General features: G+C 36.7%; 4 long non-coding RNA genes across 10 annotated transcripts; 2 read left to right on the top strand and 2 right to left on the bottom strand.

The window, feature by feature from the left end:
- Window positions 1-20,629: 20,629 nt before the first annotated feature.
- On the bottom strand, window positions 20,630-26,168 carry LOC141395306 (uncharacterized). 6 transcript variants are annotated; one of them, XR_012410604.1, is made up of 9 exons: window positions 26,113-26,168; window positions 25,953-26,054; window positions 25,492-25,892; window positions 25,321-25,433; window positions 22,427-25,251; window positions 21,971-22,037; window positions 21,251-21,713; window positions 20,915-21,194; window positions 20,630-20,847 (listed from the first exon to the last, which is right to left on the bottom strand). It is a non-coding gene; the product is annotated as an uncharacterized lncRNA (long non-coding RNA). The 6 variants fall into 6 exon arrangements; XR_012410603.1 differs by having other exon boundaries at window positions 21,251-21,708; XR_012410601.1 differs by having other exon boundaries at window positions 21,998-22,037.
- A 16,488-nt stretch (window positions 26,169-42,656) lies between these two features.
- LOC141395296 (uncharacterized) lies at window positions 42,657-43,776 on the top strand. The gene is made up of 5 exons (XR_012410586.1): window positions 42,657-42,704; window positions 42,763-42,864; window positions 42,925-43,325; window positions 43,384-43,496; window positions 43,566-43,776. It is a non-coding gene; the product is annotated as an uncharacterized lncRNA (long non-coding RNA).
- A 4-nt stretch (window positions 43,777-43,780) lies between these two features.
- LOC141395297 (uncharacterized) lies at window positions 43,781-46,001 on the bottom strand. Its single transcript, XR_012410587.1, has 4 exons — window positions 45,590-46,001; window positions 45,263-45,413; window positions 44,657-45,196; window positions 43,781-44,406 (listed from the first exon to the last, which is right to left on the bottom strand). It is a non-coding gene; the product is annotated as an uncharacterized lncRNA (long non-coding RNA).
- A 248-nt stretch (window positions 46,002-46,249) lies between these two features.
- On the top strand, window positions 46,250-48,245 carry LOC141395299 (uncharacterized). 2 transcript variants are annotated; one of them, XR_012410588.1, is made up of 5 exons: window positions 46,250-46,390; window positions 46,784-46,823; window positions 47,118-47,580; window positions 47,643-47,922; window positions 48,022-48,245. It is a non-coding gene; the product is annotated as an uncharacterized lncRNA (long non-coding RNA). The 2 variants fall into 2 exon arrangements; XR_012410589.1 differs by lacking the exon at window positions 46,784-46,823.
- The last annotated feature ends 23,844 nt before the right edge of the window (window positions 48,246-72,089 follow it).

Here is a 72,089-nt window from a genome sequence, read left to right as displayed (position 1 = left end):
GGAATCTTCCCTATACAAACCTCGTCCAAACTGAATACATGGAATTAAAGATAGAGTCCCAAGGAACATTTTCTCATACTAGGAATGTTCAATTTCAGTTGAACAAGTGGAGGTCAGGAGAGAGTATGGCCTTTAGAATCTTCCCTATACAAACCTCGTCCAAACTGAATACATGGAATTAAAGACAGAGTCACAGAGAATATTTCCTCATACCAGGAATGTTCAATCTCAGTTTTTTGTAGAACAAAGTGGTCAATTTTCCGTTTTCCAACTGGAGGTCATGACAGAGTATCTCCTCTGGAATCTTCCCTATACAAACCTTGTCCAAACTGAATACATGGAATTAACGATAGGGTCACAGAGAATATTTCCTCATACCAGGAATGTTCAATTTCAGCTTTTTGTAGAACAAAGTTGTCAATTTTCCGTTTTCCAGCTGGAGGTCAGGACATAGTATCGCCTCTGGAATCTTCCCTATACAAACCTCGTACAAACTGAATACATGGAATTAAAGACAGGGTCACAGAGAATATTTCCTCATACCAGGAATGTTCAATTTCAGTTTTTTGTAGAACAAAGTTGTCAATTTTCCGTTTTCCAGCTGGAGGTCAGGACAGAGTATCGCCTCTGGAATCTTCCCTATACAAACCTCGTCCAAACTGAATACATGGAATTAAAGATAGAGTCCCAGAGAACATTTCCACATACTAGGAATGTTCAATCTCAGTTTTTTGTAGAACAAAGTTGTCAATTTTCCGTTTTCCAACTGGAGGTCATGACAGAGTATCTCCTCTGGAATCTTCCCTATACAAACCTTGTCCAAACTGAATACATGGAATTCAAGACAGGGTCCCAGAGAATATTTCCTCATACCAGAAATGTTCAATTTCAGTTTTTTGTAGAACAAAGTTGTCAATTATCAGTTTTCCAGCTGGAGGTCAGGACAGAGTATCGCCTCTGGAATCTTCCCTATACAAACCTTGTCCAAACTGAATACATGGAATTAAAGACAGGGTCACAGAGAATATTTCCTCATACCAGGAATGTTCAATTTTGTGTTTTTTGTAGAAGAAAGTTGTCGATTTTCCGTTTTCCAAGTGGAGGTCAGGATAGAGTATCGCCTCTGGAATCTTCCCTATACAAACCTTGTCCAAACTGAATACATGGAATTAAAGATAGAGTCTCAGAGAACATTTCCTCATACCAGGCATGTTCAATTTCAGTTTTTTGTAGAACAAAGTTGTCAATTTTCCGTTTTCCAACTGGAGGTCAGGACAGAGTATCGCCTCTGGAATCTTCCCTATACAAACCTCGTCTGAACTGAATACATGGAATTAAAGATAGAGTCCCAGAGAACATTTCCTCATACTAGGAATGTTCAATTTCAGTTTTTTGTAGAACAAAGTTGTCAATTTTCCGTTTTCCAACTGGAGGTCAGGACAGAGTATCGCCTCTGGAATCTTCCCTATACAAACCTCGTCTAAACTGAATACATGGAATTAAAGATAGAGTTCCAGAGAACATTTCCTCATACAAGGAATGTTCAATTTCAGTTTTTTGTAGAACAAAGTTGTCGATTTTCCGTTTTCTAACTGGAGGTCAGGACAGAGTATCGCCTCTGGAATCTTCCCTATACAAACCTCGTACAAACTGAATACATGGAATTAAAGATAGAGTCCCAGAGAATATTTCCTCATACTAGGAATGTTCAATTTCAGTTTTTTGTAGAACAAAGTTGTCGATTTTCCGTTTTCCAACTGGAGGTCTGGACAGAGTATCGCCACTGGAATCTTCCCCATACAAACCTCGTCCAAACTGAATACATGAAATTAAAGACAGGGTCACAGAGAATATTTCCTCATACCAGGAATGTTCAATTTCAGTTTTTTGTAGAACAAAGTTGTCAATTTTCCGTTTTCCAGCTGGAGGTCAGGACAGAGTATCGCCTCTGGAATCTTCCCTATACAAACCTTGTCCAAACTGAATACATGGAATTAAAGACAGGGTCACAGAGAATATTTCCTCATACCAGGAATGTTCACTTTCAGTTTTTTGTAGAACACAGTTGTCAATTTTCCGTTTTCCAGCTGGAGGTCACGACAGAGTATCGCCTCTGGAATCTTCCCTATACAAACCTTGTCCAAACTGAATACATGGAATTAAAGACAGGGTCACAGAGAATATTTCCTCATACCAGGAATGTTCAATTTCAGTTTTTTGTAGAACAAAGTTGTCAATTTTCCGTTTTCCAGCTGGAGGTCAGGACAGAGTATCGCCTCTGGAATCTTCCCTATACAAACCTCGTCCAAACTGAATACATGGAATTAAAGATAGAGTCCCAGAGAACATTTCCTCATACTAGGAATGTTCAATCTCAGTTTTTTGTAGAACAAAGTTGTCAATTTTCCGTTTTCCAGCTGGAGGTCAGGACAGAGTATCGCCTCTGGAATCTTCCCTATACAAACCTTGTCCAAACTGAATACATGGAATTAAAGACAGGGTCACAGAGAATATTTCCTCATACCAGGAATGTTCACTTTCAGTTTTTTGTAGAACAGAGGTCACGACAGAGTATCGCCTCTGGAATCTTCCCTATACAAACCTTGTCCAAACTGAATACATGGAATTAAAGACAGGGTCACAGAGAATATTTCCTCATACCAGAAATGTTAAATTTCAGTTTTTTGTAGAACACAGTTGTCAATTATCAGTTTTCCAGCTGGAGGTCAGGACAGAGTATCGCTTCTGGAATCTTCCCTATACAAACTTTTCCAAACTGAATACATGGAATTAAAGACAGGGTCACAGAGAATATTTCCTCATACCAGGAATGTTCAATTTTCTGTTTTTTGTAGAAGAAAGTTGTCGATTTTCCGTTTTCCAACTGGAGGTCAGGACAGAGTATCGCCTCTGGAATCTTCCCTATACAAACCTTGTCCAAACTGAATACATGGAATTAAAGATAGAGTCCCATAGAACATTTCCTCATACTAGGCATGTTCAATTTCAGTTTTTTGTAGAACAAAGTTGTCAATTTTCCGTTTTCCAACTGGAGGTCAGGACAGAGTATCGCCTCTGGAATCTTCCCTATACAAACCTCGTCTAAACTGAATACATGGAATTAAAGATAGAGTCCCAGAGAACATTTCCTCATACTAGGAATGTTCAATTTCAGTTTTTTGTAGAACAAAGTTGTCAATTTTCCGTTTTCCAACTGGAGGTCAGGACAGAGTATCGCCTCTGGAATCTTCCCTATACAAACCTCGTCCAAACTGAATTCATGGAATTAAAGACAGGGTCGCAGAGAATATTTCCTCATACCAGGAATGTTCAATTTCAGTTTTTTGTAGAACAACGTTGTCGATTTTCCGTTTTCCAACTGGAGGTCAGGACAGAAAATTGGCTGTGGAATCTTCCCTATACAAACCTCGTCCAAACTTTTTTTTTTTTATGTTTATTTTTTTTATTGAATTATTTGTATTATATAACACTAAAAATAAACAAACAGTCTTATTATTATACTTAAGTTTACAGACCAATATTGGTTTCTCAAAAACATTTGTTATTATTACTTATTTTTTTTTTATGAAAATATATTTTACTATACTAATAGTGTACATTATTATAAAACTTCTCTAGGAAAAACAATGAAAAACCTAAAGATTTTTTAATAAGCAAAAGTAAAAGAAGTTGTCTAATTTTAAAATGAAAGGTGTATGGTATACATACAAGTTATTCAGTGAGCCACCAATATTTATTAAGGTTTATATTAGGAATCATATTCTTATCTCCAATATATATACTTGTATCAAATCTTGTGTTATCACCTGTCAACTGATTGCAGGATATCGCTTTAATGTTGCACCTTCTGTATATGTGGTATAATATAGGGATGTCACTTTCATTTTGGATAAATCCGTTTTTATCTAAATACAGAAATGCTTCTGGTGGTACAAACCCGTTTTCTAAAGTGTTTTTTATATACATTTCACTTGCATAGTACGGAGCCAAAATTAAATTGTTTTCTTCGCATTCAAATGATTTAAGTATATGATTTCTAATTATATGAATTATGTAATTGTCTATTCTACCGATTTTGGCTTTATCATATAATTTTTTGTTCGATATATATTTTAAATAATCACTATTTTGACTTCGGTACAAGGAAGTACACGCTCTAAGACATTTTCTTTCGAAAACTCTAAGTTTTTCCATATAGGAAGGTGATATGTTATACCATATTGGGCATCCGTATATTAAAATTGGTCTAATTAGACTTTTATACAAAATTACTTTAACGTTTTGTTTAACATATTGTGAAAAAAAATAGACGTTTATACATAAAAAATGAATTTCTTGCTTTCTTTATTTGTTCATTTATATGATCATGGAAATAAAGAAATTTGTCCAAATGAACCCCTAGATATTTTACCATCTGTTTATTAGGTATCTTCTCATTTCTCGAAGATTTTATACCAAAATCTTTCCAATTTTGTCGAATATTATTATTACATTTCCCAACAACCTCGTCCAAACTGAATACATGGAATTAAAGATAGAGTCCCAGAGAACATTTCCTCATACTAGGAATGTTCAATTTCAGTTTTTTGTAGAACAAAGTTGTCAATTTTCCGTTTTCCAACTGGAGGTCAGAACAGAAAATTGGCTGTGGAATCTTCCCTATACAAACCTCGTCCAAACTGAATACATGGAATTAAAGACAGGGTCACAGAGAATATTTCCTCATACCAGGAATGTTCAATTTCAGTTTTTTGTAGAACAAAGTTGTCGATTTTTCGTTTTTCAAGTGGAGGTCAGGACAGAGTATCGCCTCTGGAATCTTCCCTATAGAAACCTCGTCCAAACTGAATGCATGGAATTAAAGATAGAGTCCCAGAGAACATTTCCTCATACTAGGAATGTTCAATTACAGTTTTTTGTAGAACAAAGTTGTCCATTTTCCGTTTTCCAACTGGAGGTCAGGACAGAGTATCGCCTCTGGAATCTTCCCTATACAAACCTCGTCCAAACTGAATACATGGAATTAAAGATAGAGTCCCAGAGAACATTTCCTCATACTAGGAATGTTCAATCTCAGTTTTTTGTAGAACAACGTTGTCGATTTTCCGTTTTTCAACTGGAGGTCAGGACAGAAAATTGGCTGTGGAATCTTCCCTATACAAACCTCGTCCAAACTGAATACATGGAATTAAAGATAGAGTCCCAGAGAACATTTCCTCATACTAAGAATGTTCAATTTCAGTTTTTTGTAGAACAAAGTTGTCAATTTTCCGTTTTCCAACTGGAGGTCAGGACAGAAAATTGGCTGTGGAATCTTCCCTATACAAACCTCGTACAAACTGAATACATAGAATTAAAGACAGAGTCCCAGAGAACATTTCTTCATACTAGGAATGTTCAATTTCAGTTTTTTGTAGACCAAAGTTGTCAATTTTCCGTTTTCCAACTGGAGGTCAGGACAGAGTATCGCCTCTGGAATCTTCCATATACAAACCTCGTCCAAACTGAATACATGGAATTAAAGATAGAGTCCGTTTTCTAACTGGAGGTCAGGACAGAGTATCGCCTCTGGAATCTTCCCTATACAAACCTTGTCCAAACTGAATACATGGAATTAAAGACAGGGTCCCAGAGAATATATCCTCGTACCAGAAATGTTCAATTTCAGTTTTTTGTAGAACAAAGTTGTCAATTTTCCGTTTTCCAGCTGGAGGTCAGGACAGAGTATCGCCTCTGGAATCTTCCCTATACAAACCTTGTCCAAACTGAATACATGGAATTAAATACAGGGTCACAGAGAATATTTCCTCATACCAGGAATGTTCAATTTCAGTTTTTTGTAGAACAAAGTTGTCAATTTTCCGTTTTCCAGCTGGAGGTCAGGACAGAGTATCGCCTCTGGAATCTTCCCTATACAAACCTCGTCCAAACTGAATACATGGAATTAAAGATAGAGTCCCCGAGAACATTTCCTCATACTAGGAATGTTCAATCTCAGTTTTTTGTAGAACAAAGTTGTCAATTTTCCGTTTTCCAACTGGAGGTCATGACAGAGTATCTCCTCTGGAATCTTCCCTATACAAACCTTGTCCAAACTGAATACATGGAATTAAAGACAGGGTCCCAGAGAATATATCCTCGTACCAGAAATGTTCAATTTCAGTTTTTTGTAGAACAAAGTTGTCAATTTTCCGTTTTCCAGCTGGAGGTCAGGACAGAGTATCGCCTCTGGAATCTTCCCTATACAAACCTTGTCCAAACTGAATACATGGAATTAAAGATAGAGTCCCAGAGAACATTTTCTCATACTAGGAATGTTCAATCTCAGTTTTTTGTAGAACAAAGTTGTCAATTTTCCGTTTTCCAAGTGGAGGTCAGGAGAGAGTATCGCCTTTAGAATCTTCCCTATACAAACCTCGTCCAAACTGAATACATGGAATTAAAGATAGAGTCCCAGAGAACATTTCCTCATACCAGGAATGTTTAATTTAAGTTCTTTGTAGAACAAAGTTGTCGATTTTCCGTTTTCCAAGTGGAGGTCAGGAGAGAGTATCGCCTTTAGAATCTTCCCTATACAAACCTCGTCCAAACTGAGTACATGGAATTAAAGACAGAGTCACAGAGAATATTTCCTCATACCAGGAATGTTCAATTTCAGTTTTTTGTAGAACAAAGTTGTCAATTTTCCGTTTTCCAACTGGAGGTCAGGACAGAGTATCGCCTCTGGAATCTTCCCTATACAAACCTTGTCCAAACTGAATACATGGAATTAAAGATAGAGTCCCAGAGAACATTTCCTCATACTAGGAATGTTCAATCTCAGTTTTTTTGTAGAACAAAGTTGTCGATTTTCCGTTTTCCAAGTGAAGGTCAGGAGAGAGTATCGCCTCTGGAATCTTCCCTATACAAACCTCGTCCAAACTGAATACATGGAATTAAAGACAGAGTCACAGAGAATATTTCCTCATACCAAGAATGTTCAATTTCAGTTTTTTGAAGAACAAAGTTGTCAATTTTCCGTTTTCCAACTGGAGGTCAGGACAGAGTATCGCCTCTGGAATCTTCCCTATACAAACCTCGTCCAAACTGAATACATGGAATTAAAGATAGAGTCCCAGAGAACATTTCCTCATACTAGGAATGTTCAATCTCAGTTTTTTGTAGAACAAAGTTGTCAATTTTCCGTTTTCCAACTGGAGGTCATGACAGATTATCTCCTCTGGAATCTTCCCTATACAAACCTTGTCCAAACTGAATACATGGAATTAAAGATAGAGTCCCAGAGAGCGTTTCCTCATACTAGGAATGTTCAATTTTAGTTTTTTGTTGAACAAAGTTGTCAATTATCAGTTTTCCAGCTGGAGGTCAGGACAGAGTATCGCCTCTGGAATCTTCCCTATACAAACCTCGTACAAACTGAATACATGGAATTAAAGATAGAGTCCCAGAGAATATTTCCTCATACTAGGAATGTTCAATTTCAGTTTTTTGTAGAACAACGTTGTCGATTTTCCGTTTTCCAAGTGGAGGTCAGGAGAGAGTATCGCCTTTAGAATCTTCCCTATACAAACCTCGTCCAAACTGAATACATGGAATTAAAGACAGAGTCACAGAGAATATTTCCTCATACCAGAAATGTTCAATTTCAGTTTTTGTAGAACAAAGTTGTCAATTTTCCGTCTTCCAAGTGGAGGTCAGGAGAGATTATCGCCTCTGGAATCTTCCCTATACAAACCTCGTCTAAACTGAACACATGGAATTAAAGATAGAGTCCCAGAGAACATTTCCTCATACTAGGAATATTCAATTTCAGTTTTTTGTAGAACAAAGTTGTCAATTTTCCGTTTTCCAACTGGAGGTCAGGACAGAATATCGCCTCTGGAATCTTCCCTATACAAACCTCGTCAAAACTGAATACATGGAATTAAAGACAGAGTTCCAGAGAACATTTCCTCATACAAGGAATGTTCAATTTCAGTTTTTTGTAGAACAAAGTTGTCGATTTTCCGTTTTCTAACCGGAGGTCAGGACAGAGTATCGCCTCTGGAATCTTCTCTATACAAACCTCGTACAAACTGAATACATGGAATTAAAGACAGAGTCCTAGAGAATATTTCCTCATACTAGGAATGTTCAATTTCAGTTTTTTGTAGAACAAAGTTGTCGATTTTCCGTTTTCCAAGTGGAGGTCAGGAGAGAGTATCGCCTTTAGAATCTTCCCTATACAAACCTCGTCCAAACTGAATACATGGAATTAAAGACAGAGTCACAGAGAATATTTCCTCATACCAGGAATGTTCAATCTCAGTTTTTTGTAGAACAAAGTTGTCAATTTTCCGTTTTCCAACAGGAGGTCATGACAGAGTATCTCCTCTGGAATCTTCCCTATACAAACCTTGTCCAAACTGAATACATGGAATTAAAGACAGGGTCACAGAGAATATTTCCTCATACCAGGAATGTTCAATTTCAGTTTTTTGTAGAACAAAGTTGTCAATTTTCCGTTTTCCAGCTGGAGGTCAGGACAGAGTATCGCCTCTGGAATCTTCCCTATACAAACCTTGTCCAAACTGAATACATGGAATTAAAGACAGGGTCACAGAGAATATTTCCTCATACCAGGAATGTTCAATTTCAGTTTTTTGTAGAACAAAGTTGTCAATTTTCCGTTTTCCAGCTGGAGGTCAGGACAGAGTATCGCCTCTGGAATCTTCCCTATACAAACCTCGTCAAAACTGAATACATGGAATTAAAGATAGAGTCCCAGAGAACATTTCCTCATACTAGGAATGTTCAATTTCAGTTTTTTTGTAGAACAAAGTTGTCGATTTTCCGTTTTCCTAGTGGAGGTCAGGAGAGAGTATCGCCTCTGGAATCTTCCCTATACAAACCTCGTCCAAACTGAATACATGAATTAAAGACAGAGTCACAGAGAATATTTCCTCATACCAAGAATGTTCAATTTCAGTTTTTTGAAGAACAAAGTTGTCAATTTTCCGTTTTCCAACTGGAGGTCAGGACAGAGTATCGCCTCTGGAATCTTCCCTATACAAACCTCGTCCAAACTGAATACATGGAATTAAAGATAGAGTCCCAGAGAACATTTCCTCATACTAGGAATGTTCAATCTCAGTTTTTTGTAGAACAAAGTTGTCAATTTTCCGTTTTCCAACTGGAGGTCATGACAGATTATCTCCTCTGGAATCTTCCCTATACAAACCTTGTCCAAACTGAATACATGGAATTAAAGATAGAGTCCCAGAGAGCGTTTCCTCATACTAGGAATGTTCAATTTCAGTTTTTTGTAGAACAAAGTTGTCAATTATCAGTTTTCCAGCTGGAGGTCAGGACAGAGTATCGCCTCTGGAATCTTCCCTATACAAACCTCGTCCAAACTGAATACATGGAATTAAAGATAGAGTCCCAGAGAACATTTCCTCATACTAGGAATGTTCAATCTCAGTTTTTTGTAGAACAAAGTTGTCAATTTTCCGTTTTCCAACTGGAGGTCATGACAGAGTATCTCCTCTGGAATCTTCCCTATACAAACCTTGTCCAAACTGAATACATGGAATTAAAGACAGGGTCCCAGAGAATATATCCACGTACCAGAAATGTTCAATTTCAGTTTTTTGTAGAACAAAGTTGTCAATTTTCCGTTTTCCAGCTGGAGGTCAGGACAGAGTATCGCCTCTGGAATCTTCCCTATACAAACCTTGTCCAAACTGAATACATGGAATTAAAGATAGAGTCCCAGAGAACATTTCCTCATACTAGGAATGTTCAATCTCAGTTTTTTGTAGAACAAAGTTGTCTATTTTCCGTTTTCCAAGTGGAGGTCAGGAGAGAGTATCGCCTTTAGAATCTTCCCTATACAAACCTCGTCCAAACTGAATACATGGAATTAAAGATAGAGTCCCAGAGAACATTTCCTCATACTAGGAATGTTTAATTTCAGTTTTTTGTAGAACAAAGTTGTCGATTTTCCGTTTTCCAAGTGGAGGTCAGGAGAGAGTATCGCCTTTAGAATCTTCCCTATACAAACCTCGTCCAAACTGAGTACATGGAATTAAAGACAGAGTCACAGAGAATATTTCCTCATACCAGGAATGTTCAATTTCAGTTTTTTGTAGAACAAAGTTGTCAATTTTCCGTTTTCCAACTGGAGGTCAGGACAGAGTATCGCCTCTGGAATCTTCCCTATACAAACCTTGTCCAAACTGAATACATGGAATTAAAGATAGAGTCCCAGAGAACATTTCCTCATACCAGGAATGTTCAATTTCAGTTTTTTTGTAGAACAAAGTTGTCGATTTTCCGTTTTCCTAGTGGAGGTCAGGAGAGAGTATCGCCTCTGGAATCTTCCCTATACAAACCTCGTCCAAACTGAATACATGAATTAAAGACAGAGTCACAGAGAATATTTCCTCATACCAAGAATGTTCAATTTCAGTTTTTTGAAGAACAAAGTTGTCAATTTTCCGTTTTCCAACTGGAGGTCAGGACAGAGTATCGCCTCTGGAATCTTCCCTATACAAACCTCGTCCAAACTGAATACATGGAATTAAAGATAGAGTCCCAGAGAACATTTCCTCATACTAGGAATGTTCAATCTCAGTTTTTTGTAGAACAAAGTTGTCAATTTTCCGTTTTCCAACTGGAGGTCATGACAGATTATCTCCTCTGGAATCTTCCCTATACAAACCTTGTCCAAACTGAATACATGGAATTAAAGATAGAGTCCCAGAGAACATTTCCTCATACCAGGAATGTTCAATTTCAGTTTTTTGTAGAACAAAGTTGTCAATTATCAGTTTTCCAGCTGGAGTTCAGGACAGAGTATCGCCTCTGGAATCTTCCCTATACAAACCTCGTCCAAACTGAATACATGAATTAAAGACAGAGTCACAGAGAATATTTCCTCATACCAAGAATGTTCAATTTCAGTTTTTTGAAGAACAAAGTTGTCAATTTTCCGTTTTCCAACTGGAGGTCAGGACAGAGTATCGCCTCTGGAATCTTCCCTATACAAACCTCGTCCAAACTGAATACATGGAATTAAAGATAGAGTCCCAGAGAACATTTCCTCATACTAGGAATGTTCAATCTCAGTTTTTTGTAGAACAAAGTTGTCAATTTTCCGTTTTCCAACTGGAGGTCAGGACAGATTATCTCCTCTGGAATCTTCCCTATACAAACCTTGTCCAAACTGAATACATGGAATTAAAGATAGAGTCCCAGAGAGCGTTTCCTCATACTAGGAATGTTCAATTTCAGTTTTTTGTAGAACAAAGTTGTCAATTATCAGTTTTCCAGCTGGAGGTCAGGACAGAGTATCGCCTCTGGAATCTTCCCTATACAAACCTCGTACAAACTGAATACATGGAATTAAAGATAGAGTTCCAGAGAATATTTCCTCATACTAGGAATGTTCAATTTCAGTTTTTTGTAGAACAAAGTTGTCGATTTTCCGTTTTCCAAGTGGAGGTCAGGAGAGAGTATCGCCTTTAGAATCTTCCCTATACAAACCTCGTCCAAACTGAATACATGGAATTAAAGACAGAGTCACAGAGAATATTTCCTCATACCAGGAATGTTCAATTTCAGTTTTTTGTAGAACAAAGTTGTCAATTTTCCGTTTTCCAACTGGAGGTCAGGACAGAGTATCGCCTCTGGAATCTTCCCTATACAAACCTTGTCCAAACTGAATACATGGAATTAAAGATAGAGTCCCAGAGAACATTTCCTCATACTAGGAATGTTCAATTTCAGTTTTTTTGTAGAACAAAGTTGTCGATTTTCCGTTTTCCTAGTGGAGGTCAGGAGAGAGTATCGCCTCTGGAATCTTCCCTATACAAACCTCGTCCAAACTGAATACATGAATTAAAGACAGAGTCACAGAGAATATTTCCTCATACCAAGAATGTTCAATTTCAGTTTTTTGAAGAACAAAGTTGTCAATTTTCCGTTTTCCAACTGGAGGTCAGGACAGAGTATCGCCTCTGGAATCTTCCCTATACAAACCTCGTCCAAACTGAATACATGGAATTAAAGATAGAGTCCCAGAGAACATTTCCTCATACTAGGAATGTTCAATCTCAGTTTTTTGTAGAACAAAGTTGTCAATTTTCCGTTTTCCAACTGGAGGTCATGACAGATTATCTCCTCTGGAATCTTCCCTATACAAACCTTGTCCAAACTGAATACATGGAATTAAAGATAGAGTCCCAGAGAGCGTTTCCTCATACTAGGAATGTTCAATTTCAGTTTTTTGTAGAACAAAGTTGTCAATTATCAGTTTTCCAGCTGGAGGTCAGGACAGAGTATCGCCTCTGGAATCTTCCCTATACAAACCTCGTACAAACTGAATACATGGAATTAAAGATAGAGTTCCAGAGAATATTTCCTCATACTAGGAATGTTCAATTTCAGTTTTTTGTAGAACAAAGTTGTCGATTTTCCGTTTTCCAAGTGGAGGTCAGGAGAGAGTATCGCCTTTAGAATCTTCCCTATACAAACCTCGTCCAAACTGAATACATGGAATTAAAGACAGAGTCACAGAGAATATTTCCTCATACCAGGAATGTTCAATTTCAGTTTTTTGTAGAACAAAGTTGTCAATTTTCAGTTTTCCAACTGGAGGTCAGGACAGAGTATCGCCTCTGGAATCTTCCCTATACAAACCTTGTCCAAACTGAATACATGGAATTAAAGATAGAGTCCCAGAGAACATTTCCTCATACTAGGAATGTTCAATTTCAGTTTTTTGTAGAACAAAGTTGTCAATTTTCCGTTTTCCAGCTGGAGGTCAGGACAGAGTATCGCCTCTGGAATCTTCCCTATACAAATCTTGTCCAAACTGAATACATGGAATTAAAGATAGAGTCCCAGAGAACATTTCCTCATACTAGGAATGTTCAATTTCAGTTTTTTGTAGAACAAAGTTGTCGATTTTCCGTTTTCCAAGTGGTGGTCAGGAGAGAGTATCGCCTCTGGAATCTTCCCCATACAAACCTTGTCCAAGCTGAATACATGGAATTAAAGACAGGGTCACAGAGAATATTTCTTCATACCAGGAATGTTCAATTTTAGTTTTTTGTAGAACAAAGTTGTCGATTTTCCGTTTTCCAACTGGAGGTCAGGACAGAAAATTGGCTGTGGAATCTTCCCTATACAAACCTCGTCCAAACTGTATACATGGAATTAAAGATAGAGTCCCAGAGAACATTTCCTCAATGTTCAATTTCAGTTTTTTGTAGAACAAAGTTGTCGATTTTCCGTTTTCCAAGTGGAGGTCAGGACAGAGTATCGCCTCTGGAATCTTCCCTATAAAAACCTCGTCCACACTGAATACATGGAATTAAAGATAGAGTCCCAGAGAACATTTCCTCATACTAGGAATGTTCAATTTCAGTTTTTTGTAGAACAATGTTGTCAATTTTCCGTTTTCCAACTGGAGGTCAGGACAGAAAAATGGCTGTAGAATCTTCCCTATACAAACCTCGTCCAAACTGAATACATGGAATTAAAGACAGAGTCCAAGAGAACATTTCTTCATACTAGGAATGTTCAATTTCAGTTTTTTGTAGAACAAAGTTGTCGATTTTCCGTTTTCCAACTGGAGGTCAGGACAGAAAATTGGCTGTGGAATCTTCCCTATACAAACCTCGTCCAAACTGTATACATGGAATTAAAGATAGAGTCCCAGAGAACATTTCCTCAATGTTCAATTTCAGTTTTTTGTAGAACAAAGTTGTCGATTTTCCGTTTTCCAAGTGGAGGTCAGGACAGAGTATCGCCTCTGGAATCTTCCCTATACAAACCTCGTCCACACTGAATACATGGAATTAAAGATAGAGTCCCAGAGAACATTTCCTCATACTAGGAATGTTCAATTTCAGTTTTTTGTAGAACAATGTTGTCAATTTTCCGTTTTCCAACTGGAGGTCAGGACAGAAAAATGGCTGTAGAATCTTCCCTATACAAACCTCGTCCAAACTGAATACATGGAATTAAAGACAGAGTCCAAGAGAACATTTCTTCATACTAGGAATGTTCAATTTCAGTTTTTTGTAGAACAAAGTTGTCGATTTTCCGTTTTCCAACTGGAGGTCAGGACAGAAAATTGGCTGTGGAATCTTCCCTATACAAACCTCGTCCAAACTGTATACATGGAATTAAAGATAGAGTCCCAGAGAACATTTCCTCAATGTTCAATTTCAGTTTTTTGTAGAACAAAGTTGTCGATTTTCCGTTTTCCAAGTGGAGGTCAGGACAGAGTATCGCCTCTGGAATCTTCCCTATACAACCCTCGTCCACACTGAATACATGGAATTAAAGATAGAGTCCCAGAGAACATTTCCTCATACTAGGAATGTTCAATTTCAGTTTTTTGTAGAACAATGTTGTCAATTTTCCGTTTTCCAACTGGAGGTCAGGACAGAGAATCGCCTCTGGAATCTTCCCTATAGAAACCTCGTCCAAACTGAATACATGGAATTAAAGATAGTGTCCCAGAGAACATTTCCTCATACTAGGAATGTTCAATTTCAGTTTTTTGTAGAACAATGTTGTCAGTTTTCCGTTTTCCAACTGGAGGTCAGGACAGAGTATCGCCTCTGGAATCTTCCCTATACAAACCTCGTCCAAACTGAATACATGGAATTAAAGATAGAGTCCCAGAGAACATTTCCTCATACTAGGAATGTTCAATTTCAGTTTTTTGTAGAACAAAGTTGTCGATTTTCCGTTTTCCAAGTGGTGGTCAGGAGAGAGTATCGCCTCTGGAATCTTCCCTATACAAACCTTGTCCAAACTGCATACATGGAATTAAAGATAGAGTCCCAGAGAACATTTCCTCATACTAGGAATGTTCAATCTCAGTTTTTTGTAGAACAATGTTGTCAATTTTCCGTTTTCCAACTGGAGGTCAGGACAGAGTATCGCCTCTGGAATCTTCCCTATACAAACCTCGTCCAAACTGAATACATGGAATTAAAGATAGAGTCCCAGAGAACATTTCCTCATACTAGGAATGTTCAATTTCAGTTTTTTGTAGAACAATGTTGCCAGTTTTCCGTTTTCCAACTGGAGGTCAGGACAGAGTATCGCCTCTGGAATCTTCCCTATACAAACCTCGTCCAAACTGAATACATGGAATTAAAGATAGAGTCCCAGAGAACATTTCCTCATACTAGGAATGTTCAATTTCAGTTTTTTGTAGAACAATGTTGTCAATTTTTCGTTTTCCAACTGGAGGTCAGGACAGAGTATCGCCTCTGGAATCTTCCCTATACAAACCTCGTCCAAACTGAATACATGGAATTAAAGATAGAGTCCCAGAGAACATTTCCTCATCCAAACTGAATACATGGAATTAAAGATAGAGTCCCAGAGAACATTTCCTCATACTAGGAATGTTCAATCTCAGTTTTTTTGTAGAACAAAGTTGTCAATTTTCCGTTTTCCAACTGGAGGTCAGGACAGAGTATCTCCTCTCGAATCTTCCCTATACAAACCTCGTCCTAACTGAATACATAGAATTAAAGATAGAGTCCCAGAAAACATTTCCCCATACTAAGAATATTCAATTTCAGTTTTTTGTAGAACAACGTTGTCGATTTTCCGTTTTCCAACTGGAGGTCAGGACAGAAAAATGGCTGTAGAATCTTCCCTATACAAACCTCGTCCAAACTGAATACATGGAATTAAAGACAGAGTCCCAGAGAACATTTCTTCATACTAGGAATGTTCAATTTCAGTTTTTTGTAGAACAAAGTTGTCGATTTTCCGTTTTCCAACTGGAGGTCAGGACAGAAAATTGGCTGTGGAATCTTCCCTATACAAACCTCGTCCAAACCGTATACATGGAATTAAAGATAGAGTCCCAGAGAACATTTCCTCATACTAGGAATGTTCAATTTCAGTTTTTTGTAGAACAAAGTTGTCAATTTTCCGTTTTCCAACTGGAGGTCAGGACAGAAAATTGGCTGTGGAATCTTCCCTATACAAACCTCGTCCAAACTGTATACATGGAATTAAAGATAGAGTCCCAGAGAACATTTCCTCAATGTTCAATTTCAGTTTTTTGTAGAACAAAGTTGTCGATTTTCCGTTTTCCAAGTGGAGGTCAGGACAGAGTATCGCCTCTGGAATCTTCCCTATACAAACCTCGTCCAAACTGAATACATGGAATTGAAGATAGAGTCCCAGAGAACATTTCCTCATACTAGGAATGTTCAATTTCAGTTTTTTGTAGAACAATGTTGTCAATTTTCCGTTTTCCAACTGGAGGTCAGGACAGAGAATCGCCTCTGGAATCTTCCCTATAGAAACCTCGTCCAAACTGAATACATGGAATTAAAGATAGAGTCCCAGAGAACATTTCCTCATACTAGGAATGTTCAATTTCAGTTTTTTGTAGAACAATGTTGTCAGTTTTCCGTTTTCCAACTGGAGGTCAGGACAGAGTATCGCCTCTGGAATCTTCCCTATACAAACCTCGTCCAAACTGAATACATGGAATTAAAGATAGAGTCCCAGAGAACATTTCCTCATACTAGGAATGTTCAATTTCAGTTTTTTGTAGAACAAAGTTGTCGATTTTCCGTTTTCCAAGTGGTGGTCAGGAGAGAGTATCGCCTCTGGAATCTTCCCTATACAAACCTTGTCCAAACTGCATACATGGAATTAAAGATAGAGTCCCAGAGAACATTTCCTCATACTAGGAATGTTCAATCTCAGTTTTTTGTAGAACAATGTTGTCAATTTTCCGTTTTCCAACTGGAGGTCAGGACAGAGTATCGCCTCTGGAATCTTCCCTATACAAACCTCGTCCAAACTGAATACATGGAATTAAAGATAGAGTCCCAGAGAACATTTCCTCATACTAGGAATGTTCAATTTCAGTTTTTTGTAGAACAATGTTGTCAGTTTTCCGTTTTCCAACTGGAGGTCAGGACAGAGTATCGCCTCTGGAATCTTCCCTATACAAACCTCGTCCAAACTGAATACATGGAATTAAAGATAGAGTCCCAGAGAACATTTCCTCATACTAGGAATGTTCAATTTCAGTTTTTTGTAGAACAATGTTGTCAGTTTTCCGTTTTCCAACTGGAGGTCAGGACAGAGTATCGCCTCTGGAATCTTCCCTATACAAACCTCGTCCAAACTGAATACATGGAATTAAAGATAGAGTCCCAGAGAACATTTCCTCATACTAGGAATGTTCAATTTCAGTTTTTTGTAGAACAAAGTTGTCGATTTTCCGTTTTCCAAGTGGTGGTCAGGAGAGAGTATCGCCTCTGGAATCTTCCCTATACAAACCTTGTCCAAACTGCATACATGGAATTAAAGATAGAGTCCCAGAGAACATTTCCTCATACTAGGAATGTTCAATCTCAGTTTTTTGTAGAACAAAGTTGTCAATTTTCCGTTTTCCAACTGGAGGTCATGACAGAGTATCTCCTCTGGAATCTTCCCTATACAAACCTTGTCCAAACTGAATACATGGAATTAAAGATAGAGTCCCAGAGAACATTTCCTCATACTAGGAATGTTCAATTTCAGTTTTTTGTAGAACAATGTTGTAAATTTTCCGTTTTCCAACTGGAGGTCAGGACAGAGTATCGCCTCTGGAATCTTCCCTATACAAACCTCGTCCAAACTGAATACATGGAATTAAAGATAGAGTCCCAGAGAACATTTCCTCATACTAGGAATGTTCAATTTCAGTTTTTTTGTAGAACAATGTTGTCAATTTTCCGTTTTCCAACTGGAGGTCAGGACAGAGTATCGCCTCTGGAATCTTCCCTATACAAACCTCGTCCAAACTGAATACATGGAATTAAAGACAGGGTCCCAGAGAACATTTCCTCATACTAGGAATGTTCAATTTTAGTTTTTTGTGGAACAATGTCCCGTTTTCCAACTGGAGGTCAGGACAGAGTAACGCCTCTGGAATCTTCCCTATACAAACCTTGTCCAAACTGCATACATGGAATTAAAGATAGAGTCCCAGAGAACATTTCCTCATACCAGGAATGTTCAATTTCAGTTTTTTGTAGAACAAAGTTGTCAATTTTCCGTTTTCCAGCTGGAGGTCAGGACAGAGTATCGCCTCTGGAATCTTCCCTATACAAACCTTGTCCAAACTGAATACATGGAATTAAAGACAGGGTCACAGAGAATATTTCCTCATACCAGGAATGTTCAATTTCAGTTTTTTGTAGAACAAAGTTGTCAATTTTCCGTTTTCCAGCTGGAGGTCAGGACAGAGTATCGCCTCTGGAATCTTCCCTATACAAACCTCGTCTAACTGCATACATGGAATTAAAGATAGAGTCCCAGAGAACATTTCCTCATACTAGGAATGTTCAGTCTCAGTTTTTTGTAGAACAAAGTTGTCAATTTTCCGTTTTCCAACTGGAGGTCATGACAGAGTATCTCCTCTGGAATCTTCCCTATACAAACCTTGTCCAAACTGAATACATGGAATTAAAGACAGGGTCCCAGAGAATATTTCCTCATACCAAAAATGTTCACTTTCAGTTTTTTGTAGAACAAAGTTGTCAATTATCAGTTTTCCAGCTGGAGGTCATGACAGAGTATCTCCTCTGGAATCTTCCCTATACAAACCTCGTCCAAACTGAATACATGGAATTAAAGACAGGGTCCCAGAGAATATTTCCTCATACCAAAAATGTTCACTTTCAGTTTTTTGTAGAACAAAGTTGTCAATTATCAGTTTTCCAGCTGGAGGTCAGGACAGAGTATCGCCTCTGGAATCTTCCCTATACAAACCTCGTCCAAACTGAATACATGGAATTAAAGACAGGGTCACAGAGAATATTTCCTCATACCAGGAATGTTCAATTTCAGTTTTTTGTAGAACAAAGTTGTCGATTTTCCGTTTTCCAAGTGGAGGTCAGGACAGAGTATCGCCTCTGGAATCTTCCCTATACAAACCTTGTCCAAACTGAATACATGGAATTAAAGATAGAGTCCCAGAGAACATTTCCTCATACTAGGAATGTTCAATCTCAGTTTTTTGTAGAACAAAGTTGTCAATTTTCCGTTTTCCAAGTGGAGGTCTGGAGAGAGTATCGCCTTTAGAATCTTCCCTATACAAACCTCGTCCAAACTGAATACATGGAATTAAAGATAGAGTCCCAGAGAACATTTCCTCATACTAGGAATGTTCAATTTCAGTTTTTTTGTAGAACAAAGTTGTCGATTTTCCGTTTTCCAAGTGGAGGTCAGGAGAGAGTATCGCCTCTGGAATCTTCCCTATACAAACCTCGTCCAAACTGAATACATGGAGTTAAAGATAGAGTCCCAGAGAACATTTCCTCATACTAGGAATGTTCAATCTCAGTTTTTTGTAGAACAAAGTTGTCAATTTTCCGTTTTCCAACTGGAGGTCATGACAGAGTATCTCCTCTGGAATCTTCCCTATACAAACCTTGACCAAACTAAATACATGGAATTAAAGATAGAGTCCCAGAGAGCGTTTCCTCATACTAGGAATGTTCAATTTCAGTTTTTTGTAGAACAAAGTTGTCAATTATCAGTTTTCCAGCTGGAGGTCAGGACAGAGTATCGCCTCTGGAATCTTCCTATACAAACCTTGTCCAAACTGAATACATGGAATTAAAGACAGGGTCACAGAGAACATTTCCTCATACTAGGAATGTTCAATTTCTATGTTTTAGTAGAACAGAGTTGTCGCTTTTACGTTTTCCAACTGGAGGTCAGGGCATAGTATCGCCTCTGGAATCTTCCCTATACAAACCTCGTCCAAACTGAATATATGGAATTAAAGATAGAGTCCCAGAGAACATTTCCTCATACCAGGAATGTTCAATTTCAGTTTTTTTGTAGAACAAAGTTGTCGATTTTCCGTTTTCCAAGTGGAGGTCAGGACAGAGTATCGCCTCTGGAATCTTCCCTATACAAACTTCGTCCAAACTGAATACATGGAATTAAAGATATAGTCCCAGAGAACATTCCCTCATACTAGGAATGTTCAATTTCAGTTTTTTGTAAAACAACGTTGTCGATTTTCCGTTTTCCAACTGGAGGTCAGGACAGAAAATTGGCTGTGGAATCTTCCCTATACAAACCTCGTCCAAACTGAATACATGGAATTAAAGATAGAGTCCCAGAGAACATTTCCTCATACTAGGAATGTTCAATTTCAGTTGTTTGTGGAACAAAGTTGTCAATTTTCCGTTTTCCAACTGGAGGTCAGAACAGAAAATTGGCTGTGGAATCTTCCCTATACAAACCTCGTCCAAACTGAATACATGGAATTAAAGATAGAGTCCCAGAGAACAATTCCTCATACTAGGAATGTTCAATTTCAGTTTTTTTGTAGAACAAAGTTGTCAATTTTCCGTTTTCCAACTGGAGGTCAGGACAGAGTATCGCCTCTGGAATCTTCCCTATACAAACCTCGTCCAAACTGAATACATGGAATTAAAGACAGAGTCCCAGAGAACATTTTCTCATACTAGGAATGTTCAATTTCAGTTTTTGGAAATGTGAATATACAATTGAATGCATTAAGGATTCCATTTCATCATCACGGGTATTGGCACGATTAACATAATAATATGATAATTGATCAGACTTTTAATTTTTCAGAATATAGAAAACATCCTCCAAACTTATAAAATTAACATATTGATCTTATATCAACACAACCGGCCAGCAATGCACTGGCAGCTAAATCATAAAGGCCATTTTGAAAATCTTCTGGGCATGGGCATACAGAAGTAGATAGCCGGCACATCGGATATGGAATCACGATCAGAATGTAGGTGTCTAAAATAAAAAGGGATAATGAGAATATTTAAAATGCATTCGTTCTTGTTAATATTGGAGTTCTTACACATGCAGCGTAACCCCCAACTCTCTTAGCTCCTTTACTGAAATTATGGGAGAAATAATATCCTGACCCACAGGATCATAAATGAAGATTTTCCATACCGGCTCAGCAACCAACACCTTAGTGTACTATGCATGTGTATTAGATAAAAGTCCTGCGTAGAAATCGGTGCATCCCACAAAAATGGATGCGTTTTCGAAACACAATACCAATACATACATAGCTCATTGATTTATTTATGTAAACATTTTTTGTTGGAATATTGAAACGGTACAATAAGACACTGAAACGAATGGTAAATATGTTATTGATCTCTTTCTCCAACAGCTATATACATACATAGATAGATAATGTATATCATAGATGAACAAGATGAACACTCTTCGTGTTCATAGTTGTTGTAGATCAGAATGCGGCGTTGTTGTAGCAACGCAAATAGTATGTTCTTTCGTGTATTATTTCAGTTATCAGGTTCTGGTTCCTCTGAGTCCAGACTCAAGAATTCTGCAACTTGAACTGGTTGCGTCCATAGGGAATCAGGGGACAGGTGAGTGTGATTATCTGGGCAGCTAAACAAATGCAGCCTATGGTGTGGTCCCAATACACATGCTGGGAATGTGTTGGGTATCGTGGCGTCAATTCGGGACAAATACGAATTGAGGGGGGTGCATCGTCCGGATTTTAACTGGGCTAAAACCACTCGTCTTTGCCTTGGCCGCTGGCGTTCTTGTGCTGCGATGGATGGGGGTGGTCTCCAATAACGGGATTCACACTGTATCTTCTTCTACTGCTTAGTGCTAACCTTTTCAGATGTAGATAGATTGAGAAGAGAATACATGTTAATTAACGTTAAATAATTGTTATTTTTTATTTAACCCTCCGTTGGATACCTGGGTCTGGCCGGGCCTTTTCTATAATATTCAAAAGCGTCTGGTCAGACCCAGGAGCCCAACGGAGGGTTAACTAATATTCTAAAAAAGAACAAATAAACAATGATAACAACATATAATAAGAAAACAATATCAACAACATATAACAATTAATTATTTAAACAATAACATATACACAAAGAATTTTGATTAATACCCAAAAAATTAAGCTCTTCAAAACTTCGTTTATAATTATCCTGTCAAAATAAAAAAGAAAACACAAAAACAATATTAATCTCACCAATAATTCCATGAAATTCATAATATTCCTAATCCAAAGAACAGTAATGTTGAACCAATATGGAAATTCATTTAATTCCAATTCCATAAGTTCAACAGCTCTTTGTTCTATTTTTGATTGGGTTTTGCGAAAAATTTGCCAAAGAATTGCTAAAAGTTTTTTTCCTCCACACCAGAGGCATGTTGCAATTGTTGCAATTATCAAAATCAGCAATATTTTTGCAATCCGAAAGGCAAAGATTCCGATTCGCCCAAGCAAAAACAGAAATCTATAAATACATATACATATACAAATGTTAACATTTATTTAAAAACGTTAATATTTGCAAATTCACATCATACTTACCCGTAGCTAGTTCTTGCACTATTTCCTAATTCGTCGCTATTGGTATTTTGCGTTTCCGGCATTGTTTTGTATTGATTTTCTGGTTTGTTTTTCTTGAAAAAATATATTCCTTCTGGTTTGTTTGTTATTTTTTCTGTAACTATTATTTTGATATTTTGTTATGACAATTTGTCATAGACTATAAAAAGTAGGGATTTCAATGTTGAAATTTAATATTGGTTAATTTGTAAAATTGCATAAAATTAGAGAAATATTTATTAATTTGAACTGGCAATCAGCGGAAAAACGTGTCGCGTAAAGTGAGAACATGTGATTGTGCTAAATATGTGCCTTTTTTCATTTCAATTGTAAAATGTGTCGTTGTTGCAATCCCTATTGTTCGAATGATTGTCATACAATTTTCAAAATTATTAGATTGACAATTGTTTTGATTGAAAATTGAATATTTCATCATTTTGGCAGATATCGGATTAATTGTAGATGGACCATCCGTGAAAGTGGATGGACAGAAGCGTTAAACTTTCGGATCTTTATACATATGTATATAATTGAGTATGATATTGGCAAAAAACTTCTTGTCAAAATTTTTAATTGAAATTCACCAAAACGCGACGCGGTACAATAAACAATATGCTGAGCAAGATCTATTAATCATTCATGATGCTGAGATTAAGATTGTACACGGAGAAACGAGTCAATGAGCTACATACATACACATATGTATATGTGTTGTGTTGTCAAATGTCATACAATTTTATTGGATGCGCCTAGTTCTATATTCATCATCCCATCTAATTTAAGGTAAATACATGCATGTCCATATCGTTCTGCTAACAGGGCATTCATGTGGAACTTTGTGGAAAGTGGTATCAAAGAAACTTCTATTGCATTGAGCTTTTATCAATGATCTATGTATGTGTTGGTATTGTGTTTCAAAAACGCATCCATTTTTGTGGGATGCACCGATTTCTACGCAGGACTTTTATCTAATACACATGCACAGTACACTAAGGTGTTGGTTGCTGAGCCGGTATGGGAAATCTTCATTTATGATCGTGTGGGTCAGGATATTATTTCTCCAATAATTTCAATAAAGGAACTAAGAGAGTTGGGTGTTGCGCTGGATGTGTAAGTAACTCCAATATTAACAACAACGAATGCATTTTAAATATTCTCATTCCCCTTTTATTTCAGATAAATACATTTTGATCGTGACTCCATATCCGATGTTCCGGTGCCGACTATCTACTTCTGTATGCCCATGCCCAGAAGATTTTCAAAATGGCCTTTATGATTTAGCTGTCAGTGCATTGCAGGCCGGTTGTGTTGATATATAATCAATATGTTAATTTCATCAGTTTGGAGGATGTTTTCCATATTCTGAAAAATTAAAAGTCTGATCAATTATCATATTATTAAATCAATCGTTGCAATATCCGTGATGATGAAATGGAAGCCTTAATGGATTCAATTGTAGATTAACTTTTTTCGTTTTTGTAACATTGGGAAATGTAGCAATGGATGCTCGTTTCAATCTCTTTCACATGGATGCTACTCAGGCTGGTGGTGTATTTAGTTTTCAACGTCCAACTGCTGTCACTTGATCGTAATATGGATATGGCCACACGTTACATCATACATGGCCATATCAAGCTTTGGTGCATGATCTCTTGGAGTTGGGTATGAGTTTGTTCTATGTTGAGGATGATGAACCAACTGGAGGAGCAACTGAAGGTGAGTATATAAATATGTATTAGAAGCTCTTGGTAGCCTCTTTGGTAGAAAAGACTGATTGGTCTTCTATTAGACTTTATGATAGTAAATGAATATTATTTGGTTTTCTGATGGAATACCATTAGATCGTCTTATATAAAAGACCACTAGGTCTTTTTATAAAGAAGACCATTAGGTTTTTTTATCAAGTATTCGCATAGAAAATAATAGATTTTTTTGTGAAAATTTTTCTATCTCGCCCTTTTCTCAGGTACCCGTTAAAAGCGAAAACCCTGCGATTTGGATCCCAACGACCCAAAAGACCTTGTTCCACAACAATTCCTAAAAAGTTTGCTATTTTTCACAGAATCTTCCTGTAACCAAAATCACAGAACAAGTTATGGAATGCCGTAATAATCCCGAAACCGATGATTACCTTTATTTAGATCCGAAACTATTAAAGGGGGTGATGTCATGCCCAAAAATCGTGGACCCTTCCAGGATGCTGTAGTTTTTGTGTTGGATGGTGGCAATTATATTGAATACCAAAAAGTCTTGTGGATTTTATACGACAGAAACAAACCGCCAATGTTCTTAAACGTATTGTCTGTGGTTCATCAACGCTAACAAATGCTCAAAAATTCCTAAAAGAACTGTCTGCCTTGGGTCGTGCAATTCAAGGTCCTGTTTTATATTAGGATCGTCCGATCAGCTAAGGTTATATTCATTTTTAAATGCTGTTGAGCAGCAGTGTTCGATTGGATATATCACACACAAACCGATAATGGGCAATATTTATACGACATAAATAAAAAAATACCGAAACAATAAGGAAACTTTCTTCTCCTTGTTTTTAATTTAGACATTTAAATAAAAAATCGTTATTTATAAAATCTTTATGTTTGGGTTTTTGTTATTCTTTCCATCTCTATTTTCATTGTATAAATCATTGTTTTCATCTTTATCATATTCCATTAAATTGAACCTTCCCTTGTAGAGGATCCTTTCCAAAGTTAATTTTGTGCTTCTTTTATTTTTGTATATAGTTTGTGAAATGCAGGTAGCACATCCCAACTATAGAGACAAACAGAAGAATCATCCGGTATGTATTCCTATTGTTTTAAAGATGCAATTGAAGATATATTTAGTAGCCATATTAACGAAAGTTTTAGGAAACTTACAATATACCACAGATTTTTATCCATTATGGCCTTCACCATTTTCTCTTTCCACTCATTGGACTGGGCTTTTATGCACATGTCATCAATTCCAAACACAGAAGGCAATTTGTGGGCTTCAAAAAACAAGACAAAGTTCAAACAAGACTTTCCATCAATAACATCAATTACCACCTTAGCAGTTTGATTCTTTCTGACACTTTCCATTCCTGATTTGTTGTCTATGAGGGGTTTTTGGTTATTGTTGGCATTCTGTTTGTCTATTTTAGTAGCAGCTATTCGCTCATCAACTGTTTTGTTGTACTTTTTGCTCGAAGATGTTTCGCCTTCTTAGACAGGAAACATTGGGGGTTATCATGAATGAAATTTCCCCTTGAGTTTCGTCTTTCCGCCGTTGCAACTTAAGGGAGAAAGTAAAAAATTCACGGGGAATTGCCGTTCAGGATAACCCACATTGCCTGTCTCCGAATCAAACATATCCTCTGTTATATAGTATCCAATTAACTTTATATATGGCGCGAAAATTTTACAGTTTCCTTTTCATTGAAATATGCCTTTGCTGTGATACTAGTGTACTGTAAGGATATGTAAGATTAAAAAACAATGGATATACAAAATTCTTATCCATTACCAACCTCAAATCCTCTTTCGGACATATCTTGCAGTACATTTTCATAGCCATATTTTTTTGTTCTTCACTTCTTGCACTTCAAAAAGTCGAGATTCTTCTTGATACACTAAATTAATAAAAGATATAAGTATTTATCCTAATATTTACCAATAATCTCCGCTTACCTTTGTTTCATGTTGATGTTTTTGTTGATATGTTTCTTCTTACCAAATATTCTTTCAATTGTGAATTAGTCGATTGTCGAGTAATCGATTCCTCGATTTTTTGATTTTAAGGATCTAAAAATCGAAATCGACTTTTGACTGGAACAGTATTACGATTCTGTAACTTTTTTGAATAACGAACCGACATCGGTAGTTAACAAAAATATTCGGTTGAGTTAACGAATGTGCTATTCTGTAACTTCATGTTAACGATTGTAGAAATCGTTAGCACATACCGACGAATATCGATGGAAAGGCAAATTGTCAAATATTATATCTTGATATTTATTAATGTATTTTTGAATTAAAAATAATATTTCTATGCAAATACATGCATAAAACGCGTACGGGAGGAAAAAAGTCAGCTTTTTGAAGAAATGCGTTAACACAACTTCAACTTCTAAAACGTCAAGTGTGTATATTTGTACTTCTAGGAGGCAAAAAAATCTCATTGATTTTAGTGGTTTTATTCCAGGTAATGAATAAACTTGTCATTCGCATCCAAGTAATAGCTCGGCAAGGCAATATATGTTTGGAGTGGGCAGGACAGTGTAATCAGAATCATTGGTCAAAAGGTCACTTTGAAGGAAATTGTTTTATTATGCATGTACAAATCAACACATTTTTAACACCGCAATGAAACGAGGAGTTAATTTTGCCATATGAATATTGCCTTTTGAAATTTGAAATGACTTAAGGCCTACAATGAAGTACGTGGGTCCACGTTACCGTCATTTGAGTTTATATATATTCACATATTCAATTCACGCCCACATCAAATGGAATTTCTCATAGCGAAGAGTATGAAAAGTCCGGAAATCTGAAAATATACGCCATTTTTAGCATTCTGATTATTAGTGATGCTGAGTTTAAATCTATAATATTACCACAGAATAAAGTAGGTTATAGGAATAGTATACACGTTTTGGCCTCGTAGAAAGATAGTGTTAAGGGCATTGGTATAGGTGTTATATAACAGTACCACACTAGAATTCTTTTGAAGCTTTAGCTAACGTTTTTCATATTTAATAATAAGGATAGGGTAGCATGTGGCAGCTTCGCCACTTTTGCGCCTTTGCCAGTGCCGATTTAATTGATGCTACATGAAGATCATCCAAGAGAAAGTTATGAGTTAATCGAGGATCTACAACTTTCTCTTTGATGATCTTTATGCAGCTTCAATAAAATCGGCGCTGGCGAAAGCACAACAGTGGCGAAGCTGCCCCATGTTATTCTACATAGTTAACCCTTATGCTAATGCCTTAAGAAGATGTTTCTCAATAAGGCGGAATTTCCCAGCTAAAAATTTTGGAAGTTGTGCAATTGGAGCTATGATTTCACAACATCTTTGGATGTAGTCCAACAGAGTTATGAAAAATGCACTCCATTCGATACATTTTATAAGCAGTTGCTGTAGTAGTAGTAGTATTGTTTCAAATTCATAGTACATGTTTGTTTAATATTAAAGCAATATATATAAACAAGGTTAAATAAAAAATAAGTTTTAATATTTCTTATGAGACACTGACCTATGGTCGTCTGCCTACTATACATTAATGTATTATTAACATGCTGTTAAGCTAGAAATTAAATTCCATTAATAATTGATTTCTATATTCTACACAAATTCGTAAGTAATATGCTAACTGGCTCCAATTTACAATATATCCGTTCAATACGTTTATTAAATCCCCTTCATTTAAAAAGGGAGTTCCAAAGATTCTAATTCTGAATTCTTTCAAAGCTGGACAACGTCCTAGAAAATGCTGAAGATTCTCAATTTCCAGCGTATTGCATAGCGAGCATAAGGGATTTCTATTTGGATCGAATTTGTTTAGGTTGAGTTTTATCATGTCGCTTCTGGCTTTAAATATCCACATTTGATCTTGTGTTGTGGTTTGAGATGTTATGTATAATCTGCCTACTGCTGGATCCAATTTTGAATAAAAACGGTCTGTCTGCCTCGCCATGTTAGTAGCGGTGCTCCAGTATTTTAGTTGCAATGTTTGTATGAGGTGATCTTTCCTTCCAATTAATTGACTTTTCGTATTGTTTAGAAATACGGGATCTATGTTGTTCTGTACTAGTAGATCATTAAGATCTTTAGCCCAATATATCTGTTTTTGTATTATTTTGTTTCCTAGTTTATGCGGTAATCGATTACTTGGATAATCAAATAGGACACGAATTACGTAATCAAGATGAGTTTTTAGGGCTGTGATATGGCTCTGTTCCACACATGTTTCTAATCTAAGTATGTAAGTCGGTGTGAAGCTTGGCAATTTAAGAATTTTCTTCAGAAAATATACTTCTAGTTTATCAGTCTCATCAAAATATGAAAATCCCCATATTTGTGCACCATATTGCTGTATAGCTCTGCATACTGCTAAAAACAACTTCCATTTTGATGCCATTGATATGCTACTTTTGCTTAGAAAACTTTTCCACGTAGAGTTGATACTTGTTTTAGATGCATTGTTTCTTTTCTGGATATGGTTCTTAAAAGTAAGTTTTGGAGTTAGGAGTATTCCCAGGTATGTAAACTCTGACGCTATGGTTATCGGTTCATTTTTATAAATCCGTTTTTCGTTTTTTGCGATCTTTCCACCTTTTCTAAACACCATTATCTTTGACTTGTCTAAATTGACAGTCATATTCCACATATCGCAGTAGTCTTCTAATTTATTAATCATTTTCTGCAACACGTCAATTTCATCCGCTAATGTAACAATATCATCAGCCAATTCTATGCCACCTCCAATAAAATGATGTAGGTCGTCTAGATACAAGGCGAATAACAGTGGTGATAACAGGCAGCCTTGTTTAGCTCCGGCAAATGTAGAGAATTGGTCAGATAGAGCTTTACCATCCCATACCATGAACTTTGTATAGTTATACACACTTTCTATAAATTTCACCATCTTTTTCGACACACCTATTGTATTCAGTTTGTATATCATTGACCTTCTGGACACATTGTCGAAGGCCGCCTTAAAATCCACAAAGAAAGCGTATGTTTTCTTATTTCTCCGCCAATTTAAATGGATAATTGATGTTAGATTAAAAATATTATCTGAAGTAGAGTAGTTTTTACGGAAGCCACATTGGTATTCATTAAGTTTTTGGTGTTTCTCGGTCCATTTGTATAGTCTATCCGTCACTATGCCCATCATTATTTTAGGTAAGCTGTTCATAAATGATATTCCACGGTAGTTTTGTGGATTTGTGGCATCCCCTTTTTTAAATATTGGAAAAGTTATACTTGTTATGAAAGCTGAGTCTACTTCTCCATGGTTATAGGCATTATTGCAACATTTAGCTATTTCTTGTAAGAGTTCGTGTGGTGCATGTATGTAAAATTCATAAGGTATGCGGTCTTCGCCGGGAGCTTTATTTGACTTCGCTTTCCTAAGAACACTGATTACTTCTGTTATTGTAATTTGACTATCTAGTTCATCATCTATATTATATTTGGGAGCATATTGTATATTTGGCGATTTTTGTGGTGTATTAAGCAGGCTTTGAAAGTATGTCTTTAGTTCTTCCAACGGTGCTGATATTCTCAATATATCGTTATCATTTCTTATTTCTTTTGCTATTTTCCACCAGTCTTTACTATCTCGTACATTTTCTATTTTCCTTTCTAAGATGGCGTGATATTCGAGTTTCGCGTTCCGACATATGCTTTTATAACGATGGTTGCTTTCAATATATTTCTGCTTATTTCCATTTGTACTATTCTTTCTGAATTTATTAAAGCATTTAAAAGTTTTTGCTCTTGCATTATGGCATTGTAGGTTAAACCACTTTTCTTTTTTATTGAACTGGATTGTGTTTCCAAAGCACTGTTGGGAAGCGTTTTTTATTAATTTTGTAATGTCTGCAAAGTTTAGGTGTGTACGATAACTTTCCCAGCAAAAATTACTCAGTCAATTCCAGCAACCTCTCTCAGTGAATTTTACTCTCTCAAGCAAGAAAAATTGCAGAAAGTTATCGAACAACAATTTGTAAAAACTTGCAAGGAATCAACTGTTTTGAAAAAGAAGAAGAAAAACAGTTTTTGCATCAATTTTATGTTCTTGTTTTCCATGATTTTTTTATATTTTTCAGCTTTTGATGTATAATTTTTTGATATTTCAATGTTTATTTTTGTTTTCGCCAAACAAGAATAAAAAATAAGACAAAACAAATGTTTTCAAATCAGCTGATCAGACTTGCAAATTTTTGCGGGACAAATTTTCCCAGCAAAAATTTGCAAGTTCTCAGTGCTGGATAATTTTGTTATCGAACAGCATTCAGCAATAATTTGTACGAATTTGTACAAATTATTGGGTTATCGTACACACCTTTTGTAATCTCACTTTCACGTCGCGATGCAAGAAGATTCACAACCTTTGCCTGGTAATCTGCATTCTTATGCATTTGCCATTTAAGTTTTGGTAGTAGTGAAGTTTTATTTAAAGCTGTTTTACATAGTCTAAAAGCCAATGATAAATTTAATGGCATATGATCAGACCATGGTTTATTCTCGACTTTAAGTTCATAAACTTTATCGAGTATGTTTTGTGAGGCTGAACAAATGTAAATTCTAAATCTTTGTCTCCTTGAGTCATTCCATTTAAAACCAGTAAACCATGATCATTGCAAAAATCTACAAACTTTTTTCCTCTCGCGTTTATTTCTAAATCTTTAGACTTCCTTTCTTCCAAACCAGCTATAAACGTTGACCTATATATTTCTTCTTTGTCAGTCTGCATACTTCCAATACGAATGTTCAAATCTCCAATTATTATTGGGTTTTCAATGTCGTTTTCGTTCAAAAAATTATCTAGCATTAAAAAATGTAAATTGGGATGAGATTGAAATCGTGGTTTTTAATTTTTATATGAAGGTAATCTATACCAGATTTACTTTCATATTTATATTTTAGATCGGTATTTTGTAAATATGTTTTAACGCCAACTAGACATCCACCGATTCCTCTCCCAAAACGGCTATTTCTTGTTGCGGGTTGCCAGTGTAGATGAAAGTTTTTAAAATATTTATTTAATTGTTGGATATTTTCTGTGCAAATATGCGTTTCTAGTAAAGCAATTATGTCGAATTTATTTAAAAAGTTGAAAAAATCTGAGTATAACGTTTTATTTCCAAGACCATGAACATTATAGGATAATATTTTTAGTGTAAAATCTTCATCTGAACTGTTTTGTTTAGATATATTGTAAGTGCTTAGTTTTTTTGATTCACAATATTTAATAAGTGCTCATAATCCATATTTATATTGTCCAGCTTGCTGTTGTATAATTCCTTAATTATGCTTTCAGCTCTAGTTTTCCCTGACATTAACACTCCATTCTTTAAAAATGACATCAATTTTGTCCCGATTCTGATAGCATCGTTTTTTACAAAAATGCGGTGGGTTTTATCAATACTGAGAATGTCTGACTTAAGCTGCAACAGTACTTTTCTGTTCTATTGCCTTTCTTCAGTCAAATCTTTTTCTATTCTTTTATTATTTTTTAATATTTCTATTATTTTTTTAATATTTTAGAGGCCATTTGTTCATTTTCCATTTCCGCCACAGCTCCTATCTTCCCATCATTTGAATATATGATTCGTGCACTCATAATCTTAAAATCAGTTAATTTAAGTATATTTCTGCATACATCTTCTACAGACTTTCTCGGGGAGCCTTGTTTCTTAATACCCTTGAATACGACGTTCTTGCGTTTGTTCTGTTCAATAATGTTCTGCTTTAGGATTTTCAATTTCAGATTTAAGTGTTTTATTTTCGGTCTTAAGTTCCTCACACTTCCTGTCGACATCTGAGAGACGGTTTTTAATGCATTCAATATCGTCTTTTCTGGCAACATGCATAAGTTTTTTCTCCATTGTTGTTTCCATAGATGATTGCATCATGCTCATCAAGTCTGATACCTCAATATTTCCCACCAGTTTCTTCGATGAGCACGGAATTTCATCTGGAGAAGTGTCTGTCAGTGTTCGCTTTGCCGATTGAAAGATCTGATTTTGTTTTGATGTGATTGGAGTTTGAGACATCTTGTGCAGCTCTTTATTTGAATGTGGCAACGACTTTTAACTGATATGGTTTGATGTATGTAGGGCAATGCTTCAATTCGTTTTCTAATGGCAACACCTTTCAAGATCACCTGATCAGCTGTCCAATGTTTCTAATTTAAGCAACTCTGTGGTTTGCAACCAGTATTTGCAGGAAGAGAGCAGCTGGATTTGTTTTGTTTTTGTTCAAACACTTGAGTGAAATGTGTTTATAAAGTGTTCCCAATAGATTTTATAAAAATTGGAAAATTAAAATTGTTTAAATGCAAATATATCACCATGTAATTGATTATCTGTAATAGTTTTGGCCGCGGCACATACGGCGCGTTGAGCGTTGCGTTACAACAACCACATGAAAAATTCAAAAACAAACTTGGCATCACTTGCACAATTTTCATGTGGTTGTTGTTTTCAACGCGTGACGCGACTCAAAATGGACCGTATGTGCCGGGGCCATTTGTGGTTGCCGGTGTTTCGTGTGCTGATAACAGATTATTATTGATTGGATTCCTGTAAAGCCCCCGGCACATACGGTACGTTGTGCGACGCGTTGCGCGTTGAAAACAACAACCACATGAAAAATATGTAAGTGATGCCAAGTTTGTTCTTGAAGTTTTCATGTGGTTGTTGTAACACAACGCTCAACGCGCCGTATGTGCCGAGGCCTTACGTGTTTTTATTTACGTTTTTGATGAGCCGGTTACGAACGCGTGTGTTTTCCAAATTACGATGCCAGCAGTTGCTGTAGAGATCCCTACAGAAAAAAAACAGTTGGTTGATCCCTACATATTTCTTCAAAAAATAAACAAGAGTGTATGCATTTCGAAGAATTTGTTATAAAATAAAGAAATAACAACTTCATTTGCGAACATGTTTGCGGTAATTCATGAGACGGAAATTTTTAGTGGAGTCGAGTCCATGTCGAAAGCTGAACTAGTCATGGGAAGGCAACATAAAAAATTTTAGGATGTGTTGTGTCAGGAATGGACGTCAGAGTGGACTATATATGTTGAATAATTGAAAAGCTTGGCACGCGTTTAATTTTTAATTAGTTTATTAGGAATTCATTTATTCTCTTTGCTAGAAACTTACAAACTACACCAAGTCCTCGCTTTGCGTCGTTTCAATTTGAGTTGTTTTCGAAGATGCGTCGTTGCTTAGTTAATACCTATTTTCAACATGCGTCGTTCATCAACATTGCTCAAAATTGCTCTCTCATGAACATTTTTACCAGAAAAGTAAAGGAACGGAAAAATGGTAGATCTGGCAGCTATGTCAGGCAGCTACGTCAGTTTTTAATTTAGTTTTGTCAGTGTTCGACTTTTTCTTCTGTTTTTCGTCCTATTTCTTTTTCATTGTGAAATAATCGTCAAACAAAAGTCGAAAAATCAGTTCTGCCATTTTTTACCTGCAGAAATTTTGCTGGTAGCCTGTGGTAGAAGAGAAAGCCATTTTCGCCTTCTACACTATCACTCTCTTAAAAATTGATTCCAGTTTTGCCACTTTTCGGGGTTAAGGAACGCTTTGCAGGTTAAAAATGGTAACCTCAGGTAAGTAAAGGACCAGAGCTTATGAAGTAGAAAAAGGAATACAATGACATTTGAATTATAGTGTTGCCACTGTATTATAATTTACATTATTGATTAGAGTTACCATTGTGCATTAATTATAAATAGGGATACAACAGGATGATGAAAGAAAATCAGATGCACTTGGGTTAAATCGAGAACGGAGGAAGTAACGGCCTGCGTACATAAGCTGCTCTGCCTGATTGCCTTGCTTTCCTGCTTCATTTTTGACATAATAAAAATAAAATAATAAAGAAGGCCGAGGAAATTTCGAACTGGGTTGCCCTTTTCTTTTTTATTCTTTTATCAGAAGTAAGCAAGGTAAGCAGGCAAGGCAGCTTATGTACGCAGGCCTTAAGCTCAAATGTGATTGAATTTAATTGAAACTTTTTTAAATTTGTGTTTATATAATAAAGTTCTTTGTGTTCTTGTTTTACACAAATAATAAATGCTTTTATTTATTTTGGGATATTTCGCAATGGCTTGCATTTTAATTGCATCTTTAGACTGATTAAAAATGCAATCCGAAGAATGCATATAAATTCAATCCAAAGCTCTGCATCTTAAGTTGTGATTTGGATCGAAAATGGAGTTCATCCTAACTGTGTGCTGTGGAATCGAAATGGAGTGCATACTAGCTGCGCGTTCTCTTGTAAAATTCATAAGTTAATGTTTTGTAGATTCTACCGTATTGGAATTACGGATGCATTGATTCAATTTGTATATTACCAACAATAGGCATATTATAACTCTTTCTTCATTTTGGCTGGGGAGCCTTATTTTTGCATTGTAGTTGTTTTGCGCACACACATGTGTACATTTAATTAAATACTTAATATTATAAGATTTGAATTGTAATATTTTAAGATACATTTCCTGATTCGAAGAACACATTTGTAGTTTTTTTGCAAGTTGTGACATTAATAGACCAAATGGCTTCTTCACATGATACAATGATACAAGGTAACCTCACGCTCAGAGCTCCCTGCCTTACCCCTTGGCAAACATCGTCAATTTTTCCCACTTATAAATTAAAGTTGTTTTAATAAAATATTAAAACAATGACTATGGGATTAAGCCTGACTATTTTGAAAAACAAGATAGAAGTCGTCATCCCAAACAAAAAACGCCAACCCTCCTAATTTAAAAATTATAAATTAAATTGTTTTCAGATTTAAAATGTAAATAAACCTGACGTTTGTATGTTTTAACATATACATACAAAGTTTGTCAAACTCTTGTTGGCAATGAAGAGACGGCATAGCGAAAACAACTCTGTGAGCTCTGAGCGTGAGGTTACCTTGTATCATTGTATCATGTGAAGAAGCCATTTGGTCTATTAATGTCACAACTTGCAAAAAAACTACAAATGTGTTCTTCGAATCAGGAAATGTATCTTAAAATATTACAATTCAAATCTTATAATAATAAGTATTTAATTAAATGTACACATGTGTGTGCGCAAAACAACTACAATGCAAAAATAAGGCTCCCCAGCCAAAATGAAGAAAGAGTTATAATATGCCTTTTGTGGGTAATATACAAATTGAATCAATGCATCCGTAATTCCAATACGGTAGAATCTAGGATGAACTCCATTTTCGATCCAAATCACAAGTTAAGATGCAGAGCTTTGGATTGAATTTATATGCATTCTTCGGGTTGCATTTTTAATCAGTCTAAAGATGCAATTAAAATGCAAGCCATTGCGAAATATCCCAAAATAAATAGAAGCATTTATTATTTGTGTAAAACAAGAACACAAAGAACTTTATTATATAAACACAAATTAAAAAAAGTTTCAATTAAATTCAATCACATTTGAGCTTACTTCCTCCGTTCTCGATTTAACCCAAGTGCATCTGATCAGGGATGCCAACTGTTCAGAGGTAAAAATCGCTACAGCCACATACGCACCATAGGTCTGTAGCGATTTTTACCTTAAAACAGTTTACATTCCTGCTTAACCCACTTAGCGCCGAGAATTTTTTTTACGAGAAAACTTAAAATTTTTTATGAAAATTATATGTTTGAGATTTTTTAAGCATTTTTTAAAAAATAACTTTTTTCTCTAAAACGTATAGTTTTCCTGCAATTGGGCCTTCTTTTAAAAGTTCCAAAAACTTTGGAGGGTAATATTGGTGTATCCTAACATGCCAATCCCTTGGTTTTTGATTGAGAAAATACTCTTACTATATTCCTAACAAATCCCTGACTTTATATGATTCTAACATTTTTGATTAAATTTTTATCGCATATTTAAATTTTTCATCAAAAGTCGAAAATTACAAAAAAGTCGATTTTTTGAATAGCTTGGGTTTTTGTCCAATTGCGTGGAAATTCGTAAGTCAAATGAAGCGCTATCAGCGTGAAATTACAGATAACAAACAATTGGCCTGTTCCCGTACTTTATAAAGTGGTAAAAGTCGTAAAAGTTGTAAAAGTCGTAAACGATTTTCATATAAATTTTGTGTACGGGAACGCAAAATGTGTAAAAGTGGTAAAAATTGTAAAAACTTTTTAGTTCTGGAACAGAGCTAATACTATAACAAAATGCAAAAAAACCCCTCAAAAATATTTGAAAAAACCAGAGTTTTACGTCAATTTTTGCAACCATTTTTTGTGGCGTTTAAACGACCAGTGGCTTTATCTGGGTTAAACAGTGGTTTTTGTACGTCAAAAATCACCACAAGTAGCGGGAAAACCACCAACTCATCCTGTTGTATCCCTATTTATAATTAATGCACAATGGTAACTCTAATCAATAATGTAAATAATAATACAGTGGCAACACTATAATTCAAATGTCATTGTATTCCTTTTTCTACTTCATAAGCTCTGGTCCTTTACTTACCTGAGGTTACCATTTGTTACCATTTTTAACCTGCAAAGCGTTCTTAACCCCGAAAAGTGGCACAACTGGAAGCAATTTTTAAGAGAGTGATAGTGTAGAGGGCGGAAATGGCTTTCTCTTCTACCACAGGCTACCAGCAAAATTTCTGCAGGTAAAAAATGGCAGAACTGATTTTTCGACTTTTGTTTGACGATTATTTCACAATGAAAAACAAGATGGACGAAACACAGAAGAAAAAGTCGAACACTGACAAAACTAAATTAAAAACTGTGAAATAATAGACGAAAATTGATTTTTTTTATGTTTCTTTTTGACATAGCTGCCAGATCTACCATTTTTCCGTTCCTTTACTTTTCTGGTAAAAATGTTCATGAGAGAGCAATTTTGAGCAATGTTGACGAGCGACGCATGTTGAAAATAGGTATTAACTAAGCAACGACGCATCTTCGAAAACAACGCAAATTGAAACGACGCAAAGCGAGGTCTTGGTGTAGTTTGTAAGTTTCTAGCAAAGAGAATAAATGAATTCCTAATAAACTAATTAAAAATTAAACGCTTGCCAAGCTTTTCAATTATTCAACATATATAGTCCACTCTGACGACCATTCCTGACACAACACATCCTAAAATTTTTTATGTTGCCTTCCCATCACTAGTTCAGCTTTCGACATGGACTCGACTCCACTAAAAATTTCCGTCTCATGAATTACCGCAAACATGTTCGCAAATGAAGTTGTTATTTCTTTATTTTATAACAAATTCTTCGAAATGCATACACTTTTGTTTATTTTTTGAAGAAATATGTAGGGATCAACCAACTGTTTTTTTTCTGTAGGGATCTCTACAGCAACTGCTGGCATCGTAATTTGGAAAACACACGCGTTCGTAACCGGCTCATCAAAAACGTAAATAAAAACACTTACAGGAATCCAATCAATAATAATCTGTTATCAGCACACGAAACACAAGAACCGGCAACCACAAACTATTACAGATAATCAATTACATAGTGATATATTTGCATTTAAACAATTTTAATTTTCCAATTTTTATAAAATCTATTGGGAACACTTTATAAACACATTTCACTCAAGTGTTTGAACAAAAACAAAACAAATCCAGCTGCTCTCTTCCTGCAAATACTGGTTGCAAACCACAGAGTTGCTTAAATTAGAAACATTGGACAGCTGATCAGGTGATCTTGAAAGGTGTTGCCATTAGAAAACGAATTGAAGCATTGTCATACATACATCAAACCATATCAGTTAAAAGTCGTTGCCACATTCAAATAAAGAGCTGCACAAGATGTCTCAAACTCCAATCACATCAAAACAAAATCAGATCTTTCAACCGGCAAAGCGAACACTGACAGACACTTCTCCAGATGAAATTCCGTGCTCATCGAAGAAACTGGTGGGAAATATTGAGGTATCAGACTTCATGAGCATGATGCAATCATCTATGGAAACAGCAATGAAAAAAAACATATTTACAAAATACCGATCTAAAATATAAATATGAAAGTAAATCTGGTATAGATTACCTTCATATAAAAATTAAAACCACGATTTCAATCTCATCCCAATTTACATTTTTTAATGCTAGATAATTTTTTGAACGAAAACGACATTGAAAACCCAATAATAATTGGAGATTTGAACATTCGTATTGGAAGTATGCAGACTGACATAGAAGAAATATATATGTCAACGTTTATAACTGGTTTGGAAGAAAGGAAGTCTAAAGATTTAGAAATAAACGCGAGAGGAAAAAAGTTTGTAGATTTTTGCAATGATCATGGTTTACTGGTTTTAAATGGAATGACTCAAGGAGACAAAGATGGAGAATTTACATTTGTCAGTGCAAATGGAACATTCGTTAACGATATATGTTCAGCCTCACAAAACATACTCGATAAAGTTTATGAACTTAAAGTCGAGAATAAACCATGGTCTGATCATATGCCATTAAATTTATCATTGGCATTTAGACTATGTAAAACAGCTTTAAATAAAACTTCACTACTACCAAAACTTAAATGGCAAATGCATAAGAAAGCAGATTACCAGGCAAAGGTTGTGAATCTTCTTGCATCGCGACGTGAAAGTGAGATTACAAACTTTGCAGACATTACAAAATTAATAAAAAACGCTTCCCAACAGTGCTTTGGAAACACAATCCAGTTCAATAAAAAAGAAAAGTTGTTTAACCTACAATGCCATAATGCAAGAGCAAAAACTTTTAAATGCTTTAATAAATTCAGAAAGAATAGTACAAATGGAAATAAGCAGAAATATATTGAAAGCAACCATCGTTATAAAAGCATATGTCGGAACGCGAAACTCGAATATCACGCCATCTTAGAAAGGAAAATAGAAAATGTACGAGATAGTAAAGACTGGTGGAAAATAGCAAAAGAAATAAGAAATGATAACGATATATTGAGTATATCAGCACCGTTGGAAGAACTAAAGACATACTTTCAAAGCCTGCTTAATACACCACAAAAATCGCCAGATATACAATATGCTCCCAAATATAATATAGATGAAAAACTAGATAGTCCAATTACAATAACAGAAGTAATCAGTGTTCTTAGGAAAGCGAAGTCAAATAAAGCTCCCGGCGAAGACCGCATACCTTATGAATTTTACATACATGCACCACACGAACTCTTACAAGAAATAGCTAAATGTTGCAATAATGCCTATAACCAGGGAGAAGTAGACTCAGCTTTCATAACAAGTTTAATTTTTACAATATTTAAAAAAGGGGATGCCACAAATCCACAAAACTACCGTGGAATATCATTTATGAACAGCTTACCTAAAATAATGATAAGCATAGTGACGGATAGACTATACAAATGGACCGAGAAACACCAAAAACTTAATGAATACCAATGTGGTTTCCGTAAAAACTACTCTACTTCAGATAATATTTTTAATCTAACATCAATTATCCATTTAAATTGGCGGAGAAATAAGAAAACATACGCTTTCTTTGTGGATTTTAAGGCGGCCTTCGACAATGTGTCCAGAAGGTCAATGATATACAAACTGAATACAATAGGTGTGTCGACAAAGATGGTGAAATTTATAGAAAGTGTGTATAACTATACAAAGTTCATGGTATGGGATGGTAAAGCTCTATCTGACCAATTCTCTACATTTGCCGGAGTTAAACAAGGCTACCTGTTATCACCACTGTTATTCGCCTTGTATCTAGACGACCTACATCATTTTATTGGAGGTGGCATAGAATTGGCTGATGATATTGTTATATTAGCGGATGAAATTGACGTGTTGCAGCAAATGATTCAAAAATTAGAAGACTACTGCGATATGTGGAATATGACTGTCAATTTAGACAAGTCAAAGATAATGGTGTTTAGAAAAGGTGGAAAGATCGCAAAAAACGAAAAACGGATTTATAAAAATGAACCGATAACCATAGCGTCAGAGTTTACATACCTGGGAATACTCCTAACTCCAAAACTTACTTTTAAGAACCATATCCAGAAAAGAAACAATGCATCTAAAACAAGTATCAACTCTACGTGGAAAAGTTTTCTAAGCAAAAGTAGCATATCAATGGCATCAAAATGGAAGTTGTTTTTAACAGTATGCAGAGCTATACAGCAATATGGTGCACAAATATGGGGATTTTCATATTTTGATGAGACTGATAAACTAGAAGTATATTTTCTGAAGAAAATTCTTAAATTGCCAAGCTTCACACCGTCTTACATACTTAGATTAGAAACATGCGTGGAACAGAGCCATATCACAGCCCTAAAAACTCATCTTGATTACGTAATTCGTGTCCTATTTGATTATCCAAGTAATCGATTACCGCATAAACTAGGAAACAAAATAATACAAAAACAGATATATTGGGCTAAAGATCTTAATGATCTACTAGTACAGAACAACATAGATCCCGTATTTCTAAACAATACGAAAAGTCAATTAATTGGAAGGAAAGATCACCTCATACAAACATTGCAACTAAAATACTGGAGCACCGCTACTAACATGGCGAGGCTGACAGACCGTTTTTATTCAAAATTGGATCCAGCAGTAGGCAGATTATACATAACATCTCAAACCACAACACAAGATCAAATGTGGATATTTAAAGCCAGAAGCGACATGATAAAACTCAACCTAAACAAATTCGATCCAAATAGAAATCCCTTATGCTCGCTATGCAATACGCTGGAAATTGAGAATCTTCAGCATTTTCTAGGACGTTGTCCAGCTTTGAAAGAATTCAGAATTAGAATCTTTGGAACTCCCTTTTTAAATCAAGGGGATTTAATAAACGTATTGAACGGATATATTGTACATTGGAGCCAGTTAGCAAATTACTTACGAATTTGTGTAGAATATAGAAATCAATTATTAATGGAATTTAATTTCTAGCTTAACAGCATGTTAATAATACATTAATGTATAGTAGGCAGACGACCATAGGTCAGTGTCTCATAAGAAATATTAAAACTTATTTTTTATTTAACCTTGTTCATATATATTGCTTTAATATTAAACAAACATGTACTATGAATTTGCAACAATAAAAAATACTACTACTACTACAGCAACTGCTTATAAAATGTATCGAATGGAGTGCATTTTTCATAACTCTGTTGGACTACATCCAAAGATGTTGTGAAATCATAGCTCCAATTGCACAACTTCCAAAATTTTTAGCTGGGAAATTCCGCCTTATTGAGAAACATCTTCTTAAGGCATTAGCATAAGGGTTAACTATGTAGAATAACATGGGGCAGCTTCGCCACTGTTGTGCTTTCGCCAGCGCCGATTTTATTGAAGCTGCATAAAGATCATCAAAGAGAAAGTTGTAGATCCTCGATTAACTCATAACTTTCTCTTGGATGATCTTCATGTAGCATCAATTAAATCGGCACTGGCAAAGGCGCAAAAGTGGCGAAGCTGCCACATGCTACCCTATCCTTATTATTAAATATGAAAAACGTTAGCTATAGCTTCAAAAGAATTCTAGTGTGGTACTGTTATATAACACCTATACCAATGCCCTTAACACTATCTTTCTACGAGGCCAAAACGTGTATACTATTCCTATAACCTACTTTATTCTGTGGTAATATTATAGATTTAAACTCAGCATCACTAATAATCAGAATGCTAAAAATGGCGTATATTTTCAGATTTCCGGACTTTTCATACTCTTCGCTATGAGAAATTCCATTTGATGTGGGCGTGAATTGAATATGTGAATATATATAAACTCAAATGACGGTAACGTGGACCCACGTACTTCATTGTAGGCCTTAAGTCATTTCAAATTTCAAAAGGCAATATTCATATGGCAAAATTAACTCCTCGTTTCATTGCGGTGTTAAAAATGTGTTGATTTGTACATGCATAATAAAACAATTTCCTTCAAAGTGACCTTTTGACCAATGATTCTGATTACACTGTCCTGCCCACTCCAAACATATATTGCCTTGCCGAGCTATTACTTGGATGCGAATGACAAGTTTATTCATTACCTGGAATAAAACCACTAAAATCAATGAGATTTTTTTGCCTCCTAGAAGTACAAATATACACACTTGACGTTTTAGAAGTTGAAGTTGTGTTAACGCATTTCTTCAAAAAGCTGACTTTTTTCCTCCCGTACGCGTTTTATGCATGTATTTGCATAGAAATATTATTTTTAATTCAAAAATACATTAATAAATATCAAGATATAATATTTGACAATTTGCCTTTCCATCGATATTCGTCGGTATGTGCTAACGATTTCTACAATCGTTAACATGAAGTTACAGAATAGCACATTCGTTAACTCAACCGAATATTTTTGTTAACTACCGATGTCGGTTCGTTATTCAAAAAAGTTACAGAATCGTAATACTGTTCCAGTCAAAAGTCGATTTCGATTTTTAGATCCTTAAAATCAAAAAATCGAGGAATCGATTACTCGACAATCGACTAATTCACAATTGAAAGAATATTTGGTAAGAAGAAACATATCAACAAAAACATCAACATGAAACAAAGGTAAGCGGAGATTATTGGAAAATATTAGGATAAATACTTATATCTTTTATTAATTTAGTGTATCAAGAAGAATCTCGACTTTTTGAAGTGCAAGAAGTGAAGAACAAAAAAATATGGCTATGAAAATGTACTGCAAGATATGTCCGAAAGAGGATTTGAGGTTGGTAATGGATAAGAATTTTGTATATCCATTGTTTTTTAATCTTACATATCCTTACAGTACACTAGTATCACAGCAAAGGCATATTTCAATGAAAAGGAAACTGTAAAATTTTCGCGCCATATATAAAGTTAATTGGATACTATATAACAGAGGATATGTTTGATTCGGAGACAGGCAATGTGGGTTATCCTGAACGGCAATTCCCCGTGAATTTTTTACTTTCTCCCTTAAGTTGCAACGGCGGAAAGACGAAACTCAAGGGGAAATTTCATTCATGATAACCCCCAATGTTTCCTGTCTAAGAAGGCGAAACATCTTCGAGCAAAAAGTACAACAAAACAGTTGATGAGCGAATAGCTGCTACTAAAATAGACAAACAGAATGCCAACAATAACCAAAAACCCCTCATAGACAACAAATCAGGAATGGAAAGTGTCAGAAAGAATCAAACTGCTAAGGTGGTAATTGATGTTATTGATGGAAAGTCTTGTTTGAACTTTGTCTTGTTTTTTGAAGCCCACAAATTGCCTTCTGTGTTTGGAATTGATGACATGTGCATAAAAGCCCAGTCCAATGAGTGGAAAGAGAAAATGGTGAAGGCCATAATGGATAAAAATCTGTGGTATATTGTAAGTTTCCTAAAACTTTCGTTAATATGGCTACTAAATATATCTTCAATTGCATCTTTAAAACAATAGGAATACATACCGGATGATTCTTCTGTTTGTCTCTATAGTTGGGATGTGCTACCTGCATTTCACAAACTATATACAAAAATAAAAGAAGCACAAAATTAACTTTGGAAAGGATCCTCTACAAGGGAAGGTTCAATTTAATGGAATATGATAAAGATGAAAACAATGATTTATACAATGAAAATAGAGATGGAAAGAATAACAAAAACCCAAACATAAAGATTTTATAAATAACGATTTTTTATTTAAATGTCTAAATTAAAAACAAGGAGAAGAAAGTTTCCTTATTGTTTCGGTATTTTTTTATTTATGTCGTATAAATATTGCCCATTATCGGTTTGTGTGTGATATATCCAATCGAACACTGCTGCTCAACAGCATTTAAAAATGAATATAACCTTAGCTGATCGGACGATCCTAATATAAAACAGGACCTTGAATTGCACGACCCAAGGCAGACAGTTCTTTTAGGAATTTTTGAGCATTTGTTAGCGTTGATGAACCACAGACAATACGTTTAAGAACATTGGCGGTTTGTTTCTGTCGTATAAAATCCACAAGACTTTTTGGTATTCAATATAATTGCCACCATCCAACACAAAAACTACAGCATCCTGGAAGGGTCCACGATTTTTGGGCATGACATCACCCCCTTTAATAGTTTCGGATCTAAATAAAGGTAATCATCGGTTTCGGGATTATTACGGCATTCCATAACTTGTTCTGTGATATTGGTTACAGGAAGATTCTGTGAAAAATAGCAAACTTTTTAGGAATTGTTGTGGAACAAGGTCTTTTGGGTCGTTGGGATCCAAATCGCAGGGTTTTCGCTTTTAACGGGTACCTGAGAAAAGGGCGAGATAGAAAAATTTTCACAAAAAAATCTATTATTTTCTATGCGAATACTTGATAAAAAAACCTAATGGTCTTCTTTATAAAAAGACCTAGTGGTCTTTTATATAAGACGATCTAATGGTATTCCATCAGAAAACCAAATAATATTCATTTACTATCATAAAGTCTAATAGAAGACCAATCAGTCTTTTCTACCAAAGAGGCTACCAAGAGCTTCTAATACATATTTATATACTCACCTTCAGTTGCTCCTCCAGTTGGTTCATCATCCTCAACATAGAACAAACTCATACCCAACTCCAAGAGATCATGCACCAAAGCTTGATATGGCCATGTATGATGTAACGTGTGGCCATATCCATATTACGATCAAGTGACAGCAGTTGGACGTTGAAAACTAAATACACCACCAGCCTGAGTAGCATCCATGTGAAAGAGATTGAAACGAGCATCCATTGCTACATTTCCCAATGTTACAAAAACGAAAAAAGTTAATCTACAATTGAATCCATTAAGGCTTCCATTTCATCATCACGGATATTGCCACGATTGATTTAATAATATGATAATTGATCAGACTTTTAATTTTTCAGAATATGGAAAACATCCTCCAAACTGATGAAATTAACATATTGATTATATATCAACACAACCGGCCTGCAATGCACTGACAGCTAAATCATAAAGGCCATTTTGAAAATCTTCTGGGCATGGGCATACAGAAGTAGATAGTCGGCACCGGAACATCGGATATGGAGTCACGATCAAAATGTATTTATCTGAAATAAAAGGGGAATGAGAATATTTAAAATGCATTCGTTGTTGTTAATATTGGAGTTACTTACACATCCAGCGCAACACCCAACTCTCTTAGTTCCTTTATTGAAATTATTGGAGAAATAATATCCTGACCCACACGATCATAAATGAAGATTTCCCATACCGGCTCAGCAACCAACACCTTAGTGTACTGTGCATGTGTATTAGATAAAAGTCCTGCGTAGAAATCGGTGCATCCCACAAAAATGGATGCGTTTTTGAAACACAATACCAACACATACATAGATCATTGATAAAAGCTCAATGCAATAGAAGTTTCTTTGATACCACTTTCCACAAAGTTCCACATGAATGCCCTGTTAGCAGAACGATATGGACATGCATGTATTTACCTTAAATTAGATGGGATGATGAATATAGAACTAGGCGCATCCAATAAAATTGTATGACATTTGACAACACAACACATATACATATGTGTATGTATGTAGCTCATTGACTCGTTTCTCCGTGTACAATCTTAATCTCAGCATCATGAATGATTAATAGATCTTGCTCAGCATATTGTTTATTGTACCGCGTCGCGTTTTTGTGAATTTCAATTAAAAATTTTGACAAGAAGTTTTTTGCCAATATCATACTCAATTATATACACATGTATAAAGATCCGAAAATTTAACGCATCTGTCCATTCACTTTCACGGATGGTCCATCTACAATTTATCCGATATCTGCCAAAATGATGAAATATTCAATTTTCAATCAAAACAATTGTCAATCTAATCATTTTGAAAATTGTATGACAATCATTCGAACAATAGGGATTGCAACAACGACACATTTTACAATTGAAATGATAAAAGGCACATATTTAGCACAATCACATGTTCTCACTTTACGCGACACGTTTTTCCGCTGATTGCCAGTTCAAATTAATAAATATTTCTCCAATTTTATGCAATTTTACAAATTAACCAATATTAAATTTCAACATTGAAATCCCTACTTTTTATAGTCTATGACAAATTGTCATAACAAAATATCAAAATAATAGTTACAGAAAAAATAACAAACAAACCAGAAGGAATATATTTTTTCAAGAAAAACAAACTAGAAAATCAATACAAAACAATGCCGGAAACGCAAAATACCAATAGCGATGAATTAGGAAATAGTGCAAGAACTAGCTACGGGTAAGTATGATGTGAATTTGCAAATATTAACGTTTTTAAATAAATGTTAACATTTGTATATGTATACATATGTATTTATAGATTTCTGTTTTTGCTTGGGCGAATCGGAATCTTTGCCTTTCGGATTGCAAAAATATTGCTGATTTTGATAATTGCAACAATTGCAACATGCCTCTGGTGTGGAGGAAAAAAACTTTCAGCAATTCTTTGGCAAATTTTTCGCAAAACCCAATCAAAAATAGAACAAAGAGCTGTTGAACTTATGGAATTGGAATTAAATGAATTTCCATATTGGTTCAACATTATTGTTCTATGGATTAGGAATATTATGAATTTCATGGAATTATTGGTGAGATTAATATTGTTTTTGTGTTTTCTTTTTTATTTTGACAGGATAATTATAAACGAAGTTTTGAAGAGCTTAATTTTTTGGGTATTAATCAAAATTCTTTGTGTATATGTTATTGTTTAAATAATTAATAATTAATTGTTATAATATGTTGTTGATATTGTTTTCTTATTATATGTTGTTATCATTGTTTATTTGTTCTTTTTTAGAATATTAGTTAACCCTCCGTTGGGCTCCTGGGTCTGACCAGACGCTTTTGAATATTATAGAAAAGGCCCGGCCAGAGCCAGGTATCCAACGGAGGGTTAAATAAAAAATAACAATTATTTAACGTTAATTAACATGTATTCTCTTCTCAATCTATCTACATCTGAAAAGGTTAGCACTACGCAGTAGAAGAAGATACAGTGTGAATCCCGTTATTGGAGACCACCCCCATCCATCGCAGCACAAGAACGCCAGCGGCCAAGGCAAAGACGAGTGGTTTTAGCCCAGTTAAAATCCGGACGATGCACCCCCCTCAATTCGTATTTGTCCCGAATTGACGCCACGATACCCAACACATTCCCAGCATGTGAATTGGGACCACACCATAGGCTGCATTTGTTTAGCTGCCCAGCTAATCACACTCACCTGTCCCCTGATTCCCTATGGACGCAACCAGTTCAAGTTGCAGAATTCTTGAGTCTGGACTCAGAGGAACCAGAACCTGATAACTGAAATAATACACGAAAGAACATACTATTTGCGTTGCTACAACAACTCCGCATTCTGATCTACAACAACTATGAACACGAAGAGTGCTCATCTTGTTCATCTATGATATACATTATCTATCTATGTATGTATATAGCTGTTGGAGAGAGAGAGAGAGATCAATAACATATTTACCATTCGTTTCAGTGTCTTATTGTACCGTTTCAATATTCCAACAAAAAATGTTTACATAAAAAAATCAATGAGCTATGTATGTGTTGGTATTGTGTTGCAAAAACGCACCCAGTTTTGTGGGATGCACCGAGTTCTACGCAGGACTTTTATCTAATACACATGCACAGTACCCTAAGGTGTTGGTTGCTGAGCCGGTATGGAAAATCTTCATTTATGATCGTGTGGGTCAGGATATTATTTCTCCCATAATTTCAATAAAGGAACTAAGAGAGTTGGGTGTTGCGCTGCATGTGTAAGTAACTCCAATATTAACAACAACGAATGCATTTTAAATATTCTCATTCCCCTTTTTATTTGAGATAAATACATTCTGATCGTGATTCCATATTAGATGTTCCGGTGCCGGCTATCTACTTCTGTATGCCCATGCCCAGAAGATTTTCAAAATGGCCTTTATGATTTAGCTGTCAGTGTATTGCAGGCCGGTTGTGTTGATATATGATCAATATGTTAATTTTATAAGTTTGGAGGATGTTTTCTATATTATGAAAAATTAAAAGTCTGATCAATTATCATATTATTATGTTAATCGTGCCAATACCCGTGATGATGAAATGGAAGCCTTAATGCATTCAATTGTATATTCACATTTCCAAAAACTGAAATTGAACATTCCTAGTATGAGGAAATGTTCTCTGGGACTCTATCTTTAATGTCATGTATTCAGTTTGGACAAGGTTTATATAGGGAAGATTCCAGAGGCGATACCCTGTCCTGACCTCCAGTTGGAAAACGGAAAATTGACAACTTTGTTCTACAAAAAACTGAAATTGAACATTCCTAGTATGAGGAAATGTATTCAGTTTGGACGAGGTTTGTATAGGGAAGATTCCAGAGGCGATACTCTGTCCTGACCTCCACTTGGAAAAGGGAAAATCGACAACTTTTTTCTACAAAAAACTGAAATTGAACATTCCTGGTATGAGGAAATATTCTCTGTGACTCTGTATTCAGTTTGGACGAGGTTTGTATAGGGAAGATTCCAGAGGCGATACTCTGTCCTGACCTCCAGTTGGAAAACGGAAAATTGACAAATTTGTTCTACAAAAAAACTGAAATTGAACATTCCTAGTATGAGGAAATGTTCTCTGGGACTCTATCTTTAATTCCATGTATTCAGTTTGGACGAGGTTTGTATAGGGAAGATTCCACAGGCAATTTTCTGTCCTGACCTCCAGTTGGAAAACGGAAAATTGACAACTTTGTTCTACAAAAAACTGAAATTGAACATTCCTAGTATGAGGAAATGTTCTCTGGGACTCTATCTTTAATTCAATGTACTCAGTTTGGACGAGATTTGTATAGGGAAGATTCCACAGCCAATTTTCTGTCCTGACCTCCAGTTGGAAAACGGAAAATCGACAACATTGTTCTACAAAAAACTGAAATTGAACATTTCTAGTATAAAGAAATGTTCTCTGGGACTCTGTCTTTAATTCCATGTATTCAGTTTGGACGAGGTTTGTATAGGGAAGATTCCACAGCCAATTTTCTGTCCTGACCTCCAGTTGGAAAACGGAAAATCGACAACGTTGTTCTACAAAAAACTGAGATTGAACATTCCTAGTATGAGGAAATGTTCTCTGGGACTCTATCTTTAATTCCATGTATTCAGTTTGGACGAGGTTTGTATAGGGAAGATTCCAGAGGCGATACTCTGTCCTGACCTCCAGTTGGAAAACGGAAAATGGACAACTTTGTTCTACAAAAAACTGAAATTGAACATTCCTAATATGATGAAATGTTCTCTGGGACTCTATCTTTAATTCCATGCATTCAGTTTGGACGAGGTTTCTATAGGGAAGATTCCAGAGGCGATACTCTGTCCTGACCTCCACTTGGAAAACGGAAAATCGACAACTTTGTTCTACAAAAAAACTGAAATTGAACATTCCTAGTATGAGGAAATGTTCTCTGGGACTCTATCTTTAATTCCATGTATTCAGTTTGGACGAGGTTTGTATATGAAAGATTCCAGAGGCGATACTCTGTCCTGACCTCCACTTGGAAAACGGAAAATCGACAACTTTGTTATACAAAAAACTGAAATTGAACATTCCTAGTATGAGGAAATGTTCTCTGGGACTCTATCTTTAATTTCATGCATTCAGTTTGGGCGAGGTTTGTATAGGGAAGATTCCAGAGGCGATACTCTGTCCTGACCTCCACTCGGAAAACGGAAAATCGACAACTTTGTTCTACAAAAAAACTGAAATTGAACATTCCTAGTATGAGGAAATGTTCTCTGGGACTCTATCTTTAATTCCATGTATTCAGTTTGGATGAGGTTTGTATAGGGAAGATTCCAGAGGCGATACTCTGTCCTGACCTCCAGTTGGAAAACGGAAAATTGAACACTTTGTTCTACAAAAAACTGAAATTGAACATTCCTAGTATGAGGAAATGTTCTCTGGGACTCTATCTTTAATTCCATGTATTCAGGTTGGACGAGGTTTGTATAGGAAAGATTCCACAGCCAATTTTCTGTCCTGACCTCCGGTTGGAAAACGGAAAATCGACAACTTTGTTCTACAAAAAAACTGAAATTGAACATTCCTAGTATGAGGAAATGTTCTCTGGGACTCTATCTTTAATTCCATGTATTCAGTTTGGACGAGGTTTGTATAGGGAAGATTCCAGAGGCGATACTCTGTCCTGACCTCCAGTTGGAAAACGGAAAATTGAACACTTTGTTCTACAAAAAACTGAAATTGAACATTCCTAGTATGAAGAAATGTTCTCTGGGACTCTATCTTTAATTCTATGTATTCAGTTTGGACGAGGTTTGTATAGGGAAGATTCCAGAGGAGATACTCTGTCCTGACCTCCAGTTGGAAAACGGAAAATTGACAACTTTGTTCTACAAAAAACTGAGATTGAACATTCCTAGTATGAGGAAATGTTCTCTGGGACTCTATCTTTAATTCCATGTATTCAGTTTGGACGAGGTTTGTATATGGAAGATACCAGAGGCGATACTCTGTCCTGACCTCCACTTGGAAAACGGAAAATCGACAACTTTGTTCTACAAAAAACTGAAATTGAACATTCTTAGTATGAGGAAATGTTCTCTGGGACTCTATCTTTAATTCCATGTATTCAGTTTGGACGAGGTTTGTATAGGGAAGATTCCAGAGGCGATACTTTGTCCTGACCTCCACTTGGAAAACGGAAAATCGACAACTTTGTTCTACAAAAAACTGAATTTGAACATTTCTGGTATGAGGAAATATTCTCTGTGACTCTGTGTTTAATTCCATGCATTCAGTTTGGACGAGGTTTGTATAGGGAAGATTCCAGAGGCGATACTCTGTCCTGACCTCCAGTTGGAAAACGGATAATTGACAACTTTGTTCTACAAAAAACTGAAATTGAACATTCCTAGTATGAAGAAATGTTCTCTGGGACTCTATCTATAATTCCATGTATTCAGTTTGGACGAGGTTTGCACAGGGAAGATTCCAGAGGCGATACTCTGTCCTGACCTCCACTTGGAAAACGGAAAATCGACAACTTTGTTCTACAAAAAACTGAAATTTAACATTCCTGGTATGAGGAAATATTCTCTGTGACCCTGTGTTTAATTCCATGTATTCAGTTTGGACGAGGTTTGTATAGGGAAGATTCCAGAGGCGATACTCTGTCCTGACCTCCAGTTGGAAAACGGAAAATTGACAACTTTGTTCTACAACAAACTGAAGTTGAACATTCCTAGTATGAGGAAATGTTCTCTGGGACTCTATCTTTAATTCCATGCATTCAGTTTGGACGAGGTTTGTATAGGGAAGATTCCAGAGGCGATACTCTCTCCTGACCTCCACTTGGAAAACAGAAAATCGAGAACTTTGTTCTACAAAAAACTGAAATTGAACATTCCTAGTATGAGGAAATGTTCTCTGGGACTCTATCTTTAATTCCATGCATTCAGTTTGGACGAGGTTTGTATTGGGAAGATTCCAGAGGCGATACTCTGTCCTGACCTCCACTTGGAAAACGGAAAATCGACAACTTTGTTCTACAAAAAACTGAAATTTAACATTCCTAGTATGAAGAAATGTTCTCTGGGACTCTATCTATAATTCCATGTATTCAGTTTGGACGAGGTTTGTACAGGGAAGATTCCAGAGGCGATACTCTGTCCTGACCTCCACTTGGAAAACGGAAAATCGACAACTTTGTTCTACAAAAAACTGAAATTTAACATTCCTGGTATGAGGAAATATTCTCAGTGACCCTGTGTTTAATTCCATGTATTCAGTTTGGACGAGGTTTGTATAGGGAAGATTCCAGAGGCGATACTCTGTCCTGACCTCCAGTTGGAAAACGGAAAATTGACAACTTTGTTCTACAACAAACTGAAGTTGAACATTCCTAGTATGAGGAAATGTTCTCTGGGACTCTATCTTTAATTCCATGTATTCAGTTTGGACGAGGTTTGTATAGGGAAGATTCCAGAGGCGATACTCTGTCCTGACCTCCACTTGGAAAACGGGAAATCGACAACTTTGTTATACAAAAAACTGAAATTGAACATTCCTAGTATGAAGAAATGTTCTCTGGGACTCTATCTATAATTCCATGTATTCAGTTTGGACGAGGTTTGTACAGGGAAGATTCCAGAGGCGATACTCTGTCCTGACCTCCACTTGGAAAACGGAAAATCGACAACTTTGTTCTACAAAAAACTGAAATTTAACATTCCTGGTATGAGGAAATATTTTCTGTGACCCTGTGTTTAATTCCATGTATTCAGTTTGGACGAGGTTTGTATAGGGAAGATTCCAGAGGCGATACTCTGTCCTGACCTCCAGTTGGAAAAAGGAAAATTGACAACTTTGTTCTACAACAAACTGAAGTTGAACATTCCTAGTATGAGGAAATGTTCTCTGGGACTCTATCTTTAATTCCATGTATTCAGTTTGGACGAGGTTTGTATATGAAAGATTCCAGAGGCGATACTCTGTCCTGAACTCCACTTGGAAAACGGAAAATCGACAACTTTGTTATACAAAAAACTGAAATTGAACATTCCTAGTATGAGGAAATGTTCTCTGGGACTCTATCTTTAATTCCATGCATTCAGTTTGGACGAGGTTTGTATAGGGAAGATTCCAGAGGCGATATTGTGTCCTGACCTCCACTCGGAAAACGGAAAATCGACAACTTTGTTCTACAAAAAAACTGAAATTGAACATTCCTAGTATGAGGAAATGTTCTCTGGGACTCTATCTTTAATTCCATGTATTCAGTTTGGACGAGGTTTGTATAGGGAAGATTCCAGAGGCGATACTCTGTCCTGACCTCCAGTTGGAAAACGGAAAATTGAACACTTTGTTCTACAAAAAACTGAAATTGAACATTCCTAGTATGAGGAAATGTTCTCTGGGACTCTATCTTTAATTCCATGTATTCAGGTTGGACGAGGTTTGTATAGGAAAGATTCCACAGCCAATTTTCTGTCCTGACCTCCAGTTGGAAAACGGAAAATTGACAACTTTGTTCTACAAAAAAACTGAAATTGAACATTCCTAGTATGAGAAAATATTCTCTGTGACCCTCTCTTTAATTCCATGTATTCAGTTTGGACGAGGTTTGTATAGGGAAGATTCCAGAGGCGATACTCTGTCCTGACCTCCAGTTGGAAAACGGAAAATCGACAACGTTGTTCTACAAAAAACTGAAATTGAACATTCTTAGTATGAGGAAATGTTCTCTGGGACTCTATCTTTAATCCCATGTATTCAGTTTGGACGAGGTTTGTATAGGGAAGATTCCAGAGGCGATACTTTGTCCTGTCCTCCACTTGGAAAACGGAAAATCGACAACTTTGTTCTACAAAAAACTGAATTTGAACATTTCTGGTATGAGGAAATATTCTCTGTGACTCTGTGTTTAATTCCATGTATTCAGTTTGGACGAGGTTTGTATAGGGAAGATTCCAGAGGCGATACTCTGTCCTGACCTCCAGTTGGAAAACGGAAAATTGACAACTTTGTTCTACAAAAAACTGAAATTGAACATTCTTAGTATAAGGAAATGTTCTCTGGGACTCTATCTTTAATCCCATGTATTCAGTTTGGACGAGGTTTGTATAGGGAAGATTCCAGAGGCGATACTCTGTCCTGACCTCCAGTTGGAAAACGGAAAATCGACAACGTTGTTCTACAAAAAACTGAAATTGAACATTCTTAGTATGAGGAAATGTTCTCTGGGACTCTATCTTTAATCCCATGTATTCAGTTTGGACGAGGTTTGTATAGGGAAGATTCCAGAGGCGATACTCTGTCCTGACCTCCAGTTGGAAAACGGATAATTGACAACTTTGTTCTACAAAAAACTGAAATTGAACATTCCTAGTATGAAGAAATGTTCTCTGGGACTCTTTCTATAATTCCATGTATTCAGTTTGGACGAGGTTTGTATAGGGAAGATTCCAGAGGCGATACTCTGTCCTGACCTCCACTTGGAAAACGGAAAATCGACAACTTTGTTGTACAAAAAACTGAAATTTAACATTCCTGGTATGAGGAAATATTCTCTGTGACCCTGTGTTTAATTCCATGTATTCAGTTTGGACGAGGTTTGTATAGGGAAGATTCCAGAGGCGATACTCTGTCCTGACCTCCAGTTGGAAAACGGAAAATTGACAACTTTGTTCTACAAAAAAACTGAAATTGAACATTCCTGGTATGAGAAAATATTCTCTGTGACCCTCTCTTTAATTCCATGTATTCAGTTTGGACGAGGTTTGTATAGGGAAGATTCCAGAGGCGATACTCTGTCCTGACCTCCAGTTGGAAAACGGAAAATCGACAACGTTGTTCTACAAAAAACTGAAATTGAACATTATTAGTATGAGGAAATGTTCTCTGGGACTCTATCTTTAATCCCATGTATTCAGTTTGGACGAGGTTTGTATAGGGAAGATTCCAGAGGCGATACTCTGTCCTGACCTCCAGTTGGAAAACGGATAATTGACAACTTTGTTCTACAAAAAACTGAAATTGAACATTCCTAGTATGAAGAAATATTCTCTGGGACTCTTTCTATAATTCCATGTATTCAGTTTGGACGAGGTTTGTATAGGGAAGATTCCAGAGGCGATACTCTGTCCTGACCTCCACTTGGAAAACGGAAAATCGACAACTTTGTTGTACAAAAAACTGAAATTTAACATTCCTGGTATGAGGAAATATTCTCTGTGACCCTGTGTTTAATTCCATGTATTCAGTTTGGACGAGGTTTGTATAGGGAAGATTCCAGAGGCGATACTCTGTCCTGACCTCCAGTTGGAAAACGGAAAATTGACAACTTTGTTCTACAACAAACTGAAATTGAACATTCCTAGTATGAGGAAATGTTCTCTGGGACTCTATCTTTAATTCCATGCATTCAGTTTGGACGAGGTTTGTATAGGGAAGATTCCAGAGGCGATACTCTCTCCTGACCTCCACTTGGAAAACAGAAAATCGACAACTTTGTTCTACAAAAAACTGAAATTGAACATTCCTAGTATGAAGAAATGTTCTCTGGGACTCTATCTTTAATTCCATGCATTCAGTTTGGACGAGGTTTGTATAGGGAAGATTCCAGAGGCGATACTCTGTCCTGACCTCCAGTTGGAAAACGGATAATTGAAAACTTTGTTCTACAAAAAACTGAAATTGAACATTCCTAGTATGAAGAAATGTTCTCTGGGATTCTATCTATAATTCCATGTATTCAGTTTGGACGAGGTTTGTATAGGGAAGATTCCAGAGGCGATACTCTGTCCTGACCTCCACTTGGAAAACGGAAAATCGACAACTTTGTTCTACAAAAAAACTGAAATTGGACATTCCTGGTATGAGAAAATATTCTCTGTGACCCTCTCGTTAATTCCATGTATTCAGTTTGGACGAGGTTTGTATAGGGAAGATTCCAGAGGCGATACTCTGTCCTGACCTCCAGTTGGAAAACGGAAAATCGACAACTTTGTTCTACAAAAAACTGAATTTGAACATTCCTAGTATGAAGAAATGTTCTCTGGGACTCTATCTTTAATTCCATGCATTCAGTTTGGACGAGGTTTGTATAGGGAAGATTCCAGAGGCGATACTCTGTCCTGACCTCCAGTTGGAAAACGGATAATTGAAAACTTTGTTCTACAAAAAACTGAAATTGAACATTCCTAGTATGAAGAAATGTTCTCTGGGACTCTATCTTTAATTCCATGTATTCAGTTTGGACGAGGTTTGTATAGGGAAGATTCCAGAGGCGATACTCTGTCCTGACCTCCAGTTGGAAAACGGAAAATCGACAACGTTGTTCTACAAAAAACTGAAATTGAACATTCTTAGTATGAGGAAATGCTCTCTGGGACTCTATCTTTAATCCCATGTATTCAGTTTCGACGAGGTTTGTATAGGGAAGATTCCAGAGGCGATACTTTGTCCTGACCTCCACTTGGAAAACGGAAAATCGACAACTTTGTTCTACAAAAAACTGAATTTGAACATTCCTGGTATGAGGAAATAATCTCTGTGACCCTGTGTTTAATTCCATGCATTCAGTTTGGACGAGGTTTGTATAGGGAAGATTCCAGAGGCGATACTCTGTCCTGACCTCCAGTTGGAAAACGGATAATTGACAACTTTGTTCTACAAAAAACTGAAATTGAACATTCCTAGTATGAAGAAATGTTCTCTGGGACTCTATCTATAATTCCATGTATTCAGTTTGGACGAGGTTTGTATAGGGAAGATTCCAGAGGCGATACTCTGTCCTGACCTCCACTTGGAAAACGGAAAATCGACAACTTTGTTCTACAAAAAACTGAAATTTAACATTCCTGGTATGAGGAAATATTCTCTGTGACCCTGTGTTTAATTCCATGTATTCAGTTTGGACGAGGTTTGTATAGGGAAGATTCCAGAGGCGATACTCTCTCCTGACCTCCACTTGGAAAACAGAAAATCGACAACTTTGTTCTACAAAAAACTGAAATTGAACATTCCTAGTATGAAGAAATGTTCTCTGGGACTCTATCTTTAATTCCATGCATTCAGTTTGGACGAGGTTTGTATTGGGAAGATTCCAGAGGCGATACTCTGTCCTGACCTCCAGTTGGAAAAACGGATAATTGACAACTTTGTTCTACAAAAAACTGAAATTGAACATTCCTAGTATGAAGAAATGTTCTCTGGGATTCTATCTATAATTCCATGTATTCAGTTTGGACGAGGTTTGTATAGGGAAGATTCCAGAGGCGATACTCTGTCCTGACCTCCACTTGGAAAACGGAAAATCGACAACTTTGTTCTACAAAAAACTGAAATTTAACATTCCTGGTATAAGGAAATATTCTCTGGGACTCTCTCTTTAATTCCATGTATTCAGTTTGGACGAGGTTTGTATATGGAAGATTCCACAGCCAATTTTCTGTCCTGACCTCCAGTTGGAAAACGGAAAATCGACAACGTTGTTCTACAAAAAACCGAAATTGAACATTCCTAGTATGAGGAAATGTTCTCTGTGACCCTCTCTTTAATTCCATGTATTCAGTTTGGACGAGGTTTGTATAGGGAAGATTCCAGAGGCGATACTCTGTCCTGACCTCCAGTTGGAAAACGGAAAATCGACAACGTTGTTCTACAAAAAACTGAAATTGAACATTCTTAGTATGAGGAAATGTTCTCTGGGACTCTATCTTTAATCCCATGTATTCAGTTTCGACGAGGTTTGTATTGGGAAGATTCCAGAGGCGATACTCTGTCCTGACCTCCAGTTGGAAAACGGATAATTGACAACTTTGTTCTACAAAAAACTGAAATTGAACATTCCTAGTATGAAGAAATGTTCTCTGGGATTCTATCTATAATTCCATGTATTCAGTTTGGACGAGGTTTGTATAGGGAAGATTCCAGAGGCGATACTCTGTCCTGACCTCCACTTGGAAAACGGAAAATCGACAACTTTGTTCTACAAAAAACTGAAATTTAACATTCCTGGTATAAGGAAATATTCTCTGGGACTCTCTCTTTAATTCCATGTATTCAGTTTGGACGAGGTTTGTATATGGAAGATTCCACAGCCAATTTTCTGTCCTGACCTCCAGTTGGAAAACGGAAAATCGACAACGTTGTTCTACAAAAAACCGAAATTGAACATTCCTAGTATGAGGAAATGTTCTCTGTGACCCTCTCTTTAATTCCATGTATTCAGTTTGGACGAGGTTTGTATAGGGAAGATTCCAGAGGCGATACTCTGTCCTGACCTCCAGTTGGAAAACGGAAAATCGACAACGTTGTTCTACAAAAAACTGAAATTGAACATTCTTAGTATGAGGAAATGTTCTCTGGGACTCTATCTTTAATTCCATGCATTCAGTTTGGACGAGGTTTGTATTGGGAAGATTCCAGAGGCGATACTCTGTCCTGACCTCCAGTTGGAAAACGGATAATTGACAACTTTGTTCTACAAAAAACTGAAATTGAACATTCCTAGTATGAAGAAATGTTCTCTGGGATTCTATCTATAATTCCATGTATTCAGTTTGGACGAGGTTTGTATAGGGAAGATTCCAGAGGCGATACTCTGTCCTGACCTCCACTTGGAAAACGGAAAATCGACAACTTTGTTCTACAAAAAACTGAAATTTAACATTCCTGGTATAAGGAAATATTCTCTGGGACTCTCTCTTTAATTCCATGTATTCAGTTTGGACGAGGTTTGTATATGGAAGATTCCACAGCCAATTTTTTGTCCTGACCTCCAGTTGGAAAACGGAAAATTGACAACTTTGTTCTACAAAAAAAACTGAAATTGAACATTCCTGGTATGAGAAAATATTCTCTGTGACCCTCTCTTTAATTCCATGTATTCAGTTTGGACGAGGTTTGTATAGGGAAGATTCCAGAGGCGATACTCTGTCCTGACCTCCAGTTGGAAAACGGAAAATCGACAACGTTGTTCTACAAAAAACTGAAATTGAACATTCTTAGTATGAGGAAATGTTCTCTGGGACTCTATCTTTAATCCCATGTATTCAGTTTCGACGAGGTTTGTATAGGGAAGATTCCAGAGGCGATACTTTGTCCTGACCTCCACTTGGAAAACGGAAAATCGACAACTTTGTTCTACAAAAAACTGAATTTGAACATTCCTGGTATGAGGAAATAATCTCTGTGACCCTGTGTTTAATTCCATGCATTCAGTTTGGACGAGGTTTGTATAGGGAAGATTCCAGAGGCGATACTCTGTCCTGACCTCCAGTTGGAAAACGGATAATTGACAACTTTGTTCTACAAAAAACTGAAATTGAACATTCCTAGTATGAAGAAATGTTCTCTGGGACTCTATCTATAATTCCATGTATTCAGTTTGGACGAGGTTTGTATAGGGAAGATTCCAGAGGCGATACTCTGTCCTGACCTCCACTTGGAAAACGGAAAATCGACAACTTTGTTCTACAAAAAACTGAAATTTAACATTCCTGGTATGAGGAAATATTCTCTGTGACCCTGTGTTTAATTCAATGTATTCAGTTTGGACGAGGTTTGTATAGGGAAGATTCCAGAGGCGATACTCTCTCCTGACCTCCACTTGGAAAACAGAAAATCGACAACTTTGTTCTACAAAAAACTGAAATTGAACATTCCTAGTATGAAGAAATGTTCTCTGGGACTCTATCTTTAATTCCATGCATTCAGTTTGGACGAGGTTTGTATTGGGAAGATTCCAGAGGCGATACTCTGTCCTGACCTCCAGTTGGAAAACGGATAATTGACAACTTTGTTCTACAAAAAACTGAAATTGAACATTCCTAGTATGAAGAAATGTTCTCTGGGATTCTATCTATAATTCCATGTATTCAGTTTGGACGAGGTTTGTATAGGGAAGATTCCAGAGGCGATACTCTGTCCTGACCTCCACTTGGAAAACGGAAAATCGACAACTTTGTTCTACAAAAAACTGAAATTTAACATTCCTGGTATAAGGAAATATTCTCTGGGACTCTCTCTTTAATTCCATGTATTCAGTTTGGACGAGGTTTGTATATGGAAGATTCCACAGCCAATTTTCTGTCCTGACCTCCAGTTGGAAAACGGAAAATCGACAACGTTGTTCTACAAAAAACCGAAATTGAACATTCCTAGTATGAGGAAATGTTCTCTGGGACTCTATCTTTAATTCCATGTATTCAGTTTGGACGAGGTTTGTATATGAAAGATTCCAGAGGCGATACTCTGTCCTGACCTCCACTTGGAAAACGGAAAATCGACAACTTTGTTATACAAAAAACTGAAATTGAACATTCCTAGTATGAGGAAATGTTCTCTGGGACTCTATCTTTAATTCCATGCATTCAGTTTGGACGAGGTTTGTATAGGGAAGATTCCAGAGGCGATACTGTGTCCTGACCTCCACTCGGAAAACGGAAAATCGACAACTTTGTTCTACAAAAAAACTGAAATTGAACATTCCTAGTATGAGGAAATGTTCTCTGGGACTCTATCTTTAATTCCATGTATTCAGTTTGGACGAGGTTTGTATAGGGAAGATTCCAGAGGCGATACTCTGCCCTGACCTCCAGTTGGAAAACGGAAAATTGAACACTTTGTTCTACAAAAAACTGAAATTGAACATTCCTAGTATGAGGAAATGTTCTCTGGGACTCTATCTTTAATTCCATGTATTCAGGTTGGACGAGGTTTGTATAGGAAAGATTCCACAGCCAATTTTCTGTCCTGACCTCCGGTTGGAAAACGGAAAATCGACAACTTTGTTCTACAAAAAACTGAAATTGAACATTCCTAGTATGAAGAAATGTTCTCTGGGACTCTATCTTTAATTCCATGTATTCAGTTTGTACGAGGTTTGTATAGGGAAGGTTCCACAGCCAATTTTCTGTCCTGACCTCCAGTTGGAAAACGGAAAATTGACAACTTTGTTCTACAAAAAAACTGAAATTGAACATTCCTGGTATGAGAAAATATTCTCTGTGACCCTCTCTTTAATTCCATGTATTCAGTTTGTTCGAGGTTTGTATAGGGAAGATTCCAGAGGCGATACTCTGTCCTGACCTCCAGTTGGAAAACGGAAAATCGACAACGTTGTTCTACAAAAAACTGAAATTGAACATTCTTAGTATGAGGAAATGTTCTCTGGGACTCTATCTTTAATCCCATGTATTCAGTTTGGACGAGGTTTGTATAGGGAAGATTCCAGAGGCGATACTTTGTCCTGACCTCCACTTGGAAAACGGAAAATCGACAACTTTGTTCTACAAAAAACTGAATTTGAACATTTCTGGTATGAGGAAATATTCTCTGTGACTCTGTGTTTAATTCCATGCATTCAGTTTGGACGAGGTTTGTATAGGGAAGATTCCAGAGGCGATACTCTGTCCTGACCTCCAGTTGGAAAACGGATAATTGACAACTTTGTTCTACAAAAAACTGAAATTGAACATTCCTAGTATGAAGAAATGTTCTATGGGACTCTATCTATAATTCCATGTATTCAGTTTGGACGAGGTTTGTATAGGGAAGATTCCAGAGGCGATACTCTGTCCTGACCTCCACTTGGAAAACGGAAAATCGACAACTTTGTTCTACAAAAAACTGAAATTTAACATTCCTGGTATGAGGAAATATTCTCTGTGACCCTGTGTTTAATTCCATGTATTCAGTTTGGACGAGGTTTGTATAGGGAAGATTCCAGAGGCGATACTCTGTCCTGACCTCCAGTTGGAAAACGGAAAATTGACAACTTTGTTCTACAACAAACTGAAATTGAACATTCCTAGTATGAGGAAATGTTCTCTGGGACTCTATCTTTAATTCCATGCATTCAGTTTGGACGAGGTTTGTATAGGGAAGATTCCAGAGGCGATACTCTCTCCTGACCTCCACTTGGAAAACGGAAAATTGACAACTTTGTTCTACAACAAACTGAAATTGAACATTCCTAGTATGAGGAAATGTTCTCTGGGACCTTGTCTTTAATTCCATGCATTCAGTTTGGACGAGGTTTGTATTGGGAAGATTCCAGAGGCGATACTCTGTCCTGACCTCCAGTTGGAAAACGGATAATTGACAACTTTGTTCTACAAAAAACTGAAATTGAACATTCCTAGTATGAAGAAATGTTCTCTGGGATTCTATCTATAATTCCATGTATTCAGTTTGGACGAGGTTTGTATAGGGAAGATTCCAGAGGCGATACTCTGTCCTGACCTCCACTTGGAAAACGGAAAATCGACAACTTTGTTCTACAAAAAACTGAAATTTAACATTCCTGGTATAAGGAAATATTCTCTGGGACTCTCTCTTTAATTCCATGTATTCAGTTTGGACGAGGTTTGTATATGGAAGATTCCACAGCCAATTTTCTGTCCTGACCTCCAGTTGGAAAACGGAAAATCGACAACGTTGTTCTACAAAAAACCGAAATTGAACATTCCTAGTATGAGGAAATGTTCTCTGGGACTCTATCTTTAATTCCATGTATTCAGTTTGGACGAGGTTTGTATATGAAAGATTCCAGAGGCGATACTCTGTCCTGACCTCCACTTGGAAAACGGAAAATCGACAACTTTGTTATACAAAAAACTGAAATTGAACATTCCTAGTATGAGGAAATGTTCTCTGGGACTCTATCTTTAATTCCATGCATTCAGTTTGGACGAGGTTTGTATAGGGAAGATTCCAGAGGCGATACTCTGTCCTGACCTCCAGTTGGAAAACGGAAAATCGACAACGTTGTTCTACAAAAAACTGAAATTGAACATTCTTAGTATGAGGAAATGTTCTCTGGGACTCTATCTTTAATCCCATGTATTCAGTTTGGACGAGGTTTGTATAGGGAAGATTCCAGAGGCGATACTTTGTCCTGACCTCCACTTGGAAAACGGAAAATCGACAACTTTGTTCTACAAAAAACTGAAATTGAACATTTCTGGTATGAGGAAATATTCTCTGTGACTCTGTGTTTAATTCCATGCATTCAGTTTGGACGAGGTTTGTATAGGGAAGATTCCAGAGGCGATACTCTGTCCTGAAACGGATAATTGACAACTTTGTTCTACAAAAAACTGAAATTGAACATTCCTAGTATGAAGAAATGTTCTATGGGACTCTATCTATAATTCCATGTATTCAGTTTGGACGAGGTTTGTATAGGGAAGATTCCAGAGGCGATACTCTGTCCTGACCTCCACTTGGAAAACGGAAAATCGACAACTTTGTTCTACAAAAAACTGAAATTTAACATTCCTGGTATGAGGAAATATTCTCTGTGACCCATGTATTCAGTTTGGACGAGGTTTGTATAGGGAAGATTCCAGAGGCGATACTCTGTCCTGACCTCCAGTTGGAAAACGGAAAATTGACAACTTTGTTCTACAACAAACTGAAATTGAACATTCCTAGTATGAGGAAATGTTCTCTGGGACTCTATCTTTAATTCCATGCATTCAGTTTGGACGAGGTTTGTATAGGGAAGATTCCAGAGGCGATACTCTGTCCTGACCTCCAGTTGGAAAACGGAAAATTGACAACTTTGTTCTACAACAAACTGAAATTGAACATTCCTAGTATGAGGAAATGTTCTCTGGGACCTTGTCTTTAATTCCATGCATTCAGTTTGGACGAGGTTTGTATTGGGAAGATTCCAGAGGCGATACTCTGTCCTGACCTCCAGTTGGAAAACGGATAATTGACAACTTTGTTCTACAAAAAACTGAAATTGAACATTCCTAGTATGAAGAAATGTTCTCTGGGATTCTATCTATAATTCCATGTATTCAGTTTGGACGAGGTTTGTATAGGGAAGATTCCAGAGGCGATACTCTGTCCTGACCTCCACTTGGAAAACGGAAAATCGACAACTTTGTTCTACAAAAAACTGAAATTTAACATTCCTGGTATAAGGAAATATTCTCTAGGACTCTCTCTTTAATTCCATGTATTCAGTTTGGACGAGGTTTGTATATGGAAGATTCCACAGCCAATTTTCTGTCCTGACCTCCAGTTGGAAAACGGAAAATCGACAACGTTGTTCTACAAAAAACCGAAATTGAACATTCCTAGTATGAGGAAATGTTCTCTGGGACTCTATCTTTAATTCCATGTATTCAGATTGGACGAGGTTTGTATATGAAAGATTCCAGAGGCGATACTCTGTCCTGACCTCCACTTGGAAAACGGAAAATCGACAACTTTGTTATACAAAAAACTGAAATTGAACATTCCTAGTATGAGGAAATGTTCTCTGGGACTCTATCTTTAATTCCATGCATTCAGTTTGGACGAGGTTTGTATAGGGAAGGTTCCACAGCCAATTTTCAGTCCTGACCTCCAGTTGGAAAACGGAAAATTGACAACTTTGTTCTACAAAAAAACTGAAATTGAACATTCCTGGTATGAGAAAATATTCTCTGTGACCCTCTCTTTAATTCCATGTATTCAGTTTGTTCGAGGTTTGTATAGGGAAGATTCCAGAGGCGATACTCTGTCCTGACCTCCAGTTGGAAAACGGAAAATCGACAACGTTGTTCTACAAAAAAATGAAATTGAACATTCTTAGTATGAGGAAATGTTCTCTGGGACTCTATCTTTAATCCCATGTATTCAGTTTGGACGAGGTTTGTATAGGGAAGATTCCAGAGGCGATACTTTGTCCTGACCTCCACTTGGAAAACGGAAAATCGACAACTTTGTTCTACAAAAAACTGAATTTGAACATTTCTGGTATGAGGAAATATTCTCTGTGACTCTGTGTTTAATTCCATGCATTCAGTTTGGACGAGGTTTGTATAGGGAAGATTCCAGAGGCGATACTCTGTCCTGACCTCCAGTTGGAAAACGGATAATTGACAACTTTGTTCTACAAAAAAACTGAAATTGAACATTCCTAGTATGAAGAAATGTTCTCTGGGACTCTATCTATAATTCCATGTATTCAGTTTGGACGAGGTTTGTATAGGGAAGATTCCAGAGGCGATACTCTGTCCTGACCTCCACTTGGAAAACGGAAAATCGACAACTTTGTTCTACAAAAAACTGAAATTTAACATTCCTGGTATGAGGAAATATTCTCTGTGACCCTGTGTTTAATTCCATGTATTCAGTTTGGACGAGGTTTGTATAGGAAAGATTCCAGAGGCGATACTCTGTCCTGACCTCCAGTTGGAAAACGGAAAATTGACAACTTTGTTCTACAAAAAACTGAAATTGAACATTCCTAGTATGAAGAAATGTTCTCTGGGATTCTATCTATAATTCCATGTATTCAGTTTGGACGAGGTTTGTATAGGGAAGATTCCAGAGGCGATACTCTGTCCTGACCTCCAGTTGGAAAACGGATAATTGACAACTTTGTTCTACAACAAACTGAAATTGAACATTCCTAGTATGAAGAAATGTTCTCTGGGATTCTATCTATAATTCCATGTATTCAGTTTGGACGAGGTTTGTATAGGGAAGATTCCAGAGGCGATACTCTGTCCTGACCTCCACTTGGAAAACGGAAAATCGACAACTTTGTTCTACAAAAAACTGAAATTTAACATTCCTGGTATAAGGAAATATTCTCTGGGACTCTCTCTTTAATTCCATGTATTCAGTTTGGACGAGGTTTGTATATGGAAGATTCCACAGCCAATTTTCTGTCCTGACCTCCAGTTGGAAAACGGAAAATCGACAACGTTGTTCTACAAAAAACCGAAATTGAACATTCCTAGTATGAGGAAATGTTCTCTGGGACTCTATCTTTAATTCCATGTATTCAGTTTGGACGAGGTTTGTATATGAAAGATTCCAGAGGCGATACTCTGTCCTGACCTCCACTTGGAAAACGGAAAATCGACAACTTTGTTATACAAAAAACTGAAATTGAACATTCCTAGTATGAGGAAATGTTCTCTGGGACTCTATCTTTAATTCCATGCATTCAGTTTGGACGAGGTTTGTATAGGGAAGATTCCAGAGGCGATACTGTGTCCTGACCTCCACTCGGAAAACGGAAAATCGACAACTTTGTTCTACAAAAAAACTGAAATTGAACATTCCTAGTATGAGGAAATGTTCTCTGGGACTCTATCTTTAATTCCATGTATTCAGTTTGGACGAGGTTTGTATAGGGAAGATTCCAGAGGCGATACTCTGTCCTGACCTCCAGTTGGAAAACGGAAAATTGAACACTTTGTTCTACAAAAAACTGAAATTGAACATTCCTAGTATGAGGAAATGTTCTCTGGGACTCTATCTTTAATTCCATGTATTCAGGTTGGACGAGGTTTGTATAGGAAAGATTCCACAGCCAATTTTCTGTCCTGACCTCCGGTTGGAAAACGGAAAATCGACAACTTTGTTCTACAAAAAACTGAAATTGAACATTCCTAGTATGAAGAAATGTTCTCTGGGACTCTATCTTTAATTCCATGTATTCAGTTTGTACGAGGTTTGTATAGGGAAGGTTCCACAGCCAATTTTCTGTCCTGACCTCCAGTTGGAAAACGGAAAATTGACAACTTTGTTCTACAAAAAAACTGAAATTGAACATTCCTGGTATGAGAAAATATTCTCTGTGACCCTCTCTTTAATTCCATGTATTCAGTTTGTTCGAGGTTTGTATAGGGAAGATTCCAGAGGCGATACTCTGTCCTGACCTCCAGTTGGAAAACGGAAAATCGACAACGTTGTTCTACAAAAAACTGAAATTGAACATTCTTAGTATGAGGAAATGTTCTCTGGGACTCTATCTTTAATCCCATGTATTCAGTTTGGACGAGGTTTGTATAGGGAAGATTCCAGAGGCGATACTTTGTCCTGACCTCCACTTGGAAAACGGAAAATCGACAACTTTGTTCTACAAAAAACTGAATTTGAACATTTCTGGTATGAGGAAAAATTCTCTGTGACTCTGTGTTTAATTCCATGCATTCAGTTTGGACGAGGTTTGTATAGGGAAGATTCCAGAGGCGATACTCTGTCCTGACCTCCAGTTGGAAAACGGATAATTGACAACTTTGTTCTACAAAAAACTGAAATTGAACATTCCTAGTATGAAGAAATGTTCTCTGGGACTCTATCTATAATTCCATGTATTCAGTTTGGACGAGGTTTGCATAGGGAAGATTCCAGAGGCGATACTCTGTCCTGACCTCCACTTGGAAAACGGAAAATCGACAACTTTGTTCTACAAAAAACTGAAATTTAACATTCCTGGTATGAGGAAATATTCTCTGTGACCCTGTGTTTAATTCCATGTATTCAGTTTGGACGAGGTTTGTATAGGGAAGATTCCAGAGGCGATACTCTGTCCTGACCTCCAGTTGGAAAACGGAAAATTGACAACTTTGTTCTACAACAAACTGAAATTGAACATTCCTAGTATGAGGAAATGTTCTCTGGGACTCTATCTTTAATTCCATGCATTCAGTTTGGACAAGGTTTGTATAGGGAAGATTCCAGAGGCGATACTCTCTCCTGACCTTCACTTGGAAAACAGAAAATCGACAACTTTGTTCTACAAAAAACTGAAATTGAACATTCCTAGTATGAGGAAATGTTCTCTGGGACTCTATCTTTAATTCCATGCATTCAGTTTGGACGAGGTTTGTATAGGGAAGATTCCAGAGGCGATACTCTGTCCTGACCTCCAGTTGGAAAACGGATAATTGAAAACTTTGTTCTACAAAAAACTGAGATTGAACATTCCTAGTATGAAGAAATGTTCTCTGGGATTCTATCTATAATTCCATGTATTCAGTTTGGACGAGGTTTGTATAGGGAAGATTCCAGAGGCGATACTCTGTCCTGACCTCCACTTGGAAAACGGAAAATCGACAACTTTGTTCTACAAAAAAACTGAAATTGAACATTCCTGGTATGAGAAAATATTCTCTGTGACCCTCTCTTTAATTCCATGTATTCAGTTTGGACGAAGTTTGTATAGGGAAGATTCCAGAGGCGATACTCTGTCCTGACCTCCACTTGGAAAACGGAAAATCGACAACTTTGTTCTACAAAAAACTGAATTTGAACATTCCTAGTATGAAGAAATGTTCTCTGGGACTCTATCTTTAATTCCATGCATTCAGTTTGGACGAGGTTTGTATAGGGAAGATTCCAGAGGCGATACTCTGTCCTGACCTCCAGTTGGAAAACGGAAAATCGACAACTTTGTTCTACAAAAAACTGAATTTGAACATTTCTGGTATGAGGAAAAATTCTCTGTGACTCTGTGTTTAATTCCATGCATTCAGTTTGGACGAGGTTTGTATAGGGAAGATTCCAGAGGCGATACTCTGTCCTGACCTCCAGTTGGAAAACGGATAATTGACAACTTTGTTCTACAAAAAACTGAAATTGAACATTCCTAGTATGAAGAAATGTTCTCTGGGACTCTATCTATAATTCCATGTATTCAGTTTGGACGAGGTTTGCATAGGGAAGATTCCAGAGGCGATACTCTGTCCTGACCTCCACTTGGAAAACGGAAAATCGACAACTTTGTTCTACAAAAAACTGAAATTTAACATTCCTGGTATGAGGAAATATTCTCTGTGACCCTGTGTTTAATTCCATGTATTCAGTTTGGACGAGGTTTGTATAGGGAAGATTCCAGAGGCGATACTCTGTCCTGACCTCCAGTTGGAAAACGGAAAATTGACAACTTTGTTCTACAACAAACTGAAATTGAACATTCCTAGTATGAGGAAATGTTCTCTGGGACTCTATCTTTAATTCCATGCATTCAGTTTGGACAAGGTTTGTATAGGGAAGATTCCAGAGGCGATACTCTCTCCTGACCTTCACTTGGAAAACAGAAAATCGACAACTTTGTTCTACAAAAAACTGAAATTGAACATTCCTAGTATGAGGAAATGTTCTCTGGGACTCTATCTTTAATTCCATGCATTCAGTTTGGACGAGGTTTGTATAGGGAAGATTCCAGAGGCGATACTCTGTCCTGACCTCCAGTTGGAAAACGGATAATTGAAAACTTTGTTCTACAAAAAACTGAGATTGAACATTCCTAGTATGAAGAAATGTTCTCTGGGATTCTATCTATAATTCCATGTATTCAGTTTGGACGAGGTTTGTATAGGGAAGATTCCAGAGGCGATACTCTGTCCTGACCTCCACTTGGAAAACGGAAAATCGACAACTTTGTTCTACAAAAAAACTGAAATTGAACATTCCTGGTATGAGAAAATATTCTCTGTGACCCTCTCTTTAATTCCATGTATTCAGTTTGGACGAGGTTTGTATAGGGAAGATTCCAGAGGCGATACTCTGTCCTGACCTCCAGTTGGAAAACGGAAAATCGACAACTTTGTTCTACAAAAAACTGAATTTGAACATTCCTAGTATGAAGAAATGTTCTCTGGGACTCTATCTTTAATTCCATGCATTCAGTTTGGACGAGGTTTGTATAGGGAAGATTCCAGAGGCGATACTCTGTCCTGACCTCCAGTTGGAAAACGGATAATTGAAAACTTTGTTCTACAAAAAACTGAAATTGAACATTCCTAGTATGAAGAAATGTTCTCTGGGACTCTATCTTTAATTCCATGTATTCAGTTTGTACGAGAATTGTATAGGGAAGATTCCACAGCCAATTTTTTGTCCTGACCTCCAGTTGGAAAACGGAAAATTGACAACTTTGTTCTACAAAAAAACTGAATTTGAACATTTCTGGTATGAGGAAATATTCTCTGTGACTCTGTGTTTAATTCCATGCATTCAGTTTGGACGAGGTTTGTATAGGGAAGATTCCAGAGGCGATACTCTGTCCTGACCTCCAGTTGGAAAACGGATAATTGACAACTTTGTTCTACAAAAAACTGAAATTGAACATTCCTAGTATGAAGAAATGTTCTCTGGGACTCTATCTATAATTCCATGTATTCAGTTTGGACGAGGTTTGTATAGGGAAGATTCCAGAGGCGATACTCTGTCCTGACCTCCACTTGGAAAACGGAAAATCGACAACTTTGTTCTACAAAAAACTGAAATTTAACATTCCTGGTATGAGGAAATATTCTCTGTGACCCTGTGTTTAATTCCATGTATTCAGTTTGGACGAGGTTTGTATAGGGAAGATTCCAGAGGCGATACTCTGTCCTGACCTCCAGTTGGAAAACGGAAAATTGTCAACTTTGTTCTACAACAAACTGAAATTGAACATTCCTAGTATGAGGAAATGTTCTCTGGGACTCTATCTTTAATTCCATGCATTCAGTTTGGACGAGGTTTGTATAGGGAAGATTCCAGAGGCGATACTCTCTCCTGACCTCCACTTGGAAAACAGAAAATCGACAACTTTGTTCTACAAAAAACTGAAATTGAACATTCCTAGTATGAAGAAATGTTCTCTGGGACTCTATCTTTAATTCCATGCATTCAGTTTGGACTAGGTTTGTATTGGGAAGATTCCAGAGGCGATACTCTGTCCTGACCTCCACTTGGAAAACGGAAAATCGACAACTTTGTTCTACAAAAAACTGAAATTTAACATTCCTGGTATAAGGAAATATTCTCTGGGACTCTCTCTTTAATTCCATGTATTCAGTTTGGACGAGGTTTGTATATGGAAGATTCCACAGCCAATTTTCTGTCCTGACCTCCAGTTGGAAAAGGGAAAATCGACAACGTTGTTCTACAAAAAACCGAAATTGAACATTCCTAGTATGAGGAAATGTTCTCTGGGACTCTATCTTTAATTCCATGTATTCAGTTTGGACGAGGTTTGTATATGAAAGATTCCAGAGGCGATACTCTGTCCTGACCTCCACTTGGAAAACGGAAAATCGACAACTTTGTTATACAAAAAACTGAAATTGAACATTCCTAGTATGAGGAAATGTTCTCTGGGACTCTATCTTTAATTCCATGCATTCAGTTTGGACGAGGTTTGTATAGGGAAGATTCCAGAGGCGATACTGTGTCCTGACCTCCACTCGGAAAACGGAAAATCGACAACTTTGTTCTACAAAAAAACTGAAATTGAACATTCCTAGTATGAGGAAATGTTCTCTGGGACTCTATCTTTAATTCCATGTATTCAGTTTGGACGAGGTTTGTATAGGGAAGATTCCAGAGGCGATACTCTGTCCTGACCTCCAGTTGGAAAACGGAAAATTGAACACTTTGTTCTACAAAAAACTGAAATTGAACATTCCTAGTATGAGGAAATGTTCTCTGGGACTCTATCTTTAATTCCATGTATTCAGTTTGGACGAGGTTTGTATAGGGAAGATTCCAGAGGCGATACTCTGTCCTGACCTCCACTTGGAAAACGGAAAATCGACAACTTTGTTCTACAAAAAACTGAAATTTAACATTCCTGGTATGAGGAAATATTCTTTGTGACCCTGTGTTTAATTCCATGTATTCAGTTTGGACGAGGTTTGTATAGGGAAGATTCCAGAGGCGATACTCTGTCCTGACCTCCAGTTGGAAAACGGAAAATTGACAACTTTGTTCTACAACAAACTGAAATTGAACATTCCTAGTATGAGGAAATGTTCTCTGGGACTCTATCTTTAATTCCATGCATTCAGTTTGGACGAGGTTTGTATAGGGAAGATTCCAGAGGCGATACACTCTCCTGACCTCCACTTGGAAAACAGAAAATCGACAACTTTGTTCTACAAAAAACTGAAATTGAACATTCCTAGTATGAAGAAATGTTCTCTGGGACTCTATCTTTAATTCCATGTATTCAGTTTGTACGAGGTTTGTATAGGGAAGATTCCACAGCCAATTTTCTGTCCTGACCTCCAGTTGGAAAACGGAAAATTGACAACTTTGTTCTACAAAAAAACTGAAATTGAACATTCCTGGTATGAGAAAATATTCTCTGTGACCCTCTCTTTAATTCCATGTATTCAGTTTGGACGAGGTTTGTATAGGGAAGATTCCAGAGGCGATACTCTGTCCTGACCTCCAGTTGGAAAACGGAAAATCGACAACGTTGTTCTACAAAAAACTGAAATTGAACATTCTTAGTATGAAGAAATGTTCTCTGGGACTCTATCTATAATTCCATGTATTCAGTTTGGACGAGGTTTGTATAGGGAAGATTCCAGAGGCGATACTCTGTCCTGACCTCCACTCGGAAAACGGAAAATCGACAACTTTGTTCTACAAAAAACTGAAATTTAACATTCCTGGTATGAGGAAATATTCTCTGTGACCCTGTGTTTAATTCCATGTATTCAGTTTGGACGAGGTTTGTATAGGGAAGATTCCAGAGGCGATACTCTGTCCTGACCTCCAGTTGGAAAACGGAAAATTGTCAACTTTGTTCTACAACAAACTGAAATTGAACATTCATAGTATGAGGAAATGTTCTCTGGGACTCTATCTTTAATTCCATCCATTCAGTTTGGACGAGGTTTGTATA

Source organism: Musca autumnalis, unplaced genomic scaffold (assembly GCF_047663935.1).
Source record: "Musca autumnalis isolate F117 unplaced genomic scaffold, ASM4766393v1 scaffold_2, whole genome shotgun sequence".
Lineage (NCBI taxonomy): Eukaryota > Metazoa > Arthropoda > Insecta > Diptera > Muscidae > Musca > Musca autumnalis.
This window is presented reverse-complemented; position numbering and strand designations above follow the sequence as displayed.